Below are 72,089 nucleotides of genomic sequence, written 5' to 3' on the forward strand. Positions count from 1 at the left end.
TACGGTCCATAAAACACAAAATGGTGGTCGCACATCCAGCAGCTCGCTGACTCATGGGCACACACTGGAGCTGTACAAAGTGGCTTTAGGTGTATGTGTATGAGAGTGTGTGTGTGTGTGTGTCTCTCTCTCCTCACTCTGGGAACTGAGAAAGGAGAGAAATTTGCATGTATGTGTGTCAAGTCTTGACTGGTGGGAGTATGCAATGGGATTGGATGGGTATATGCAAGTGCGTGCACGCGTATGTATGAGTCCTTCTACTGGTGTGCGCACTGCACCCCTGGCCCATGGTGACCCCCCTCCTCATCAGAGCTATCATTGTAGGCCTCTCTCCTGGCCCCACCCGACCCCTGACCTCTGTCATAATCCTTCAGGTCAACCTCCTCGGCATCTGCAGAGATTACAGGAACCTCAGCACGAGCAGGCAGCAAATCCTCGAGTTCCTGCACAACAAGAAATGCAAAATCAATAGGGCCACTCGCTCATGTGAACGTGTGCATGCTTTGGGGATATTGACATTTTCTGAAAGCAACATGTTCATGTCAGCTGTTATTGGTATGTGGCGTTGTTACTCACAGTGAGTTTTTCAGGGCTAATCCAGTTGTTGTCAGGGAACTGAACGTCAAACTTGACGAACAGGTCTCCTTTCTCGAAGGGGTTTCTATACTGAGGCATTCCTTCGCCCTTAACCACCCGAATACAGCCTGTAAGAAAGTCACACACGGTTATACACAAAAGGGAATTCTTTGACAGGAGACCTTTGTTAAACTATGCACTGGAAACAAAACATCGTAATCAAAGAATGCTCACTGAATATAGCTAAATTAGTTGTAAAATAAATAAATGTGTTATCCATTTCATATGTACACAATACAGATACAAGTGATGGTGGACAGGACACTATCTTCCACTTTTTCCCATGGCACTGGTCAGCAAAGCCGTGGGCATACAATGCCAAATTGTGCGTGAATGGCCACAACACTGTTCTGGGGGCTTCAAAGTATTTTGTGCAAGTTTACTTTTGTGTGAGTGTAGGAAGTAGGTGGGATTGGGTAGGTGGGGGTTTACAGAGTATACTGTATGTCTGTACCCATGGCTTTTTTTGTCGTTACACAAATACTTGGAAAAAGAAAAGCGAACATATAATTGGAAAAATAAATGCTAAAATGTTTGTTTTTCAAATCAATTACGACATCAATTTCCATTGTAATTTCCCTTCTAATCTCAATTACTTTCTAGCCAAATTCAATAGGCCTACATAAGCCACTTTCAGACATGCACTGTATTATGGAAGTTTTCCAGAGTTCAAACGGAGGGGCTGTATGTATGAACGCAACATTCCAGCTCAGTAGGATCGGACATGCAACAGATTTTATGCTGGCAGGATCTCAATTTGGCTCAACTGGCTCCATGTGTGAATGGACGCGGTGATTATCCAGTGAATTTGCATTCAGCATGTGGACTGTTGATGACGCTTCTATTGTTGACGGGTGGAGCCTCCCCTCCTCCAGACGTGTTTGGAGAGAGAAAGAACTGAAAACCAGTTTAACCATTCTGCTTTTTATTAGCGTTCGAGTTGGAAATATTCACAGATCGAACATAAACATCTTTACTACTGCAGTAGCACACCTTACGCTTCCCTCCGCAGGGCTGTATATAGGCTAGAGACCAATGTTCTCTGAAAAATATTGCATTTGATCCTCGCATCTCCCTCAGGCTGTGCCTGTGTTATATTTCCGTGGGAGTAGCTAATGTGTGCGTCTACTACCCAGACCCTGCCCCTCACCTGATCAGACTGAGTATTTACCTTAATGTGTGTACACATCTGAAACGGACATTCTGCTGTTGCATCATGCTACATGTGTGAACGGCCAACACAGAGCAATGTCCTGTCCTGACCTGATTCCCCGCACATTTTCCAGTGTTCATATGAGAAAGTGGCTAGACTGAATCCAGCACAAGCACCACAATCTAGCTTCTAAGAGAGAACAAAACGGTCAAACATGGAAGAAATTACCTGGCTCTATGACTTTTCCGGGTGGATACTTGACAAGCAGTTGGCGTCCATCGAGGTGTGTGACTGTTATCTGGAAGCCACAAAGAGCCTCGACCAGGCCGATGCGCTGGGTCATGTGAAGGTCATTGCCATCGCGACGGAAGTCCTGAAGTGGAAACCCCAAAAAGTAGAGTTATCTTAGCCAGTGGTGGACAGTAATTAAGTACATTTACTTGAGTAGTGTACTTAAGTACATACATTTTTATATTCATGAGTATTTGTAGGTTTGGATACCAACATTGAGTGAGCATTGTTCCCCGCAGCGTCCCTGCTTCTATACACCTTATGCTTACATAGAATGAATGTGGCAACAGAGAATTTCACACTGCAAGGGAAAATAGTTGTTTTCTCTCTTTTTATTCACTAATGTCTGGCCAAAAGCCATCCCAGACTACATAGCATGTGAATGCTTGTAATACAAGGTGAGAGATTCCTCCCTTTGTCTCAGCTGGGCTCTGCCAGCAGGCTGCGTCATGCAATCCCTCCGCCCTGTATCATCATAATTTAATATTCAAACGCCGATTTCAGCTCTGACTTTTAGGTGAATGATGGCGTATTTGAGGATCCTAAATCTGTGATTTAGGATTCTGTATTAATTAAGTCATGTGACCAGGTCACATATCAGACTTTTACATGATACTCCATTAACAATAATATTATTTTAAGTATACATTATGGTAAATTATTATACAATAATAATTGCAAATAAGAATTTAACAGCAACAATGACACATTTTTAAGATAAAAACACACAGCACAGTGGATTTGTGTGTGTGTGTGTGTGTGTGTGTGTGTGTGCGTGCAATTGAGAGAGAGAGAACGATAAGAGTGCATGTGTGGAGTACAATTTAGGCATTTAGCAGACGCTCTTAATTCAGAGCGACTGACATAAGCAGGAAAACACGAGGTAATACATCAAATGCATAGCAATAGTCATCTAGGATCATAGATAAACCAAGAACCTATCATCAGTCTTAACAGTACAATATCAAAAAATCAATAATCTGTACATTGAAACTATACACACACACTATAGGATGCCAGGTCTACAAATGAACCTGGCATCCGTCTACATAACATGCCATCTAAATTACATACCTCATGTTCTTTCTCCTGGAGTACCAGGACTATGTCTCCTGGTTCAGTGCCTGGTGCCTGATCAGCCTCCCCAGAGAAGGTGATCTTCTGGCCATGTCTCATACCTTTGTCCACATGAACCTCCAGAAGCTTGGTCTCCTTACATACTTTACGACCCTCACACTTCTTACAGCGGTCCTTCTCGTTTATCACCTCGCCTGCAAATTAACACGTACAATGTAATAATGTTTATGCCCATGAATGTGAATCATCTACATTATCAACTCTACGTTAAAGGCAGTGTGTAGGTGTTGAGATGTGTTACTTACCCTCTCCGTTGCAGTCTGTGCAGACTGACTGCATCTGTTGAACCATGCCAGGGGCCAACTGTCTGATCATGATTCTCATACCGCGTCCTCTGCATGCTACACACTTCTGGACTGCTCCGGCCTTACCTCCCTGACTGGAAAACACAACATTAGAAAGTGTTCATTTAACTGTAACATTTAACAATTGAAAAACTCATGTTGCGTACAAATGTAACCAAATGGATCGGTTACATTTGTACACGAGTTACAAATGGATAACACGGAATGTTACCGTGTAATAGAAAATTTAGTTATAAGGTAGTCTGTCTCAGCTGACAAACTTTCCATTTGTGCACAACATAAATATAATCATTACCTAAATCCATCTGGGATTTCTAGAGAACGATTGGTTTGGTGTTTTGATTCAATTAAATTGGACTCACCCATTACAGGAACCACACAGAACATTCTTACTGAGCTGCAGTTTGGTGGTTTTGCCATTGTAGAGGTCCTCAAGAGAAACCCTGCATCAGAGAAAAGGGACACTTCAACATTGTGCCACAGTTTGTCTCCTATTAGCAGAGTGTGAAATATTTTTGTCTTAATGGGGGGAGACAGAGGTCATATTCTACTTGCCCAAAGTTCATGTCCACTTGCCCAAAACATAGAACGGGGTGGGAAGTGCTTGTGTACAAGTGAGGCTCTCATCACATTTGCTAGTTTATACTTTAAAGTGATGCCAACTTTGGTATAACCCTGGACTGCATACAGCTTTCATGGGCAATTGAGCATGATCTGTGCAAATATTACCAATATGACATCACCTGTCATATCAGAGCCAATCAAAATAACTACGAGAAACAATTCCTCATGCTGCATCAAGATGGCGCACAAGCGCACGTACGTACACACGGACAGACAGACAGACAGACAGACGGCTGAGTCGGGACACTAACACTTGCCCAATTTGAGACAGTGAACGTTTGCACCAATGCTTACAAGGTCCGGTGTTTCTTCTGAGCTTAAAAATGACACGTCTCACAGCGGTCTGAGTTTTGAGCATTCACAGTATCTGCGACTCACTGACAGCATTAAGGAAGTGAATGTGGTCTTGAGCATCTCTGTGGTAACGGAGATGACTTTGTCTTCCAAACCAATCAGAGAACGCAGCATTTTATGAAGCGACTGTGACCATCAATTTTTCCAGTTATACGCGATGCTGTCTACAACGGTCCCCCGCAACACATTTTTGTCGTTTTGATGTCACTTTTGTCATGCGTCACGTAGTCTGACCTTGTCGCAGCATAAATTGACCTTTAGTGTGTTGGCTCTATGTATCCTTGGTGTCCAAACCTATCAGCCTATCAACAAATCAATCACTAGGATTGTAGCCAATCATCTGCCCTTTCGAATGCTGTATGGCAGCAACAATGCAGCAAATTATTATTATTTTTGTAACCAGTTTTGTTAACTGAGGCTTCATAATGGACATTTTGGCAAATGAAATGGGCAGGAAAAAAATGGAAAATCCACAGATTTCTGTATAAGGTAATGCTTTACTGCTGCAACACAGATCATGCTTACTGTTGTTTGTAGTAAGGCCCATTCGGAGTCAGGAAAAACCCTGCACAGGCCAAACACCCACCCCCTCACACTGTCTCATACTTACTTCAGAGGGTGCACCATATCTTCTCCTCTCCTCCTGCCTCCGTTGCGTCCACCACCTCTTCCCTGTCCCCCCATAAATCCAAACAGCCCTCCTCCAAAGATGTGAGAGAAGATGTCGTCCATGCCTGGCCCTCCACCTCCTCCCTCCCGTAGCCCCTGTTCTCCATAGCGATCATATAGCTCCTTCTTCTCTGGGTTGGTCAGAACCTCATATGCAAAACTGATCTCCTTAAACTTTAGAAAGGGAAGTACACAATAAAAGAAATTAGAGACACAAGGCGAGTGTTTTGACTGGCACCTATTTAACACCAAGAACATTTGGCTAATTTCTCTAAATCAGTTCTTGCATTGTTAGGCAGGTCGTGAAGTTATTAGTTCTATTAGTTCTATTAGAAAAGCAATGTTATAGTCTGTCTCTATACCTAGCTTAGGGATTTGTCCTGACAAATATCTCTAAAAAGACCAAAATGTCCCCGTTTTCAACATGCAATACCAAATTGTCCCGTTTTGCCACAATAATAACAATAGTTGATTTCAGCGGTTGCATAGACTTTCATCATGTTCTGTTCATGTACATGCTCACACCTAACTAACCCCCCCCCCGCCACCTTTTCTACTCTGTACATAGTGTTTTATATTTGTTGATGATATTGTATTTGTGTTATTTGTTATGCTATGTTGATGAATTGAATACATAGGACCACAATGGAAACAAGTCCCCAGGACTTATTTAGCCCAAATGTCTGACTGTACCTCCTGCTGTTTGCATTTCTGACTAAGTAATCAATCAATCAGAAAACATGAACTCTGCATTGCGTGTCTGAATTCAATGCTGATGTGTGTCAAATTGTCAATCACATCGTTGCCTGTATGCAACACCTATGGTGCATATGTACGCGCGCATGAGCGTGCACGAATGGGACTGCGCGTGCACGAACGTGCGCATTCATTTGAGGTACTCCCGGTTTAGGCCGGGGGTTGCGAATAATACGGCCGCCCCTAACCTAGCTGAATAACAGTCGTTTGATAAGGAAAACTTGCACTTGCCACTACTATTCGCTATTAAAAATGAAGGATGTTTGGGGGGGTTATGTTCCTTAATTTAGTTGTAATGTAACTTGTCAGGTCATGTTGTTTTGGTGCGTCATACCTTATCTCCAGCATCAGGGTTCTTGTCGGGGTGATACTCCTTCGCTAGCTTGCGGTAGGCCTGAAATGGAGCAAATCATTAGCCCAATAAACTACTATAACACTACAAACTAACAAGAACATCATGCATCATACAACATTGTATAAAGTGCGTAGCAGCTACAGCTGCTAGCTAGAGAGCAGAGCTATCGTGAGGGACTGAATGACTGCTGTCAGAACATCATGACACCATGGTTGCCGTTAGTAACACAGCTAGCAGTGGCTGTTGTTGCCATATTTGTACCCATTTTGTTATGCGTACATAGTATAGACTATAGATGAAAAGCAGCACAATGTAGTAGTTATCTTTGCACAGAATAAACTAGATCAAGATACTCGGGCTCCAACATAAGCTAACCTGTACTGGCAACAATCCAATCGCTGTTAATTCTGGACACAATGTAGTGAAGTGTAGATTACAGCCGACAGTTAGCTCTGGCTTGGTGCAGTTTATTTGTTGCAAGGCTGAATCACGAGCAGCACACACACAAATTTCTTACATAATCAATACCAAACCAAATAATATTTGATTGTATTTTATTTATAAGTTTATTTGGACGGGACAGCGCATATTAATGAACACCACACATACAATGCAATGTAAATACACCGGATTTAAGCAAGAATGCTCATTTCCATCCGCAGTCCCCATACAGAGAACAAGCAACATTACAAAAACAGCACACAAACACGACTAAAAGGATACAAACAGAAGAGGAAAACAGTAAAAGAAAAAAAGGCCTGATTTTGACCTAAAATACAAGACACTCAAGAAAACTAGAAAAACCTACTACGTTTTAGCCTATTTGAAAATGTTCACATGTTTGATTGTCCATGATCCATCCTTTTAGTTGGACCTTAAAAGATGTAAAGGATGGATCTTCTCATATTAGTGGGTAGATTGTTCCAAAATAATAATAATAAGACAGCTAACAGTTCACAAGCTAGCCATCAATTGTTGATTTCAAAATGACTAAGGTTATTATACGGCTATTGATGTCATTATGTCTATAAAGAAAAGACTTAGGTCAGGTAGTTGGCTGTTATTTTCTATGCTAAAACAGCACATTACGAAGCAGCCATGAAGCCAGCTAGCTCAAAAGTGCTCTAAACCATCGCTATAAGCATCTTTTCTCTAGCTAGCTAACTCAACACGCTAGCGTGTATGTAGGCCACATTTGTACATCTTTAGTGACTCTTCTCGCTGGTTATTTCCACGTTTCTCCGACCGTACAATGGCGTTCGTTTCGTTTCTGACCCCAACGCACCTTTTTCAGCTCATTCTCAGTGGCAGTGGGTGAAACTCCAAGGATGTCGTACAGTTTGGTGTCCACAACGTTCGACATGGTTATGCTAGGCTAGCCCCGGCTAGTTGTTACCACAAGAAGAGCTTCTTCTGCGGAGCTTCACCACCAGACGAGAGAGGAGCGCTAACGGCGTTGCCATGATTTGAGAGAGAAACAAGCAACCAACCAGGGTCTATGAAAAACAAGCCCAAAAGCAGTGACCACAAGAGACCTTTAATTAAACCTACATGCATTGCATACACATGTCATTGGCTATTTGAAAATATCCGATCTACAAGCTCACAACAATGCGACTCGTTGTGAGCTCGTAGATCTGATATTTTCAAAAACAATATTGAAAATGTGTGAAATAAATAAAAAATAATTAACAACACAAATCTTGTATGGGGTCCCTGGCATGAAATGTTTTCAGATGGGGGTCCGACTCCGAAGACAAATACATATTAATTTTGGGGCCCATGATGACAGGAAAATGTTTGAGAACCACCGGTTTAAACAACATTTAGGAAGAAAGCCCAAAATAAGCAACTACACTTTAGAAACAAGCCCAAAAAACCGCAACCCGCAACTTACCAATATTTGCAAGCGACTTTACCGAAAAACAAGCTCAAAGTCGCTTATAATAAGCGGACCTGGCAACGCTGAGCGCTACGCAACTCAACACACTCAGCCAGGTGGGAACGACGTCCAAGACAAGGTTGGCAGATAAATAACACAGGATACAAGAAATTGTAGCTATAGATGGGTTTCCGCGCGACGTCATCACAGAGCAGAGTGTGCAATCTGCGCATGCGCGGGGGAGAACGAACCGGAAGCGCCATTCACTCTCTCGTTATTTTCGGGATTTAGATAGGCATAATGCTGCTATTATAGGCATAATAGGCATAATGCTGCTATTATATACAAACAGATCCAACTTTCGACAAATCATTTTTATTGAGTAAAGAAGATATTACAAACTGCATCATTTAATCTACTTTCATTAAACCTGGTGAAGACCATTTATTTTCTGAATGTACATTGGCCAGAGTTGCTGCGGGTAATAGCGCCCTCTACAGGCTCATCCCGCCACTGCGCGCGCATCATCCTCTCATGTTTACTAACAGGAAACCCATCTATAGAGCGTCGCAGTTCCCGCCCACTTCCTGTTTTTTTTGGTGCCGGAAGAAAAAACTCAATGCATTTTTCCATTGACATTTCCAAAAATATTTATATCTATTAATTTAAGCCTCGAATCAAGCCATCATGACATGACATGAATCATGACCATAAACGTTTGATTCTGTGATTTTTTTTTTGTTGAAAACGGCAAAACAAAGGGTATTTATTAAATATAGTATATCATATAATTAAATATAAAATAAAATAAAATCACAGAAAAAAACGTTTTATGGTCATGATTCATGTCATCTCGTGATGGCTTGATTCGAGGCTTAAATTAATAGATATAAATATTTTTGGAAATGTCAATGGAAAAATGCATTGAGTTTTTTCTTCCGGCACCAAAAAAAACAGGAAGTGGGCGGGAACTGCGACGCTCTATTGAACAAAATCTTAAAACATGCTATTTTTTTACAAAAAACAGACAATCCAACACATTTTCAGACCGTTATGTGTCCCAACACTAATTCATCTAACAATGTTTAGACACTACGGCCAGTCTTTTCTTGTTTTTTAACTGTCATACTTTGGTCTCAAATTGGGGGTTGCCAGATGTGAGATAACAAGCAAATGCCTATTGATTGACATTATATATATATATATATATGTATAACATATATAACATATATATAACACACACACACACACACACACACACACACACACACACACACACACACACACACACACACACACACACACACGACCATGTGTGGATTATACCAGAACTGCAGAGTCAAATCAGCATTGACTGCACTGCACATCAAGAGGGTGGCAATGTTTTAATCTAAATGTAGCAGGAGGCATTAACATGGAGGCATATTACCATGCTAGACAGTCCACCTCAGGCATATGTACACACAGTACAGTCAGTCATTCCGTCAGCTATGACACCATCCAAATTGACACAGCACAGTACGGAGGCCTGTCGATCCAGGCCCAAAGGAGTGTGGCTATGATGTCCAGGGACGCTGGAAGTCATTTATGCCAAGGGGGGCTGGGCTTGGCGGGGGACTGCGCGATTTTTTTTCACATGTGTCCCGCGATTTTTTCCACATTTTTCACGTTTTTTCACCTTTTTCAACAAATATTTTATTCCCCAAAGTTAAATACATCATTGTTTTAATATATAAGTGTGTATATAGACTTTAAAATGATATATATTTGTTTAATTTACAAAAAAAAAAAATCATTTTTTTTCCAAATTTTTTTCTTTCTCTTCCCCACCACCAGGGGTGCTGCAGCACCCTCAGCACCCCACTTCTCGCGTCCCTGATGATGTCGCTCACTCCGCTTCCCAAGGACGGGACCTACGACTCCTCAGCGATTCATCCCAGGCCAGTCGATCAGGGCCCAAAGGAGTGCGGCCAGAGGTCAGCTGATCGAGGTTGACTGGAGTGCGGCCTCTGATGCCCACACACACACTCCATAGATTGACCCTCAGCTCCAGACCTCCACACATGCTCTTCATACAGTTCCTCTGAGGGGAAAGCAGCAGTAGTGAAGAATGCAGCCATGACGGCAACAGCACTCTAGATCCTTAAGATCCCATGCAGTCCCAGACGAATGACGATGACTCCTCACCATCACTCTAGGACAGAACCACTCCATTAACAGTATAAGCAAATAAATGAAACAGATCCCTTAAGCATCAATATCTCAAGCTTACACTACAAAATGTTTTTTTTTCCTCTTTTTTTTTAAACTTAATTTCCATGCTCAGAGCCTTGGTCCTGCCGACTTACGCCAAATGTAGCAGGGGGGGCTTTTAAAGGGAATAATATAGTAATAAAGTATACAATGCCTACTAGACTACGCCACCTTTTTCTAGAGGGAAGGTCCTCTTTAACAATGAAATGCACAGGTTCGTGTAACCAAGGATGAGCATGTAAATAAGACAGAATGACTATAAAACTAGAAAATGTGCTCCTCGGAGCACAGGTCTCCGCCAGGCGAGGTGGTAAAAGAAAGTACTGTTCCTGATTAATCCTGTCTTACCTATTTATATTACATATTGTGATGTCACGTGAAGCTTGACCAATGTTAGCTGTGAGCGGACGGACACACACACGGACGGACAGAGGGTAAAACATACTCTCCACCATGCCTTCGGCCTGGCGGAGACAAAAAGGCTGTTTATTATTTTTCCTTCATAGACATCCTTCATGAATATCCAACATTCCTTCATGTACATAAAGTATTCAAGCTTTTAAAATACACACTAGACTTAAACCCAACAATCATATAAATAACCAACACATACAATACCATACATTGGGCTGGCGTAACAGAGGAGGAGAAGGAGCACAGCAGCATGGAATAAGGGCATACTTTTTACCATACTTACTAATTCACCAGGCGGCCAATATGCCGATACATTTAGCTAGGGATTTGAACCCTGGTGCCCCACGTAAGTACTGAAATGTTTACCACTGATCATCTATTGAGCATGCCTCCTTGCTCAGGGGAGACACTGGATTTTGAACTTCAGGCAGTACCACTTGTTAACCAGTAGTGGTCCCACCAGACCACAGGATTTCTCAATAGAAGAGCAGGGAGACCAAATACAAACACAGTAGTGGTACTGTATTATCATACTCTAGCTACCATACAGATTTGAGAAAATAACATTTTATTCACTGTAAACGTTACAAAGTGAAGCTTTAAGAGAGAAAAGTGTGCAGACAAGAATGTCCATCCAAGCATACAATGGCAAATTGACGAAGTGCAAAGGCACCTGTGGAAATCCGTGTTGTTAGGCATGCATGTAACGGTTTGTGTTGTGACGTCAGACCAAACCTCTGGTATACGAGAGCGAGACATTGATAGATATTGAAAGAGAGGTGAAAATATACAGGAGGCGAAGAGGGGGAGAGAGACATAAAGTGTAAAGAACTGTCATACAATTGCGCCGTCATGAAGGACATGGACAAAGTCCAGAAGAGAGCAAGATATCGACTACAGCTGCAGGAGCAGAGAGAGAAGAGAACACCAGAGGTAGACAACCCCATTCGTAACTGTGAGATCATGATCAGGGATCTCCGAGCCAGTCTTCTAGACTACAGACCACTTATTAAAGTAGATCACAGAAAAGACCGCAGAATATGTGTTTGTGTGAGGAAGCGTCCACTGAACAAGAAGGAACTGACCATGAAGAACCTGGATGTGATCACCATTCCCAGTAAAGACATGGTGATGGTTCACAAACCCAAACAGAAGGTGGACTTGACCCGCTACCTGGAGAACCAGAGCTTCCGCTTTGACCATGTCTTCAACGACTCCACAACCAATGAGGTGGTGTACAGGTTCACAGCCAGGCCTCTGGTGGAGACCATATTTGAGAGGGGCATGGCTACCTGCTTTGCCTATGGACAGACAGGAAGTGGAAAAACACACACAATGGGTGGAGATTTTTCTGGAAAGAATCAAGATTGTTCCAAAGGAATCTATGCATTAACTGCTCGGGATGTATTCCTCATGTTGGATAAACCCAAGTATAAGAGGTTAGAGCTACAAGCGTGTGCAGCCTTCTTTGAAATCTACAGTGGGAAGGTGTTTGACCTGCTAAATGGTAAAGCTAAGTTGAGGTTGTTGGAGGATGGTAAACAGCAGGTTCAGGTCGTAGGACTACAGGAGAAAGACATCCGATGTACAGAGGATGTTCTCAAACTCATAGAAGTGGGAAACAGCTGGAGAACATCGGGTCAGACGTCGGCCAACGCTTACTCTTCTAGGGGCCACACTGTGTTCCAGATCATTCTACGGAGGAACGAGAAGATGTATGGGAAGTTCTCACTCATTGACCTGGCTGGGAGTGAGAGAGGAGCTGACACGTCCAGCGCGGACCGCCAGACTCTTTTAGAGGGAGCAGAGATTAACAGGAGTCTGCTGGCACTAAAGGAGTGCATCAGGGCAATGGGACACAACAAGACTCACACTCCCTTTAGGGCTAGCAAGCTCACTCAGGTCCTCAGAGACTCCTTCATTGGGAAGAACTCCCGTACGTGCATGATTGCAACCATATCTCCTGGTATGATGTCATGTGAAAATTCCCTCAACACACTACACTATGCTAACAGAGTGAAAGAACTGACAATTGGCCCCCAACCAGGTCATGGAAGTGGTATGACCCAACATGCACGCAGGCAAACAAACAGAAAGAGCTTTCTGATGAGAACTGTCTAGGTAGCTTGCCACAGAGAGATGACCTCAAACTGCTCTGTGAGCATATTGAGGAGGAAGTGTCTCCTCAGCTGTTTACCTTCCATGAGGTGGTGTCTCAGATGAAGATGAAGGAATAGGTTCTATCTCTATAGGCTGAGTGCTGAGAGGGTGAGTGTGGATACATGACCATATTGCGATATCGGAGACACCTGCTGTTGGACAGAGAGCTTGCCGGATTTGATTGGGGCGAGTGGACTTTGGTGGCCAGACATACGTGGGTCCGACCATTCCGACGTCGCCGGATTTGACCCGGGGCGAGCGTGTTTTAGGGGCGACCATTCTTGTATTCGTGGAAGGCACTCAACTCAGGCTGCTAGACATGACAGATGTGGTTGTGTATGGAGCAGAATCACAAGGAGCATATCAGTATACGCCACAGCCGGTATGGCAGCCATCACTGACCTGCAACTACACCTGGAGAAGTGGACTTAAGTTTTCCAATTATTTTGAACGTTACCGCCTTTTTCTCCCAATTTAAGTTGGTCTGCCAATTCCCATTGTACTGTAATCCCTTGTCACAAATTGGTCTGCCAATTCCCATTGCACTGTAATCCCTTGACCCTTGTCACTGCTGATCCCTACTGGTTGGTTCCTTATTGGGGAGGGTGTAGATGAGCACGTGTCTCCTTCAATACATGCAGTGGAGGACAAAGTACTCAACACCAGTAGGCTACTTGAGTCAAATAGATATTCCTGGTCAAATATTATTCAACTACAAGTGAAAGTACTTGCTTAAAAAAAAAAGTATTTAAAAGTACATGCTTTAAAAAAATACTAAGTATTCAAAAGTATAAATTACAAAGTTTCGTATTTCGTTTTAATATCAATGCATTGCTGTGCGGAAATGTATACAGTTTTGAAAGAAAAAAAAAGATTTCAACAGCTCACAATCACAATGCGTTGCATCGTGGCACATTGTGAGCTTGTAGATCGGCTATTTTTACTACTGGAAATAGGGCTCAAGTTCATGATGTACTGTATTGGAGTCAAAAGTACAATATTTGTCTTTGAAATGAAAGTATCCAAAAATATAAATAGGCCTACTCAAGTAAAGTAGGCCTACAGATACTCAAGAAGTGTGTGTATGTCATTGCTGTTAAGCAGAAACCTTGTTTCTCCATGTTTCACCCCCCCCCCTATAAATTAATGCCTCATTTGTATACTTTGTTGTATGACTGTCACACAAAATGAGCTACACATAAAATATAGTACTGCAACAAAAATAATTAATTGATCAAAGATACACACACACACACACACACCCACCCACCCACCCACCCACCCACCCACCCACACACACACACACACACACACACACACACACACACACACACACACACACACACACACACACACACACACACACACACTATTTTTAGAATCACCATTTTTTTCACACCATAACCTGGAAGATGTCTTAGTCGGTGGATCTGTTGGTAGGCAAACTGTAGTGGGTCCAAAGTGCTGGGAAGATAGGAGCAGATGTACTCCTCCTTGACTGTAGCCTCTCAAAGCATACATTACCATCGAGGATCGCGGTCAGTGCTACCGGACAGTAATTGATGATGTAGAGGTGTTATTGGGCACGGCCCTGGATAATCAGTGGTGGACCTCTTGAAGCATATAGGAGGGACCATTGACTGGGCCAGAGATGTTAAATAATGGTGGTAGATCATCATCGCAAGAAGACTGGGCACTAGGGAAGAGTGGGCACCAGGAAAGGTGGGCACCGGGAACACTGGGCACTAAGGGAAATGTGGGCACCTGTAAGAGTTGGCACTTCGGGGTGGAGAAGAGTGGGCTCCAGGGAAATCTGCGCACCAGGAAGACTGGGCACCTGAATTAGGACTTGTGTCCACAAGTGTTTTATTTTATTTTATTTAGCATGATGCTTTGTTGTTGGTAGGCCTAAGTGATATTAAACTGTTATTTTAACCCCCAAACACAACACAACAATGAGGTCAAAAGTACACTCCGCTCTTCCTAGTGCCCAGATTTCCCTAGTGCCCAGGCCAGAATGTTTTGGTGCCCAGTGCTGCCCACCTTTCCTGTAACAGACAGACTAATGCTATGGCTGCTGAATCTGTTTTGAGCGTAGAGTTTGGTCTTGAGAGATTAATTACCAACAGACAGACTAGTCTAGTGTGTCTGTTACCTGACAACCCCACCATTAGCCAATCACAGCGCGACCCACATCACTCCAGCTATGGGACATAGGCTACTCTACCTTTTCGCTGGACACTTAAGTTCTGACATATCGGTTTAAATGTGTGCTGTCGTGTTGGTCAACGATCAGCCAAACTTTTCCTTACCCAGCTGCCATTTTGATTTAATAATTTGGTAGTTTTTTTTTGGTTTGCCTTCAAAAGTACACAATTTAATGGTTGTCCAAGCTTCAGCCTGCAGGGTAAATGACATTGCAGCTGAGAAACGGTAGCTAAAGCTGGTGTTACACCCAAATTGTTGGCCTATAGAAGTATGAGTCCAGGCGTCGCTGTTTCGCAATGTTGGCTAATGCGCTGTGTTTTACAGCCACAGCAACAACCAGACGTCCAACAAATCTAGTGCTACTACTGTGTAGTTACTACTACCAGTGGTGGAGAGTAACTAAGTACATTTACTCAAGTACTGTAGTTAAGTACAATTTTGAGGTATTTTTTTTACTTAACTGGAGTATTTCCAATTTTCTCCATCTCCATGACTACATCTCAGAGGCAAATATTATACTTTTACTCCACTACAATTATTTGAAAACTTTAGTTACTAGTTACTTTGTAGATTTAGATTATCATTACAAAACATACATTACCCACTTCAGCCTATATATAGCCTGCATTTCGGCCATTTGAAAATAGCTGATCTACGACAAGCTCAGTTAGCTCACAATGCTTTGTGATGCGACGCATTGTAAGTTTGTTGATCTGCTATTTTCAAAAGATTTTTATCCATTTGAAAACTTGTGAAATGGGACACTCTGCATAATGAGTACTTTCTACTTTTAGTCCTTTAAGTACATTTTGATGCCAATACTCTTGTGACAGAGTATTTCTACACTGCGGTATTGATACTTTGACATTAAAACATAATATATATAACATAAGTAAAACATTTGAGTACTTTTTCCACCACTGAACAGAACAGTAACTTCTTGGGGGGCACCGAATTCGCCAGGTCGCCGATTTCGTTGTAACAGCGGGCCTCCGGTTGACCTGTCAGTAAGCGCGCCGAAGAATCGCTGTTCCTTGTGGTGGATGACGAGAGAATAAACGACATGATGGTGCAGTCACTCGTCTGGTAGCTAAACAAATCCCGTTAGCATATGTATATACACGTTAGCCAGCTCGCTAGCACGTCCGCCAGCCCTAAGAAAAGGTAGGTCTGAATCAGGACGATCTGTGCAAGTTAATACATGAGGCTAAATAACTGAGACATGACATTACCATTTATGATGATCTGCTGTAACGTTATGTGAAGTAATGCTAACGTTGTTTGAGATGGTGTTGAATTGGCAGATCAGCTAATTTGCGATATTTGTTTAACGACTCAAAGACAGCTGATTTGTTGTTTTTAGCCCATTAGAGAGAGAGGCCTGGTCATAATAATAACTGATCATGATGTAGCAGTGGATGAGAGGTAAATCCCTGAAGTGCGTACCTTTAGCTAAAGCACCTGTTTGTTTAGCCAGCTGTCAATCTAGGTGATAGGTAAAATTTATGTTAGACAAATACAACTAAACGTAACGTTTGCTATTGGGGAGTAAGCTCACGTTACGTTATCCCGTCTTTGAAACATAAATGGTAGTCTACTAGCTCTGGTCCAGAGCGTTAGCGAGTTCTCTCTAACGCTCTGTTAGGAGCGGGGCTATTCCCATGGACTGAAAATTCCACTACTGTGCGAGATCTCCAATTTAGTAAAAAATAAAGGAAACTGTTTCGCTTCTCATCGAAACAAAGGCTGTTTTGTGTTGTTGAAAGACTATTCTCCACGGTGGGAAACGTCTCAGGACCCCACCTTCTCTGTATAATACACTTTTTTGGGCAGAACATAAAATATGTTCTCCAGAGGGGTTTACTCACCTGCGCCCTCTACAGATTTAGTCAGTGGTAATTTATATTGACCAGCTCTGTAGAGGGCGCAGTGGAGCAAATCAAATTATTTCCATCCGGCGGACATATTTTATTTTCTGCCCCAAAACAGTGTATCATGTAGAGAAGGTGGGGTCTTGAGAGGCTACCCACCCTGGAGAATAGACTTTCAGCAACACATAACTGCCTTTGTTTCAGTGAATAGCAAAATAGTTGTGTTTATTTTTTTACTAAAGTTGGAGACCTCGCACGGTAGTGGAAGTCTCGGTCAATGAGCAGAGCAGTGCGCCTGGCAGAGCGGTAGAGAGAACTCGCTAACGCTCTGGACCAGAGCTAGGTAAATCCCTGAAGTGCGTACCTTTAGCTAAAGCACCTGTTTGTTTAGCTAGCTGTCAATCTAGGTGATAGGTAAAATGATGTTAGACAAATAACGTTTACTATTGGGAAGTAAAAGCTCACGTTACGTTACCCCGTCTTTGAAACCTATAAGGGTACTGTAGCCTACATGATACGATGACGATGATGTTTATGAATGTACCCTTTCTTGTGCAGGGTGTTATCTACAATTTAAAGGTCTTTTTACGGTTTAAATGCATCTTCAATTTAAGCCATGCCCATCATGATCATGGGGTTTACTTTACGAGATAATGGAGGCTAGGGTGAGGTCAAGTCCATTGAGACTGACGCTTTACTTTGGCCATGGTCATATACAGTAATAAACCTTTATTGCTTTTAGGGTCTGTCGAGGTCAAGGTCACTGCCTGGCAGCAGTGGTCAGGGACAGGTCCTGACAGCATCAGCATGTTGTGTGATGTGATTGCTCTTTGTTGTTGATGTTGGCCTAGCAGTAAATGACATCATTCTAGTGTACTGTCTGTGTAGTAACCATTATGTCATATGATTCCCTGCCCCGTTCAACTCATCGATCAGGCTCATTTCATCTCCATGAGTGCACACATTGCATATGCAGGGATATCCCTATCTTTTAATGGTGTTTGACTTTTATCAGTTTATTATCATCATTATATGATCTCCTTCTTTACTGCTGTAACTGCCATTAACAACTGAATTTCCCCCACGGGATAAATAATGGTCTGATCTATCTATTATCTGGTAGTTCATTTTGACAGCCCATGCCTTTGTGATGTATTTTCTGTGAGTGCACACATAGTCACAGAGTAAGCTTGATCATTTCACAGGCTACTCACAGTTACTGACTGAATTAGAGACACCGCTTCCTGCTCTTTGAGTAAATTGGAAGTCCTCAGTAACACTGTAGTTAAACTGATTCTCCCGGTGGCTGTATTAACATTGCAAGATGACAGCGCAGTTTAATGGAAAAGATTCTCTTTACATTCATCTCCTTCTCTCCTGTTTTATCTCTTGAAGGCATTCTCTCCATAGTGTGAAAGAGAATGAGTTAGGGCGTTTGGTATGAGTTTGTGTGGAGTGGTTGTGTGTGGTACGATTGTGGTGAGTTTCTGTGCTGATCCTCGTCTTCCAGGCCACATATTGTCACAGAGGCAAATGTCTGACTGTTCAACAACAACTGACTGAGGATTTTACTCCTTATTCAGAAGTAAGAATTCTTGGAACTAGGGATGCACGATATTGACATATCCTATAACCGATTAATTGCATGGTCAAATTAATCAATACAGATACCGATATTGCAATACAAGTTTCCAGTAGGTTTTTCTTATACCTATTATACTGTATGTACAGTAACTATGATTCTGGGTGCAGAAAGATGCAGACTTGAAAAAAAAATGCATTGTTATAACCTGACACTGAACACCTACACTCTATTTCCAAGTGTCTGCAGCATTCACTATTGAAGGAGATGAGCACAAATTAGTTCAATCAACTTAGCAGAGTCAATGCTTTGGAATATTACCAATGCATTCAATGAGCACACATAATTCATGCGTAACAATATCAGTACATGATTTTGATATTGGTTCGATCCCAATATCAATATCCCAATATCGGTCGTTGACCGATACCGATATGATGAACAATATATCGTGCAAATCCTACCTCATGTCATCTTTTTTATTTTATTTTAATATGCTCATTGCATCTCAACATGCTCTTTGCCTCTAGTCTGTGTACACCTTGGCATGAGTATGCAGTCAGCAGGTAAAATGTATTTGATTAGGCACAGATTAGGACATGTTTATTCAACTCTGAATGAACATTCTTAAATTTTATCCTGTTATTACCATATTATGGTGCTCAGCATAACTCAAGCTAAGCCTAGCACCCATGGACAGCACTTTCTCAGCTCTTAAAAACATTTATGTGCATATTAAACAAGATCACTTGTACTTTCAGTGAGCCTACCTTTGCTGTTAATAATGTTTTACTTCCCATTGTAACAGTGATCATATCATACCACTAACACCACCATCACCATCTTTCCGCTTCCAGCTTGAGTGACATAAGCCATGTTTTGGAAGTTTGATCTGCACACGTCGTCCCACCTGGAGGCTCTGCTGGAGAAAGAGGATGTCACGCTCGCTGAGCTCATGGATGAAGAGGATGTCCTGCAGGAGTGCAAGGCCCAGAACCGCAGGTCAGTTTGGCATTAGCTTAAGCTTATTGGCTTTGGCGTTACTAATGGAAAACTACTGTACATAGCAGTTGTGCCACAGAGCATTTGTTCGGTCACAGGGGTCTCTCCACCTCTTTAGTAAACAGAATATAAATACATTTTCAGGTAGTTGACAACATTTAAGCCAATCAGGAGAGAGCACTGAAAATGCATTTTCTGTTTAATAAAGAGCTGGAGAGACATGGGAGACTGATTTTACTGAACAAACACTCTATAGCATTGAGTACTATCAGAATATAGAGCTATTTAACACTTATTTTAACCAAAGGAAATCACTTACCCTACCTTTAACTTGTCTTCATGGTTTGTAGGCTCCTCCTGTTCTTGTCTCAGGATTCCTCCATGCAGGAGTTGCTCCGTCTCATCACTACAGAGCCCCCTGCTGGCGATGAGGAGACAAAACGCTTCAAGTAAGTACCACTGTTTTCAAAACATCATCTAGAAACATTATGTGTCTGACCCACTGACCTGCATCTTCTTTTTGCTTATTTGTATAATGATTGACAGAGGATGTGTAGAAATCACCTCATAACCGAGGGACCAAGCCAATCAAATCTTTCAATGATGCATTGATTGTACAGTGTCAAAATATAGATCTGTTTGCTGAAATCAGTCTTTTTCACCTAGCTTAGCGTTGATGGACTTGTATGTTCATTTATCACAGGTATGCAAACATAGCCTGTGAGCTGTTGACGTGTGATGTGGCGATGATCAATGATAAGTTAGGTAATGAGGAGCCCTTACTGGAAACTCTGTATGCCTTCCTGGAGCAGCCATCCCCACTCAACCCCTTGCTTGCATCTTTCTTCAGCAAGACAATTGGGAACCTTATCTCACGCAAGACTGAGCAGGTAACACACACACAACGTCACACAAAGGCATACTTCAATGCAGAGTAAAGCTACGTGCATACACTTGAGCTAAGGCAGCTGTATTTTGAGCACTGTGGTGCATTTTGACTAATTTCTGGCAATGAGAGGTTCACCTACATTCACATAATGCAAAATTCTTCTCTTGGGAATTTGTCTCAGCTATGGTGCCTGCCAAGTTCTCTTTCTCCTGACAGGCCAGCGCTTAGAATGTTCAGCTAGTGTCTCACAGCTTTGTACAAGGAATGCAAATGCAAATTAGCTCTTCATCAGTGATCTTGATTCAACACGAGGCAGTGTTTGAGTAGTCGAGTTGAGATTCACACTGTCTTAGATGTGAGTGTGTTTGAAATCTAGCTTCTGTTTTAGTTTAGTTTTTTCTTTCTGAATGATGTTTACTTCAGGAATTATGTATTGTGTATGAGTGGGTCTTTGAGCTTTGTACTTTAAGTGATGGAGTTTTCCCTGCTCTCTGGTGTGGTTCTTAGGTGATTAGTTTCCTACGAGGGAAGGAGGGGTTTCTTTCCCAGGTCCTGAAGCACATTGACACATCAGCCATGATGGATCTGCTGCTGCGTCTCATCAGCTGTGTGGAACCAGTTCCTCTCAGACTGGAGACTCTCAATGTAAGACTCTCAATGCATGTGTACGTCTTTATTTAATGTCATAAATATACATCACCCAAGAACTCATTATCCAACCTCAGGCACAACATCATGATTTGCCGGCCTTCAGCAACAGTGAGTGGAGGGAGTTGGTTGAAAACACAGCATGACTGTTTGAAATCTTGCTTGAAATGACCAAACCTTATAATGAGTATTAGTGTGTGGACCAATTAAACGATAGTTGAAAATGGGTGAAATGGTCATTTAAGACAGGGCAAATAAAGGCTAGGTATGTGACAATATGGAATCTCTTTCCACAGTGGTTGAATGAAGAGAAGCTGGCCCAGAGACTCATAGAGCTCATTCACCCTGAGAGAGATGAAGAGGTAGAAAATATGTATCTGCACATACAGAATCTTAAATTGACCAATTTTCTAGACTGGACCTGTCTTGTGCGTGTTTGCTTAAGTGTGTGTGTGTGTGTGTGTGTGTGTGTGTGTGTGTGTGTGTGTGTGTGTGTGTGTGTGTGTGTGTGTGTGTGTGTGTGTGTGTGTGTGTGTGTGTGTGTGTGTGTGTGTGTGTGTGTGTGTGCTTCAGAGGCAGTCCAACGCAGCCCAGACTTTATGTGACATCATCCGTCTGAGCAGAGACCAGGCCAATCAGCTCCAAGAGAACTCAGAACCCGACCCGTTGCTCTCTGTACTGGAATCGTAAGTAACACAGACACACATGTACACATGTATACTTGCACAAACTCTCACTTAACTGGACGTTGTATCCACTACATATTGTATTTGTTTCTACAGACAGGCGTGTGTGGGGCAGTTGTTGCAGAACATGTTTTCGGGCAAGAGGACCGATAGCTGTATCATCAATGGCATTCAAGTTCTTCTTACCTTACTGGAGATCAGGAGGCCTGTGTGAGTGATGGTGTCAAAACAGACATACTCAGCTGGTGGCTACAGTACATGTGGATACATTGTATCTGACATTGACATTGTGCCAAATAGTTGTGGTGAGTAATCCATCCAACTTGATACTGGGTTTTATGATCTTGTGTGTTTCTGTATGACAGAGTTGAAGGCCTGATGGATGCTCAGGGATTCGAGAGAAGTTACACTGTCAATAGCAGCATTCTACTGGCCATCCAACCCCAGCTCAAACATTTCCACCAACTGCTGCTGGAGCCACCCAAGGTAAACAGTAAACAAGGATTGAGCATTATAATAGTTTTCTCAAGAGCAGCATCAACATTTTTCCTGATGAGGAAGTCCTTCATAACATGTCCCACAGTCATACCATACATTCACAAATTGATTATAATGAACACATTGGGCCTCATTCGCTAAGCTGTTCGTAAATAGTGTGTAAATAAAGTGACTAAAGGGGTGTTTATTTTCTCTAAGCACAAATTGACGCGCGATTCACGAGAGGGGGTGTAGAGCCCTGATATGTGTGTATCGCAAGTGTATGGCATGATGAATCTCAGCTGTCCGTATTTGAGAAGCGTGTTCACGAGTAGATCATTTGCATTGCTCCACGCCCCATTTAATTCCATAAATAAAGTATCCAACTTCAAGCTGACTTCATCCAACGTGAAACCAACTTCACCGTGCTGAAGAAATTCAACTTCGTCTCTTGTCAAAAAGAACACGCCGTCACACCACCTTTACAACTTGTAGCCTACATCTTTTCTGTCTGGAAGCGAGTCCCTCGATTGCACGATGGATCAGCTGAACGTTAATAAAGTAATGCTCTCATTTGTAATGAGAATAAGAAGTTTACAAAGTTTAACCCCACAACCAAATAATAGGCTGATAAAGGATAGGATATTATTTAAGCCTTTTCTACTGAACATTGCTCACCTTTACTGAGGTAAAAAGAAAGATGATGCTGGAGTTCAGGGCATACTGGAACGCTGCAATCCGATAGACTATGGACCAGAGCTTCATTGATTACTGAGGGGAAATTCATCTTTTGGATAAACTTACGTCGGAATGGGGAATGATCTGTTCTGGACACAGCTAGATTTCGGCTATTAGGCTATTATTGTGTGATCAATATATTATAAATTAATACCGCGACATTGGAGGCGCGTCTGTTGCCTCCTGCGACATTAAGGCATTAAGGCAATGATTTTTATTATTTAGTGAAACTGTGTCCGAGTCGGCCGACACTGCCAAACACGCAGAGGGACCTAACAATTCAGCTCTAAATGCAACTGATGAATACATAAAAATTGGTTTCAATTTGTATCATATATATAATATAGTCTACATCCAAGCAATAGATTGTTTCAAAAAGTTTCTTGTCTTTTACAGTAAATGTGTTGACAAATGTTGGGCACATGAATATTTTATTTGATGTTTCGCACTATTGTTATTGATTTTGCATGAAGAATGTCATTCTAATGACATATACGCAAGATTTGGTCCCATGTAAGTCTGCCTCCAAGCAGACATGAGAAAGAGTGGTTGTCCGTCACAATTCACGGTCAAATTTGTTTGGATGAATCAGACTCTTAGCGTGGAAAAGTGCCTAAATGCCGATAAGTACAAAATATGTGTGTAAACAAGCTTAGTGAATGAGGCCCATTGTTCTAGCCATGTTTTTTATAGATTTGTCATGGCGTATTTCTAGTTCTGAATCAGTAATTTTTTCCCCCACAAAAGTTCTAGAGCAGCATTTGGTGCTCTTTACCTGGGTCGGGAACTGCTGTTGGTTTTCTATCCTACCAGAAAACAAACAGCACTAGCTTGGTGTCCTTGTCATTGTACTATATGTAGCTGTCCAATCAGGGACTGGTCAGGCTTGGTTTGCCTTAGGAAATGCAGCTAATTTCCAGGTAGGATAAAAACCCAGCAGTACTGGGGGACACGCAGGACCAGGTTGGAAATCACTACCTTTGACAATTGGCACTCAATAACACGCATTTTGTAAAAGCTATTGTGTCGTGTATGTTTCTTGTGTGTAGCAAAGGCCCATGCTGACGTCGCTGGGCGTGCTAGAGGAACCACTGGGTAACACGCGTCTCCACGTCGCCCGACTGGTGGCCTCTCTGTTGTACACCAGCTCTTCCAGCCATGCCGCCGTAGCACACGAGCTCTGCCAACTCAATACTATGGACCTGTTGCTGGTGAGACCGGCAACATACAGTCACAACTGATAATAACACATTTATAATGACAACTTAAGTGTTAAGTTTACACAATAACATGAAAGAGTTAATAGAAAGTACAATAAAACAATATTAAGTCCTATAGAAATGTTTCAAAGAAGATCAGACTCGACCAGTAGTATAACACATGTGACATGCTGGGTTCGAGTACCGCTTTGGGGCTCTGTGGCACTTGTCCTTCTTGTTTCTTATCACTGTACAACTGAAATTCTATAAAGAAAAAAACTACAGAATGTTGAGCTTGTGAAATGTACACATTCTCCCCCAGGACTTGTTCTTTAAGTACACTTGGAATAACTTCCTGCACCTCCAAGTGGAGTTGTGCGTCGCTGCCATCCTTAGGCCTGCTGCCCACGAAATGAGAGCTCAGCCTGTGCTGGGATCCCAGGACCAGTCCAGTGCTCCTCAGGATGTTGTCCAGCAAGAGCCTCCGACTGCAGACACCCCAGCTCTCCCTGAAAACTCTGCACACAACGCCATGGTTTCTCACGTAAGTACTGTAGGTGTTACCGTTCAGCCAGTTGTATAAGATGAGTTGAAATTGTGAAGTGAGTAAAATTCCACACAAAGCAACAACACTGCAGTCTACACTACAGTGTGTCTAATGTGCATGTTGTGTGTCTCTCTCTCTCTCGCTCTCTCTCTCTCTCTCTCGCTCTCTCTCTCACAGCTGTTTGAACGCTGCCAACTTGTCCAGAGGATTCTGACTGCCTGGGAGGAGAATGATGTGATGCAGTGAGTGAGCTTGTGTGGTTGTGTTTTCTAACATTCTCTAGGCAATGTGTGTACTTTGCATGTGAACGTGCTGGTGTGGCTGTGTTCAGGACAGGGGGCGGGATGAGGAGAGGATACATGGGACACCTGACCAGGATCGCCAACACGGTGGTACACAACCTGGATAAAGGCCCCGTTCACACCCAGATTAGTAGCCTCATCACAGGTGTGTGTGTGTGTGTGTGTGTGTGTGTGTGTGTGTGTGTGTGTGTGTGTGTGTGTGTGTGTGTGAGTGTGTGTGTGTGTGTGTGTGTGTGTGTGTGTGTGTGTGTGTGTGTGTGTGTGTGTGTGTGTGTGTGTGTGTGTGTGTGTGTGTGTGTGTGTGTGGGGGTGTGTGTGTGTGTGTGTTTGTGTGTGTGTGTGTGTGTGTGTGTGTGTGTGTGTGTGTGTGTGTGTGTGTGTGTGTGTGTTCTGATACCATTTTGTGTGTTGTGTGGTTGCAGCGCTGCCAGGCGACTGTAGAGGGCGCTGGGAGAGCTTTGTGGACCAGACCCTTTCAGAAACCAACAGGAAAAACACTATAGACCTGGTATACATTTTCACACAAACACACATTTATATCTTTTGATCTATCAATATAAATATACGGTATATCTGAAATACTATTAGCATAGGATTCCCTATTTTGTCTTTTAAGACAAAGAAAACTCACTTTTTATAAACTACGCTTAAAGTGTTGATCCTTATGATCATCATATTAAAAATAACTTTTTCTCACTGTAATTTTTGTAGCACTTGTTTAGGTGAAGCAGTCAAAACTGCATGCTTTGTTTGGAATAGAACTGTAATCTATACACACTTGATGTAACCACCATTCACAAGAGGTTTCCAAATAGGCGATCTTCAGGAGAAACAGTTTATTTATCTATTTACAGCTTTAGCCATATCATAAATAAATAAGTTATACAAATTTTACTCAATGTACCTGAAAAATGGTGTCAATATTGTCCGAACATTGTATTTGTCGTAAATCAATCTTTTCTCCAGGGAGTATAGTGTAGAAGAATAATGCAAATAGCCGCAATTATATTTAGCATGCTGGATTACCTATTAAAGTAATACTAGGTAACGTTTTCAACAAAACTAAAGTAAAACTAAATTAAATTGTATATCTTTTGTGAGTGGCAAAAGTTTCACAACACCCACTCCATGAATTTCACCCCCGGAAGCCTTTTATTTATATATTTTCTATTGAACGCTGTCGGGGGGGACTTTCCCGGGAAAATGACGTCATCTGGCCGGAAAACGGAGGCGGAAATGCACTGGTTTCCTGTTTGGCCAGGAACTACCGCAACGGTTTCCTGTTTGGCCAGGAACTACCGCGCTAATAACAAAAAGGAACCTCACGCTGATTTTAAGAGAATGTAGGATTGGAAGATCGAAAAAGAACAGAAAAAGAAAGCACAGCTCATGGTAACTAATGCTCCACTGGCTAAGAGAAACGATCCGCAGATAGTATAAAACAATTAAAAGATCGCTTTTTGAAACGCTTCCGGCTTCCGGTGAAAACAAATGGAATTCTGGGTAATCGAGGACTACGGAAATTGTATGCAGTGACGGTAGTGACCAGCAGAGGTTGCTAAAAATCGTTATTTGTGAATCTGCATTGTACAACTTTAAAGGGATATTTCACTTTCAAAAAAACTTTTGGTCATTTTATCGTCTACTCAGGCTTTTGTGAGCCCCCCAGACCGTTTTCAAGTTGCTTGATTCAGTATTTAGATATTTGATATTCATTTTATCAGACACGCCCCCTTCCTATACAAACCCATTATAACTTCAAACTCCATTTTTAACCCGTTAGATTCGTCAAAAACACCCGTCCTTGGTTCTGGTGACTCACCCTGCCCTCCTAATACGCGAGGGGCCGTGTTTTTTCGATTACTTTTTTCATTTATTTTTAATATTTTTTTGGGAAAATGAAAAAAATTAAATACATTAAAAAAATAAAATAAAATAAATGAAAAAAGTAATCGAAAAAACAATGAAATTACCAAAAGTTTTTTTGAAAGTGAAATATCCCTTTATTTTCTGCAAGTTGATTTTCATACTGTACTGAAATGAACTGCTGTTGACCAAAGTATTCCGTGGTTTGGTCAGCAGCAGTTCCGTAGCAGTAATAGTAAGGCTAAACATGGCAAAATACTTGTATGTCCCTTTAACGGAATACAGTTTATTATCTTCTGTATTCATATTTAAATTGGTATCTATTTTCTGTTAATAGATATTTGAGTGTTTAAGTAAAATCTTTGTTTCCCTGTTCCAGCTCGGCACCCGTGGCCTGCGCCACTCATCTGATGATGACATGGAGAGTCCATTCCCCAAAGAACTGACACTGCAGCAGGTACACAAACACACAAACTGTTGACAGCTCCCATCTTAAATACTGACAACTTGGGATGCTCTGGTGGTTCAACTACCGTAATTTTCGCACTATAAGCCGCACCTGAATATAAGCCGCAGCAGCTAAATTGAATGATTTGTACATATATAAGCCGCACTGGACTATAAGCCGCGGGTGTAAAATCCATAGATTTAGGAGGTCCCCTAGTGGCCGTTAGCTGTAAAATCCATAGATAAGCCGCACCGTTATACAAGCCGCAGGGTCGAAAAATGGGAAAAAAGTCGCGGCTTATAGTCCGAAATTTACGGTAGTTAATGTGTCGATCACATGGATCACATACGCTTGGATCAGTTCCTGACTCTTTCTTAACGCGGTCAAAAAGAAACATGTCCCGGCAGTTCAGCGGTTAACTGCACACATTGTCCCAAACACAGCCCTGTGTCACCTCTCTGCCTTTGCCTTCCTGTCATTATTATTATTTTTTTGATATTTTTTGGGGCTTTTATGCCTTTATTTGACAGGACAGTTGGCTGACAGGAAATGGGGAGAGAGATGGGGGGTGACACACAGCAAAGGTCGTCGGGCCCGGACCACTAGGCCAGCGGGCGCCCCTTCCTGTCATTCTTTAACATGTTATCCCGACAAATCATTAATGGCATAAAAAATTATCCGTATTTTTTTTATTATAACCTAATTTGAGTGTGCGGATTGCTCTAGGTCTTCTCTGACTACCAGATCCAGCAGATGACGGCAAACTTTGTGGACCAGTTTGGTTTCAATGACGAGGAGTTTACAGAACACGATGACAGCATCGGGTAAAGTGATAACAAAGTACAATGTCAGTGTGGTGCTATTGTGCAATGTGCATGTGTACTAACAGAGCAAATTTTAACTCTTGTTGCAGTGCAACATTTGACCGGATTGCAGAGATCAATATCAGCATTGACGCTGGCCAGGACAGCGTGAGTACGGCCAATAACCTTCATTGCTTTCCTTCCAATGTGAATTGTATCACTTGTTGGTCTTGGGGTGGGTGTATACAACCACGTCTCTCCTCCAATACACACTTGTCACCTGCGATTTTCACCGGGAGGGCATAGCGTGTGCGGAGGAACATGCTATCCCTCCAGCCAACCTTGCTGAATCATACTGCTGCCATGTCACCCCTTCCCTTCCAATGGGGTGTATTTGCTTGACTGTCTCCATTCAAGTGTTGCTAACATGTGACTGATATTTAAAATATTATGCCTGTTATGCTGTGTTGTGGACAGGCTAACACGGCTGTGTTTGAGGCCTGCTCTAAAGAGAAGATACAGCCCTTTGATGATGATGAGGAGGACATCTGGGAGGAGAAGGAAATCGACTATGCAACACAAACCAAGTCCCGAAACAGGTCAAATACACCAACATGCAATCTTGTTTCAACTATTTGTGCTTTGTTATGTGTTGTGTATGTATATTTCCATGGTATGCATTTGTCCTGTCCTGACATAATCAAAAAAATTTTTTACTGTGCATGAAGGTTTGGTGGATCAAGGCTATCGCAGAGTGACACAGCGAACAAGGCCCAGGATGGAACACCGGCCTCAAACCCAGAAGCCTCTGTTAAGGCGATGGGCTCAGACACAGAGGAAGAAGAGGTGCCCAAAGAGTTCCTGGATCCTTTCTCCAGCCAGAGTCTGACCGATGCCTCAGACAGTGAGACACACTTATATCCTGTGTACATTTATAATGCTTTGATTGTGCCTCCCTTTGTGTTTGGACTTAAGCTGGAGTATATATCTTCAATTATATGGTGGGTGTGGTTTAGAGCTGGCTGTGCCATGCAGAAAAAAGTATTAACGTACAAAACGCCCAACCATGAATATTGCCAGACGATAAACACTGAATATCAATATATTGATTGATCGCGCGCGCGCGCGTGTGTGTGTGTGTGTGTGTGTGTGTGTGTGTGTGTGTGTGTGTGTGTGTGTGTGTGTGTGCGTGTGCGTGCGTGTGCGTGTGTGCAAGCATGCGAGCATGTGCATACTAACATGTATGCATGTTAACTCTCTCAGTGCCACGCCCCGAGATATCCAGAGTTTTTCCCGAGTACCCTCCCTGCCAGCACGAGAAATCCCGAGTTTTTACTTTTGACTGTGGTCGCGCTATTCTGTTTATTTTTCATGATCACTTTCGCTTCCTGACTCCTTCAGACTCATTGGGTTCCGGTTTCATGACGCAGATTCCGTTTCCGGTTCTCATTGTTTTCCCGCGGTCATTTTCGGCCAGAATAGGGAAAGTCACGGTTTTTCACACGGTATAAAAAACGAACGGAGAGGTCCACGTCTACTCTCTTTGGTCTGGGTGACGATCAGTCATCGTAGTCGTGTATCACATCGTAATTTAGCCCGATCAACGATTGTCAAAAATGTCAACATCCGGTTATGACCGGATGTGACGTGAGCCTGTTTGGGAGGGGGCGAGTGAGCCAGCGAGGTCATCAATGTGTCGATTTGTTGCTCTCTACTGGTAGAACTGTATTATGGGTTTAAAAACCCAATCAGATAATTTATTTGAATGAAAAATTACAAAATTACAAAAAACGCAAATTTCTGGCACTGGGGGAGTACTTTATGAAAATACTCTTGGCAGTGAAAGAGTTAATAGGCTGCAGCATACTCCAACCAAACATATATGCATGTATGTGTGCGTGTACAGCCATATCATGTTGTGTCATTTGATTTTGGTTGCAGTGTTCTCCGCAATGTGTCTCATATAGTTTGTGTGGTGCTCTGCATGTATGTACCCAGGTTCTGCCTGGGTAGCTGACTTTGGGGAGGTGAACTCCAAGGCCCCTGCAGCAGGAGGGGGCTTTGCAGCCTGGGACAGTGTAGCCCCCCAGCCTGCAGCCACAGAGACGGAGGAGAAAGGGTGGGCCAAGTTCACAGACTTCCAGCCTTTCTGCTGGTAAATCTGAGTGTATTATCACTGTGTGTAGAAGAGAAAGAAATTGAGAAAATGTTATATAACATTTTGAATTTGATAGAAGGTCTGGTATTACGCCAAAATCTGTAATGGATCACAGAACTAGTAACAGGGCTTGTTTTTGTGCATGTGTGCTGAATGTGTAATATTGAGGCGATGCACAGTCCTGTTTCACCATACACAGTCAATGTTATTTGTCAAACAATTTGTCATCACTTTCTTTTTTACCTCAGAGAGCAACAGCTGCTTCCCAGGCTACATGGGGGGGAAAAGTAACTTGGGCAACTTTCATCTGTCAGTGGAAATATGTATTGTCAGTTTCAGTGTCATCTTTTTTAACTTAGTAGTCACAGTATTTATATTCTAACACGCATGTAATCACAATTTGCGTAAACAAAATGATCACTGCTTCAACACCTTGCCTTCTTCATCCCACAAATTGCACCACCATGCCCCTGGACTCACCCTAACCATTAGCACAGTTACCAAAACTAAAACATTTACCAATAAACAACCCCAAAACTATACTTCAGTATAGTTTTACTATACTTCAGTATAGTTTTGCGGTTGTTTATTGGTAAATGTTTTCGTTTTTAGGTGGGGCCTGTACCTAGTGAATTATTTCTTAGCTCTAAATGAGGCCAGTGTAAGAACTGCAATGTTCTGCTATCCCTGGTCTATGTACAGTTATAGTTACAGTTATAGGACCACAATGGAAACAAGTCCCCAGGACTTTTTTGTGTTATCCTTTTAGCCAAATGTCTGACCTTGTGCTGTTTACATTTCTGACTTATAAAGTATTCAATCAATCAAACAAGTAGGTCCACATAAGCATGTCATTCCCAACTCTGGACTCCTGCTAGATTTGCTTCTTAACACATATTTTATGAAGGTCATCTGACTTCTCAGGTGTAATTGAGTCCCCTGAATGAGACCGTTAGTATGAAAACCAGTGGTACTCAGCGCCAGATAGAGTAACTGTCACAACATGTGTTCCCCAGCTCTGAGACGGGGCCCAGGTGCAGCTCTCCTGTGGACTCAGATCTCAGTGGCCCAGACAGAACCAAACCAAACCCCAACCCCAACCGTAAGTCGAGTCTACAAATGGGACACTCAGACAAAGGTCATTCCCTAGATAACTGTCATCTCCTTTTGCTCACAAGAAAAGATGCGGACTCCCTCTGTCTCTCTCTCTCTCTACAGCGTGTGTATGGAGCGTGTGCGTGGCAAGGAAAGCTCCCCTAGTGGCTTCGGACAGCTCTTCCTCAGGCGGCTCGGACAGCGATGAGGAGGAGGACAAGACCGAGTCTGTCTCTCTGGAGATGGTCACCACAGAGACCATCACCACGGGCGCCGGCAAGGAGACCATCCGGCTCACAATGGACGCCAAAAACGAGAGAGCGCTGTTCACCAGGTATACCCACATAGGAATTACACCCAATTTGTTTTCTCTTTGTCTTTGGGGATAAACTGTGTGTGATTGTTTGTTTGTTTGTTTGTTTGTTTTTTGCAACAATTCCCCTCTTTACCTTGTTTTGTCCCATGTTTCACGTGGCACCCAAACCAGAACCAATTCCTGTATGTCCTACATACTGGCAATAAAGTGTTTCTGAGTTCTTGAGTATCTTAAGGCTTCCTCTCCTTTTCTCCCCAAACTGCCCAATTCTGCTATCCCGCCTTTCCTATTTTCCCTCCTCTTCCTTTCCTGTTTTCCTCCATACCGTTCTGCTCCCCCCTTGACTCCAGAGTATTCACACCTGCAGTCAGAGGGTATGTAGAGCTCCAGCTCTGGAGTGTGGAATGCTTTCAGGAAGTCTTGGGGTCTAACACTTGATACATGCAGTGATCAGCCATTAATATTTCTGCGTGCGTGTGTGTGTTAGTACGCTCGCTCCGGCGTGGAGCTATGACAGCTGTGAGTGGGAGTGTGTGCGCATATGTGAGTGGGAGTGTGTGCATGGCATGCTAACCATGTGTATGGTTAAGGTGTGGTCTTAGTTGAGATCCAGCTGTCATCAACTTAACACATGCAGTTTGCTCACCATGGCCTGCTCACCATGGCCTGTGTTCGGATTGGCAACATTCTGAAGGGTTTTCCGCATTCTAGTTTTTATAATACTGTCTCCTTGCAGTGACGCAGACAAGGTGCTACCAGCTGGACTCTCTGCCAAAGACAAAGGCAAAAGTAGCGAGACAGAGAGTGAGAAGGGAAAGACGACTGGAGGACTCCCCAGCAAAACCACCACCACACCGACTGGTCAGTCGGCTGCAGTCACACAGTAAGTGTGTGTGTGTGTGTGTGTGTGTGTGTGTGTGTGTGTGTGTGTGTGTGTGTGTGTGTGTGTGTGTGTGTGTGTGTGTGTGTGTGTGTGTGTGTGTGTGTGTGTTCATGGGCGTGTGTATGACTGTGCATGTGTGTACATTCATGAATTGATTCATGAATTGAAAATCTAATAATTTTCCATTCCATTTCCTTGCAGAGAGACACCACCACCCTCTGCTAACGGACCGGTCTAATGCTGGGGTACAGAGACATGCACTTAACTTACCCTTGTCTTCATTCAACACACACCGCATTACCGCCTTCTCTTCCTGTTAGCAGTCCTCCCACACCTTTTGTCTGCATTCACAGAGATACAGGGGAATGGGAAGTTACAGACAAACTGGAGAGGAAAAAGCCCTCAACAACATACATTTTGAATACACAATGTGATGTGTTGCTGCTTTTTTGCACCCATGTCACCCATGCCTCAGTGACATAATCACTATAGGTCAGTGTAGAAGAGAGCAGTGGGCACCTTTTTTAAAACAAAAAGCAGTATTGCCCAAAAGACCCTCAAAGCCAAATTATGGTACATATTACTATTAACATTGTTCACCTTTTTTCATGGAACTTAACAAAATTCACTTTCATATTTGTAGTGATGAGGGGAGATGACACAGCGGGGGACATTGGTAAACTTCAGTTCCCAGAGCACCACTCCGGTCCACAACTGGAAACATTTGTGAATTCCGGACACTAGTATGTCAGCCTGTCGGTGCGTCCAGAATGCACCCCTGAGGTACTTTTCCAACAGAGAATTTGACTGTTTACAGCAGCAGATGGCAAGCTGTACGACGTGGCTAAGTTTACGAGCTTCCATGTCAGGCATGGAATTTCTCTCTCCCTAGTACGCTGGCCTGCGGGTTTCGTAGAGTAAACATTTGAATTGATAGTAATTTGAGACATTTTTCATAGCTCCCTTTGGCATATACATGTGCTACAGTATGAGAACCATTTGTAAATCCTCCTCAAATGTTTAGCCTTTGATCCAGCAGTGGAAGCAGAAGCGGTCTATTTTATCGGACTTTCGGAGCACACGTAGGTTTTAGATTTGAATTATGAACTCACCCTGGGCTTATCATGCTGTCTCTCGACTCATACCCTGCACCATCAGTCACTTCCCCCTCCAGCCTCGATGAACTTCAGGTAGTTTAGAAGTGTGTGCGCTGTTGTCATGTAGTATGTGTAGACACGTGTGCCTGTGTGCATGTGTGTCTGAGCTCTGTCTGAGGTGCAGAGTGTTTTCTCAGGTCAAAAGAGAGGATATATGTGGATATAAAGAAAGCAAAGCACACCTGTGTAACACACACACACACTCACACACATGCACACGCTCAATACACACGTGTGTACACACAACCATGTCCATACACGCACACGTACGTGCATGCACAGTGCACACATGTACACATAACCACACACACACACACACACACACACACACACACACACACACACGCACATGAACACATTAAGAACAACATAGAACTCCTATACAATGACGTGCGCATACCAGATCATATCACCCACAGAGCTGTTTAAATGTAATATTGTGACATTTGAATCTGTATTAGGTTGTGGCTTTTTCTTCTTGGTACTATGTTAACGTAATATAAATGTAAACAGTATATATATAAACATTCTATCTATTTTTGGAACAAATCTAGACGTATGGCAAAGCGGTTGTTCTGCGGGTGGCAACGTGTGTTAATGTACAGTATGTGTGTGTGTGTTGTTTACTGTTGAAATGAGGCAATAATGATGTCTGTGTTTTGGTTTGAATACCCCAGCATCAGTTCCTGTTTCCTCTGCTCCATGCTTCCTGCGTGCGGGTTTGTGTTTGGGGGCGTGTGTGCGCCTGTGTGTGCATTTAGAGTAAGTGGTTCTCAACCTGTGGGCCGGGGCCCAACTGGTGGGCCATGAGGGTATTGCTTAGTGGGCCCCCAAATAATTGTCCATTTTGTTTTTGTATTGATATAACATTACGTTAAAAAACAATGATGTAAAAGCAAAATGTCATGATATCCAAATTAGTTTTCATTGCGATAGTGCTAAATAAGAACTTAAAGTGTACTACGTTAGTTCCATTGGTCAAAGCCGGAACACAATCGACTGATTGATCTTAACATGCTTTGAAAAGGCACGCGGCCCACCCATCTGACTACAGAACACGGCCCACCCATCTGACCACAGAGCACGGCCCACCCATCTGACCACAGAGCACGGCCCACCCATCTGACCACAGAACACGGCCCACCCATCTGACCACAGAACACGGCCCACCCATCTGACCACAGAACACGGCCCACCCATCTGACCACAGAACACGGCAACCGATTTTCAAGTGGGCCCTGATCCAGAAAAGGTTGAGAACCACTGATTTAGAGTGTTGTCTGAGTTATACTTGGTCGCTCACTTTTGTCACGCATTGAAAATGGCAGATCTATAAGCTCAATACGTGTCGCAGCGCGGCGCACTGTGAGCTTGTAGATCTGCTATTTTCAGTGCACAACTCCGGCACGCAGCAAAGTATAACTCACCCTTAAAGCGGGCACTATGTAACTTTTTATTTCATGAATAAAATATAATTGTGTCCAATCTGTATGGTAGAGTATGTTAATACGATATGATATAACTTATACAATTGGGGGGGGGTTGTATTTTGTCTCCCTGCTCTTCTATTGAGACGTTTAGATCGTGTCAAAGGTCATGTCTCACCTAGACACAGGATCTGACACAAAGTTTGACCTGAAGGTCAAGATTCAATGTATCCCCTGAGCAAGCAGGCAGGCTCTATTAGCTCAATGGTAGAAATTTCAGCACTTGCGCAGGAAATCGGGTTCAAATCCGGGGTAGAAGAGGAAAGTGACATAGTGCGTAGCTTTAAGGCGTTCATATAATTTATTTTATTTACTGTGTGCCATGCTTTATTGGATCTTTCTTCTCGTCTCTCTCTTTCTCAGGGCAGGAGTTGAGTTTCAGCGCATATGCCTATATGAAAAATGATTGACTTAGCTCGTTTTGTTTTTAATTCTCAATAGCACTTTCGAGAAAGCACTTTTTGGTTTGTGTTCAGGGACGGTTATGTATTGCAGAGAGGCAGAAATGTTTGACTTGAATGCGTGACTTTTTATGATTTTTTTTTCTCCCCAAAAAATGGTCTCTTTTGCCAAAGTGTCTTCCCACCAGTCTATAGCTGGATCTTGCAGTACTGTATGTCTGTGAGGTAGCCTCCTTCCCTTCACCCATGTCCACAAGGCTGGGTGAGAATTATAACTGATCTGGTTGTAAAGGAATACACCACTGTTTTTCAAGCTCATCTCCATGTCTTTATCAGTCGGATTAATGATCAAAACGGAATCCTAGGTCTGTTAACGCTCTGTGTATCATAGATACAAATCACAGATTGTGTGATTAAGTGTGATTGTATCAAAAACTCCAGCCCGCTGCAATAAGGACAGTGGCCTCAAGAACTGTTTGAGAACCAGGCCTTTGAATTGGGGTATTTTAAGACAAGTCAAAATGTGTGACAAATTCTGACTTGAATTCTGCTCCTCCCCATAATTGAATATCTTCATTCAACTTCAACTTCAGCTTTATTCAGAATCATGTAGAAGAGTGTAGAGAGACAGGAAGCTGAGAGCAGACAGAATGGGGAGACACGCAAGACATGATGTCGGGAGTCCGATTCGGAAGTAAGCTTGCAGTTACATTAAATTAAGAATAATAGTAAAAAAAAAATATATATACTGTACAAGGCGCAAGGATGGTACCGTGATATATACACATGATCAAAATACAGGGTTCTGCTGTCTATTTTGCTAAAGAAAAACGGGAAAAATAAAAACAAATACATAACATGTGTGAGGATATACTGTATCTATTATCTACAGTCAGATATACAGTACATAAAGTGTGGCAGCAGTCAATCGTGCAACGTATCAAATATCAACAAATATCATTATGCATGCAGTCAGTTACATAAAATGTTGGACAGGACAGTGTTCCGCAGTCTATAGTGCAACATATCAAATATCAATATAAAAATATAAAATATACATAAGATATGTGAGCATATAACTACAGTCAGATAGACACATTACTGTATCAGTGCTACACAGTCTATTGTGCAACATAACAAATAAAATGGATGAAGATATATACTTAAAGTTTGCGCAACAGGCAGCAGTGCACAAGTGGATGCAAAATATTACATGATAAAGATGGAGAGAACAGGTTACTGTCAGAAGTGCAGCAGGTATGTACAGAATCTCAGATATATTATACACAAAGTAGAAATACAGAATCCTGAACATTCACAAATATGACAGTGGTGTATTCCTTTAACTTATGCAACTTAAGTGGGTTTTCCCTCACATCTAATGCCGTTTTCCACTACCCAGTGGAGGTGGAGTTAGGGGAGGAGAGGACGGGAGGTTTCGGAGAAAGACGTTCTATTTGACAATAGAACCCACCAGAGCATTTTACAGACTGTAGCTCTTATAGTTAAGATTGAAAAGTCCATATTACTTTCTTTTTCTCCTTATTTACGTTTTTTTTTTTACGGAACTGGGACGTATGTCAGGGTTTGTTTGAATCAGGGCAGGGAAACCAGGGTTGTGTACAAGGTCAGAATGTGTCATCCAACTCTTCCCAAACCCCTTGCACTCTGCACCTGACCCATACTGTACTGTGTGTGTGTGTGTGTGTGTGTGTGTGTGTGTGTGTGTGTGTGTGTGTGTGTGTGTGTGTGTGTGTGTGTGTGTGTGTGTGTGTGTGTGTGTGTGTGTGTGCGTCAATTGAGTGTGTGTTACTGTGTACAGTACATCTACACTCTACAGGTATGGTAAGGTGGTATGCATAATAATGGCTTCTTGAAATTCATCTTGTAAATTCAGCCACAGTCCACCTCACCGTCCTATGTGACCTGTGCAATATATATGCATACAGTACATACGTCCTCTAATGGATTGGTGGACGAGCAATTGGTGGACGAGCAATTATTGTTTCCATCCCCTGAAACTTTTACACTCAAGTGTAGGCAAAGTTGGATTTTGCCATGGATGCTGGCTTACCACAACTGACCTATGTGTGCACTCTGTGTGTGAGTGTGTGTGTGTGTGTGTGTGTGTGTGTGTGTGTGTGTGTGTGTGTGTGTGTGTGTGTGTGTGTGTGTGTGTGTGTGTGTGTGTGTGTGTGTGTGTGTGTGTGTGCGTGTGTGTGTGCGTGTCACAGCGTTGTTGTGATATGCCTTTCTTCTTTTTTTGTAAAGTGGACTGATGCTGGCGGTTCCTTGCATATAGAGAGTAACGTGTCCGTTACCTGTCGTCAAATTTAGCTTGTACATTCAGATATGAACCCTAATAAACACGTCAAACCATGAAGGGCGTGGAGTCTTTGTTTTTCCATGGATATCAACAGGACACAAACACACACTCACGCTTGAGCAGATGCTCAAATATGTTTACCTTAAGGGCAGGTGAGCTGGAGGATTAGGTTGCTCACAATTACTGTTATACGCTCATACACTATCCCATCCCCCTCTCCCTTCTCCCTACAATGCAAACACAGACCTGCTTAGCACACTTGGTATCTGCTGTGCCCTCTGGGCTGCTGAGGGGGAACAAGTTCGTGTAACTTGAGGAGGGAGACAGACCCCTCTAAAACACAGGAGGGCAGAAAAAAAAACACCTAAAAAAAATCGTATTACTCTGTTATCAATTCAGGAAGTTGTTCATTGCGGCTCCCTCACTGTCTGCAACTGTGTCTCTGTGTGTGTGTGTGTGTGTGTGTGTGTGTGTGTGTGTGTGTGTGTGTGTGTGTGTTCTTTCCTTGGCACTGACACACCGCTGTTCTCATCACATTCCTCCAGAGTTTTACGAGGGGGACCGCAAGATGATGAATACACCGACCGGTCCACAAATAACCTCCTGTCTCACACAAGTATAACCTCCTTTTGTTCACTCTCTATCTCTCTCTCTCTCCCTTCCTCCCTCACTCTGCTCTCCCACCTTGCCTCCCTCTCTCTCTCTCTCCTTCCATTCCTCCCTCCCTCACACAATGGAAGTGTGCCTGCACCTGCCCGCCCGAGCTCCAGGGGAGTGTGCACAGAGCAGCGGGCGTGCACACGGGAAGGGGAGGGGTTGGAGGACAGGAGAGGTGGGGTCGAGGTTGTGGAGGAACCTGCCTGTCCGCTTGGAGTCCTGGAGAGGAGGAGCATTAAGGGGGTGTGGGTTCTCAAACAAAGGAGACATGTACAACACACCCACCACACACTGACACTACTAGAACGCTGTAGAGAGAGAGACACACACACACACACAGGAGAGAGAAGGGGGAGGGCTTCAGTGTTGTCTACACAGCTGGCGATCCGATCCACAATTCCTCTGGGAGACTTTTGTTAGTTTTAAGTTTTGGGGAGGACATTTTTCAGAGCAACCGCCTCTGTATTCATCCACTATATGGAATATAAGTCACAGCGAGCAGAGAGTGTGAGAGCACACAGTGTACCATGTGTTATCTCTAGTGTGCAAGTAGTGTGTATGTGTATGTGTGTTTGGGTTTGGGATGGAAAAGGGGGGGCGGCAGGACCAACAGCTCTGCTCTTAGCTCAACGCCATGGGGGGTTGCCATAGTTACCCCTCGGCTTCGGAGACGGACGCTGTGAGTCTTCAGCCCTCAGACATCAGCAATGAAAAACTGTAAGTCTTTCTCTGTCATTCTCTCGCATGTCTCTGTGTCCTTCTCTGACCACTTGACTTACATTTCCCGGGGTTATCTGCCATCCAGTCACTGCTGTCATTTATTTGGCTCTTTTTTTTGTCCTGTGTCTGTGCTCTGCCTGCTGTCTACCAAACATCTTGCTTTGGAATGTTTGCTCTCCACCTTGAGTTTCTTTGGCGGCAACACTGTGATGTCTGGGGGGGATTTGCAGTGCCAATTCTGTATCCCATTATCAGTCTTCCTGCTTTCTATTGGAGAGACAAACAGTGCAGGGTAAAGAAATAGAGGAGCAAAAGCAGAGAGATGGGGACGAAGAACGAGACTAAAGGAGGATTGAGCTGCACATGGTTAGCTGAGGAATGTTTTCCAGATAAGAGAGGGTGTGTGTGTGTGTGTGTGTGTGTGTGTGTGTGTGTGTGTGTGTGTGTGTGTGTGTGTGTGTGTGTGTGTGTGTGTGTGTGTGTGTGTGTGTGTGTGTGTGTGTGTGTGTGTGTGTGTGTGTGTGTGTGTGTGTGTGTGTGTGTGTGTGTGTGTGTGTGTGTCTCACATATTTGTCTGATACAATCATTGGAGGTGGATTCCTTTAGCAGTGGGAACATGTGTAAAAACAATTTGGAGTTGACTGAGAATAGATAGATCATGCATATGTTCGTATTATTCCTGCATATTAAAACCCCCAATGTTGATTGAAGAATGTAAACGTTTACTCAAATGAACCCGTGGGTCCTTTTTTTACAGTTCCATGTGGGTACATTTTGACACTCTCAGAGATTAATGTGCACAGAGGATTTTACCGTCTGTCTGTGTGTGTTTTAGGGGTGAGCTTCTGGAGTTCGTTCCGGCTGCGCTGCTGGGAACAGTGTTTATTTGATCCACACAGCAGAGGCAAAAGTAAACACGAAAAGTGAGAGAGCAGGTTCACAAGGACGCCATGTTTACATGCAAACACAATCGTTAGGAGTGTGTGCGTGCGTGCGTGCGTGCGTGCGTGCGTGCGTGCGTGCGTGCGTGCGTGCGTGCGTGCGTGTGTGCGTGTGTGTGTGCGTGCGTGCGTGCGTGCGTGTGTGTTATGTTATGTTGCATGAACAGTATGTGTGTGTGTGTGTGTGTGTGTGTGTGTGCGCACAGGTAACTGGTAGCCAAGGGCTGGCAGGACTAATTGAGCTACAGAAGCTGGCACAGAATAGCCTGTAGGAAGTCAACAAAGCAAGTTCCTCTGTACACTGGGGGAGCCTGTCATGGCATGGTTCAGCATCTGTCATTACTCCCTAATCTTATTACAGTAGATTCCATGCACACACGCTGTACTGTGCCTTCGTACATAAACCACAGTGTGCTGTCTCTTTCTTTCTTTCCCTGTCTCTCTTCTCTACCTGTCTGTCTCTCTCTACCCCTCCTTTGGACAAAACAAAGGTGAAGCTGTTTTGTTCATAAAGCTACATCGTCCAGTACACACTCTCTTCTCTCTTCTCTCTCTCACACACACACACACACACACACACACACACACACACACACACACACACACACACACACACACACACACACACACACACACACACACACACACACACACACACACACACACACACACACACTGGGGGGTGGTACTGAAACTCATGGAGGGCACAGTGTTTCTGTTGTCACAGGAGGCAAGGTCACGCTGAGTAAACGCTCCATGCTACTGTGTTTTGAAATTTGAGCGCAGCAGCAGTTGCCTATTTTCAGAAGAATTTGTAAAGATTTTTGAAGGCAATCAATTTAAAACATAGATTTTGAACGCTTAGCGTGTTTGAGAGAGTACAAAAGTAAGTTAGACACTCACACTGACTTGTAAAAATACACTTTCCTTCTCATCACAAAGCCACCACCGTTGTCGAGAGTGGCTGCCCTGGTTTGCATACATTCAAATCCCTTTGTCCGAGTTGGTCACTTGCGTTTGACTCTCCAGTACATGTCATTGTCAACATACACAAGCACAGCACTATGCCACCAAACATTGTGACTACTCCTCACACGTCACATTTCCAAATTGCCAGAGGTCAGGTGGGCTAGCAATAATTTATGGGCTTTATTATCAGAAGGAATATGTCGTGCCCATGGCAAAAGAGGTTCAGCATGAACAACAAAGGAACCATCCGCACTCATGAACAAAGTTGAAAAGTATTTAATAAGCCGCAGAAGCAATCAACAACGAACACGTTTCGACCTATTGGCTTTTGTCAGCGTTTGAACTGCACCAAGCCAAGTGGACGTGACCTACAGTACATGTATATAGCTGATAGCATAAGACAATACAGCTGTGTCTCATGATCATACCAATCATATACAAAATACACAATACCAAAATTACAAAGAGTTAGGGAAACAAGTTGAAACATTACAAATCCCACAACAAACCACAACCCAAAGAGACTCAGCAGACATACTGTAACTGGGCCTCTGCTTCGTGTGTTACATTGCACCAAGTCAGATCCCTTAGTTATCTGCTCTTATAAAGCTGACCATTGCAGGATTCTACCCCATTAACGCTAATTACAGCGGCTCAGTAATGATTGGTTTCATTACATTACCTACAGAACCACTGGTTCAGCGGTCCATTCGGTTGCTGCAAAAGAAGTGTGTGTGTGCATGTGTGCGAGTGTGTGTGTGTGTGTGTGTAAGAAAAATAACCAGATAGGCAGAGGCCATAAAAGTGTGTTATCTACTGACTGCAGCAGGAGTAGTTTATCCAGTGACCCATCGATTGCTCTACACTGCAATATCTTCTCTCTCTCTCTATCTGCAACAACTTCTCTCCCTGCTCCTGCTGACTGTCTCATTTTCTCTCCTCTGCTTGCTTTCAATCTATCTCTCTTTCCCCTTCTCCCCGTTGCTTCTCTCTCCCAACTGCCATCCCCCCAACCCCCCTTGTCTCTCTACGGCTCATTAAATCTGTGCTGAACTCTCTAGGGGAATTAACAACAATAATCTGGAGGAGCGTCCGTACCTCCAGCAGCAGCATGTGTGCCGGCAAATCACGCACACAGACATGGCTGCCCTTGTTGCCCTGCCGCCTGGCATTGACCAGGCAGAGTGGCTAGCCAGTAACAGTAAGTAGACCCTATAATGTCACTACACTGGATTCTGCTTTATTTGACAGATATCTGCTCTCTTCTTGCAACATCTGTTAGAGAGAGCCACTCCTCTAGTAGTGTACTGTGATGATCCTTGTCTCTGGTCTCTGGAACTAACATGTAGCCGTGTGGGTCTCTTGACTCAAATCCTGCCTGAACTTTCTGTGTAGTTCCTACCTACTGTCTTTCTCTCAATGTGTCTGTACCTCAATAAAGAAAAAGAATTAATGGAAGTGAATTGCCCATTCACTTTATAAGCAGAGAAAAACATTCAATGCGGTGCGACAGCTTAGCTAACAACACTGTAGAGCTCAAGACCCTGATGCTAGATGAGAGAGTGTGGAAGGCAGCGATTCAGGAGTCCTATAGTTGCTGTTGGCTAGACCACACTCTTGCATCGCATCGTATATGAGAGGGCAAACTAGCAGAACTTAAATACACAAGTATTGCTGTCACTCTGTCAACTGTTTTTACCACTTGAACCACAGCATCTGGTTGCAACGTGTTGTGAGCTTATAGATTGGCTATTTTTTGTCTTAAGTCCAAGTCCGGTCCAGGACCAGAGCCAACTCAGGTCCAGTTTACTATGTCTAGAGGGTAGTAAGTGGTTAAATGGTTTTATGAACCCATTGCATTACGGTATGTAATCGTGTGCATGTAATTTTCTTTATTTCTGTAGCAATAGCGTTCTTCAAGAACATCAACCTGTTCTCCAGTGCATTGTCGGAGTTCTGCACCTCCAGCACCTGCCCGGCTGCCTGTGGCCCCGGCAACACGTACGTTACAGGAGACACAGCCGCACCCACATGCATAGACACACAATTATTGCAATCTTTGTATTACGAATGGTAATCAACTTTGGTGTACGCACAGCACACAATGTTTTCAGTAATGCAATGAAATGACTGTAATGTGTGTGTGTGTGTGTGTGTGTGTGTGTGTGTGTGTGTGTGTGTGTGTGTGTGTGTGTGTGTGTGTGTGTGTGTGTGCGTGTGTGCGCGCGCGTGTATACAAAGGGTTTATGTTTGGATTGATGAGCAGGGCAAGAAGCTGAAGTGCTCTGCTCCTCTGTACTTTGACTACGCCATGTCATACATCCAGGAGCTGCTGGCAGACGAGGATGTCTTCCCTACCAAAGCAGGTAAACCACACCACTATTTATGGTTCACAGTAAAGTCCTTATTCTTTTGGACACGTTTCCCTTTGGGTCCATTTTTAGAGTTACACGTTGTACTTCGTCATACTATGAAAATAGCCAATCTGTGCCGATCCTTGCTCGAGCCGATCCGTGTCGTGCAGCAAGAGTGGCTGATCTTCAGGCTCACATCGCATCACATCGCGAAGCGGCGTGTACTTGTAGATCTGCTATTTTTTCTTATTTTTAAAATGTTAGAAAACAATGACATGCCCTAAATTAAGGACGCCATGTTGAAACGTGGTTAAAACGCATGTTGTGTCATACACTACATGACATTTTGTGTTCCGATATGTGGATGTATTATTGACACTTTTAACCTGTGTCATTGTTGTTATTATTGTTATGATTATTATTATTATTATTAACCCCTCCCCCCTCATACTCTCCCAGGTGCAGTGTTCCCCACAGGCTTTGTGTTTCTGGTGCAGAAAGTGTTTCTGCTGCTGTTCAGAAGCCTGGCTCACATCTACTGGTCTCACTACAGACACACGCTGGCACTGGGGCTGCACCCGCACCTCAACTCACTCTTCATGCACCTCACTCTCTTCTGCCGCCAGCATGCACTGCTGGATCCAGAGGACACAGAGCCTCTGCAGGACCTGATCATGGCTCTGGGACAGCACAACTACAGCTAAAGAGCACACACACACACACACACACACACACACACACACACACACACACACACACACACACACACGCACACTGAGGATTTTACTGTGCACAGACACACACATATGCATGACTTCTTCTATGGATTTTTTTCTTCAGAGGACTACATTAATGGCTCATTCCCTGAGCCCCCATTCGCCCCGCTACATGCATTGTGAAGGAGGAAAGAGCCAGCTCAACAACGTACAGTATGTGCTGTGCTGTGAAATGATTCAACTAGAACACATGAGTCTGCGTGTCACTCTTCAACCACTTCAGCCCCTGTTTCAGAAATAAGCGAAAGTAGCCAATCTACAAGCTCACAACCTCGCAATGCGTTGTGAGCTTGTAGATCTGCTATTTTCACTAGTTTGAGAATTCTCTGAAAATGTTTACCTATTAATAACATGCCCAAAATAGGAACGCCAGGGTTAACGTGGTTAATCCAGGGTATTCTCAAACTAGTGAAAATAGCAGATCTACAAGCTGTACGTTGTTGAGCTGGCTCTTTCCTCCTTCACAATGCCCTGGACTCTTTCAGTTGTTTACCTTCATGCTTGGACTTCAAAGAAAAGGGACTGACAGATTTAATGTGAACATAAAAAGGTCAATGGATTCAGCCCTTCCCCTTTTTAATGTATATAATTTAAATAGGTCTTGTGAGATATGCCATATTGTAAGTGTACATCTTACAGTGTATTTTAAAATGATGTGTTATAATGTTATAAGCAGGTCAAGGACCTTAAGGTCCTCATTTTAAACTTAGAAAAATAAAAACACTTTAAAGATTTGTTTTACCAGTATGTTTAATTGATGTTAATTATTTCTGACAATTCACTTTTGCGGTCGTTGTGAAATTGAAGCATTCTAAACAACCATCAAAATAATCTCTATTGTTCATTTAACTGTTGACTAACTGCTGTTTCTCTTTGAATATAATACACAGTCCAATGTGGGCTATACTATCTGTAGCATGTGATTCTAAACCTTACTGAAATCAGACAAATTTAAGCCACAATACGTAGTACCACAGCCATTTGAAGTATTACAAAATCATAGAATATTTAGTAAGATGGACAGTTTTCCTAGTTTCTATGTTTTCTACTTGCTGCCAGTACCGTAATTGCTATTTGCAGGTAGATTATTATTACTATTATTATGCCTAGTTGTTTTATTAATTGTTTTCACTGACAGACAAAACTTTGAAGTTTCAAGGTTGTTCTTTATTGTTACATCTTGTGTACAGGTACATAAGAGTAAAATGTATTTTTGTTTGGCTTCCTTCAGTCAATGTGGCAACATATGTTCAAACAAGAATACATAAACATATTTTATCCCTACAAATGCGCATGGAGCTGCACACCCGCATGCACAGGACATCTTGGTATGTTAATTTTGTGAGTGTCTTGCAAGCCTGTACGGGCTGGGCATTTTGTGGTGCAGCCAGGACACTATAATAAAAAATAACTATCTATCTATCTATCTATCTATCTGTAGGATGTCGGCGGTCACTGAGATTAATGTATATGCAAAACAAAGTCGGACTCCATCATTTTCTCTGGTCCCGTGCCAAATATGATTAATGATGACATATACTGATGTCATCATTGACATACGGTTTATTGTCAAAACATGCTCATCTGATTCTGGACCATGATGACCATCTACAGTTCGGACCAGGAGGCAGACTTGCAGACATAGGCTACACGCGTCTCTGTGAATCCACCACAACAGCCATGATGAGCCACCCACCAAAACCCCACAGACATTGTTAGATTACACTCGAAGGTGATGGAGACAGCTGGGACGAGGCAGTGTCAGGGTGTACAGGGCCGGTCCTCTGATAATGTTTAAGCCTTAAGTTTGGCCATTTAAGCCTTAAATGGCCACTCAACCATGTGACTTCTGGAGTAGCAGGTGAATGCTAATATCAACTCTTAAGAGCTCAAAGCTAGCAACTTCAGGACCAGAGTTGCAAACAACATGCGTCAAAAGTCACTTATGTGGCCTGAATGGTTAGGATAGCTCCACCTGGGCGCCCGCTGGCCTAGCGGTCCAGGCGCATACCACATAGGCTGTTAATCCAGTTTTACAGCGTGTTGTAGGTTTGACTCCCGGTCCCGAGGGTCTCCCCATTTCCTGTCAGCCTACTTTCCTCTCAAATAAAGGCAGAAAAAGACCCAAAAATATTAAAGAAACGTATGGAGGGCCAGAGCATTTAGGCCAGAGTAAATGCGTGCATGGTGCTTTTTTTCTAATCTGGGCCCCCATCTGAAAACATTGTGTGCCAGGGACCCCATAAGAGATTTGTGTAAAAACATTACAAATCATTCCAAGTTTTCCAACATTTTTCTAGACTTCAGTGATGCTTGCGGACCTCGGCTCAGCCTCCTCCCTGACTGCTTCACTGTAGTGCCAATAATCACGGTAAAGCACACCCTCTCGTGTAATATTTCTCAATTTGGAAACGGGTGCTACGGAGGATGTGGAGTGATTTAAAACGAGCGCTTCCAAACTCTAATACGTAGAAGGAATCATGAATGCATGGAGTTTATTGACACAAAGATGCTCATAACATGAAATTGATGGATATTTTTGAAACAAAATGAAAAAGAGGAGAACCCAAGCGTACAGGTGCAATATAGTTTGTGGTTTATTATTATTATCATTATTGCCAGACCCAGAGGGTCGGCCTACATGAGGCTCTGCCCCCTTTCGTCCATACATGGGCGAAAAAGACCGGCTGTATAAAAGGGACCCTTTCTTCTCCATACATGGGCATAAAAGGGACACAGGCTGACACGTAATACGAAGTCCGTCATACGAAGTCCTTATAAAGTACTAGGAATTTATTCTGGGTCTGGCAGAACCAGGTCTCCTGGTCTTGTTTTTTTGGGCGGTGAAACCGCCCCTATAAGTGAGGTTTGGATATTTTTACAACAAATCCTGCGCTGTGATTGGCCAAAAATGTACCCCGCCTAACCCTGCACCGTGATTGGCCAATCACAGTCTATTCAGGACTGTGATTGGCCAGTGTCACATGACACATGTGCATAGCCCTATATAAGAAACCATAACTTTAAAAAAAACATAAATTTGTTTTTTTTTAAGTTATGGTTTCTTCCATCATAAAGAGTGTTTCAATAAATGTATTTATTCTTTGTACATGATTGGTTGACTCCATTCAGTATTGTGATTAGCTAGCAAGACACCGCCCACTTCACACTGGGTGTGATTTTTACATATCACTTGAGATCAGCAGCAACTACATCACCTGGTGGTTTATGATCCATTTAGTATGGAAATTAGAAACTGTCAGTGTCCATCTAATGTAAAACAGCGATAGGCTCCTGACATATGGACCAGGCAGTCAGTGGGCCACATGGCTCAGGAACAGTTGGTTACCAAGGCTTACTTATGGGTTGCAAATCTGCTATAGATGCTATCTTTCAGTGGATATTCTTGGAATGTTCTATTGTGTACTCAAATGATATTTGAAATCTGCAATTTCTAATTTCCTCCAAAACATAGAACATTCTCTGGAATTTTAGGACAAGGTCAACATACTAGCACACTGAGCAAGCAGAATACTGTATGTTTTATGTGTTGCCTTATGATTGTTTTAGTTATTAAACTTTCCAAGTAATGCTTCTTTTGCCTCTTACGTTTTGTTTACATTTTCAAGGCTTCAAGTTGTTTATCCCTTTATAAAGAGGGGTCTTCGTAATTGTACACATAACTGACCAAAGTTATAAATGTATTGAGGACATTGCCGGCTCAATTGAACTGTGTGATTAGACCTACAGTACCAGTAGAAATAGGAATTTAATTCCCGTTCAAACATTCAGAGCTCTGCTGGATATTGACCAGGCAAGTATGTGGTAATCAATCACCTTGGACCTGATGGCCCAAGTGGTATAGCCTACTTGAGCAATGACCATAGACCAATTGCCATGACATGACTAGCCTATGTACTCACATTTTGTACTTAAGTAAAAGTACCAATAACATGTAGAAATACTCTGTTACAAATAAAGTCTGGTATTCAAAATTTACTTGAGTAAAAGTACAAAGGTATTCGCATTAAAATATACTTAAGTACTGAAAGTAAAAGTACTCATTTTGTAGAATGTCCCATTTCACAAGTTTCCAAATGTGTAAAAATACTTTGAAAATAACAGATCTACGAATCGTTTTGAGCTTGTAAATCGGCTATTTTCAAATAGCCTAAGTATGCATAGGGCTGAAGTGGTTAACATATTATGTTTTGTAATAATAATCTAAATCTAACCATATTAGTAACTAAAGTTGTCAAATACATGTAGTGGAGTAAAAGTACAATATGTGCCTCTGAGATGTAGTGGAGTAAAAGTAAAAGCATAGAAAAATTGAAATACTCCAGTAAAGTAAAAATTCTAAAAAAAAGATAAGGAATTTAAATACAGCACTTGAGTACATATGTACTTAGATTGATTGAATCAATTCAACTGCCTTTAAGAGAACACCACATCTACAACGCATTCTGGAAGTAAAGTGCTGTAGCTACGACCCAGCCTTGCCTTCCCTTGTTGATCCATTCCAGCCTGCATTGGTTTGGTTCGGTTTGGTTTGGTTCGGTTGTTCCAACCCAAGAAGCTGTTCCAGAGACTTTGAGCAGCAGTTTGCCATCATGGGTCACCATGGAAGCAAAACCCATCTGGCTCCTGACAGCCACAAGACCACAGTCTCTGAAGTCTCACCACCATTGGTACCATTTGTTCAGGTAAGATTGACCTTTAGTTTTTAACAAGTAAATTAACATGAATTGAAGTGCATTGTGTTGTTGTATATCGTTGCTGTCGGGCAAAAACCTCTTATCTCCATATACTTCAATTTGTTGTGTTTTTTTTTTGTTAACGCCCTACTTGATCACACTACAGCGTCTGTGTTTCGGTAGATCTTGTAGATCTGCTACTTTAGCTATTTTTGAATTTGAATCCTGAAAAGTAACCGTTTTGGTTTTTGGACATATGAGGTAGACCCGGAAGACACGATATTCACTTTAACGTGTGGGTTACATGTTCATTGGCACGTTAAAGATGAATTATTACACTTTGGTAGAGGTGTGGGTTGTCGTGTACCTCTTGCCACGATGTAACTCCAAAATATTGAGTAGATATATAAAGTACGTTACACGTTCGTTAGCACTTGACTCCAAATATCGATACGGTAGGCCTACTTTTCAAACGGACATGCCATTTGGCACGTTTAACTCAAAATGTTGATATCATAACGTCTGTTAGAACGCCGTTTCTCAGCGTCTGGTCTGGTCCGCAATGCATGGTGAAACTATAGGCCTCAAAATCACTCTTTAACACAATTTAGTAGATGCTGGAATATGAACCTCTTTGTTTTTCAGTTGAGATTAATCAAGTTTAAATCTACATCATCATGCCTAGCTTGCTGTCATGACAGATACCTCAAATCAAATTAAAATAATTTGCAGAGACATTATTCAAATAACATTATGATGTTGCCACTTAACATGAGTAATTTGGTACATATTATGCAGATGTGATGCTGCCCTCAGAAGATATTCCAATGAATATAATTCTTTTTTTATTAAAGCACATATTCAACAACTCAATTATAAGCAAGTAAATATGAAAAAAGTATCACATGATATTAATCAGTATAGGCTATGTATTTACGTGTATTCTTTTGTGACCATATCATTTTAACTACCTATTCCAAAAGGAAATATGGTCTTAAATCAGGTTAATCTGAAATGAATATGAAATAATATTTAATAATATTCTGTTTATTTTCCAGCTTGATTTCCACCAGGACAATGTTCTACCTCCAGCCCAGCAGAACCCACAGTGGCATGCAATGGCCAGTGGTTGTTCAGTGGAGACCACTTGGCACTGGGGTACTTTTAAGAGAGTCTCAGTGCCTGTCAGAGACTCACCGCAACATGGTGCAGAGGTAAGTGTTGACCTATTTAGTTTGACAAATAAATGACCATGAATGCATTGTGTTGTATTCACTATATCGTTAAATGGACATGTTCATTGGCATGTTAAAGCAAAATTACACTTTGGTAAAGGTTTGTGTAGTACCTCTTGCAAGGATTGTGTAACTCCAAATACTGATGACATCTTTCAGTAGTTGCTCTGTTGATTAAATCATGATAATTCACAGTATTGCATGGTGAAACAGGTCAAGTGGATTCTGACAATGTGTAACTTTACGAAACTCGACATATGGCACGAGTGTGGGGGGAAAAAGCTGTGGGAGGAGTAGCGCAGCAAAATAAGGTTTATCTATAATAATAATAATAATAATAATAATAAAGTCAGAAGATTACTACAGCCCTGTTAGGGCAACCACACTAATTAGATTGTTATAAAGAGTGACATATAACAAATGCAACAGTAGATGTACAGTATCACATAGTATAATCAGTAAATATGAATTCATGTGTATTTTTGTTACCATATCTTTTTAACTACCTGCTCTGCACACTATATTAAAAGAAATATTCTGTTTAATTTCCAGGTTGATTTCCAGGTGAAATCCTACACCCCCGACATAGACTACCAAGACCTCTTTAAAGATGAGCCTGATGAGGGTAGGATCCCCACACCCGAAGTCTGTGCCTATATGCTGTCATTGAACTGCAAAGACAGTCTAAACATGCTGTACATTACATTACATTACAATCATTAACAGACGCTTTTATCCAAAGCGACTTACAATAAGTGCATTCAACATAGGTAGGGAACGAAACTACTAATCACCAGAAGCATTAAGTGCATTCTCTTCTAAAACAAGCAACCAAGAGTATACTTAGCGCTAAAGTAAAAGTGCAATATATCAGCTACCTACTTTCATAAACAGATGAGACAAAATAGGAAAATCAAATGAGCAAGAGCTAAAATAAATAAGTGTATCGAATAAACAAGATTCAATAAAAACAATAAAACAAGAGTTCGTACAACTAGTTAACAACAAGTAGGCAAGGCGAGGAGGAAGGGCAGTGTTTCCTGAAGAGGTGGGTTTTCAGCCTGCGGCGAAAGATGGGCAGTGACTCTGCTGTCCTGACATCAGTGGGGAGTTCATTCCACCACTGTGGGGCCAGAACAGAAAAAAGTCGTGACCGTGTAGATCGGCCAGAAGGACCCTTGAGCGACCAGGCAATCTGCTGTATATAGCAAAAGAACTGCACACACACACGCACACGCGCACGCACACACACACACACACACACACACACACACACACACACACACACACACACACACACACACACACACACACACACACACACACACACACACAGGTACGGTTTATTGTCAAAACATGCTCATCTGATTCTGGACCATGATGACCATCTACAGTTCGGACCAGGAGGCAGACTTGCAGACGTAGGCTACACGCGTCTCTGTGAATCCACCACAACAGCCATGATGAGCCACACCCCATAGACATTGTTAGATTACACTCAAAGGTGATGGAGACAGCTGGGACGAGGCAGTGTCAGGGTGTACAGGGCCGGTCCTCTGATAATGTTTAAGCCTTAAGTTTAGCCATTTAAGCCTTAAATGGCCACTCAACCATGTGACTTCTGGAGTAGCAGGTGAATGCTAATATCAACTCTTAAGAGCTCAAAGCTAGCAACTTCAGTGCTTTTTTTCTAATCTGGGCCCCCATCTGAAAACATTGTGTGCCAGGGACCCCATAAGAGATTTGTGTAAAAACATTACAAATCATTCCAAGTTTTCCAACATTTTTCTAGACTTCAGTGATACTTGCGGACCTCGGCTCAGCCTCCTCCCTGACTGCTTCACTGTTGTGCCAATAATCACGGTAAAGCACACCCTCTCGTGTAATATTGCTCAATTTGGAAACGGGTGCTACGGAGGATGTGGAGTGATTTAAAACGAGCGCTTCCAAACTCTAATACGTAGAAGGAATCATGAATGCATGGAGTTTATTGACACAAAGTTGCTTATAACATGACATTGATGGATGTTTTTGAAACAAAGTGAAAAAGAGGAGAACCCCAAGCGTACAGGTGCAATATAGTTTGTGGTTTATTATTATTATCATTATTTTTTTACATATCACTTGAGATCAGCAGCAACTACATCACCTGGTGGTTTATGATCCATTTAGTATGGAAATTAGAAACTGTCAGTGTCGACCTAATGTAAAACAACGATAGGCTCCTGACATATGGACCAGGCAGTCAGTGGGCCACATGGCTCAGGAACAGTTGGTTACCAAGGCTTACTTATGGGTTAATCTGCTATAGATGCTATCTTTCAGTGGATATTCTTGGAATGTTCTATTGTGTACTCAAATTATATTTGAAATCTGCAATTTCTAATTTCCTCCAAAACATAGAACATTCTCTGGAATTTTAGGACAAGGTCAACATACAAGCACACTGAGCAAGCAGAATACTGTATGTTTTATGTGTTGCCTTATGATTGTTTTAATTATTAAACTTTCCAAGTAATGCTTCTTTTGCCTCTTACGTTTTGTTTACATTTTCAAGGCTTCAAGTTGTTTATCCCTTTATAAAGAGGGGTCTTCGTAATTGTACACATAACTGACCAAAGTTATAAATGTATTGAGGACATTGCCGGCTCAACTGAACTGTGTGATTAGACCTGCAGTACCAGTAGAAATAGGAATTTAATTCCCGTTCAAACATTCAGAGCTCTGCTGGATATTGACCAGGCAAGTATGTGGTAATCAATCACCTTGGACCTGATGGCCCAAGTGGTATAGCCAAGCAATGACCATAGACCAATTGCCATGACATGACTAGCCTATGTACTCACATTTTGTACTTAAGTAAAAGTACCAATAACATGTAGAAATACTCTGTTACAAATAAAGTCTGGTATTCAAAATTTACTTGAGTAAAAGTACAAAGGTATTCGCATTAAAATATACTCAAGTACTGAAAGTAAAAGTACTCATTTTGTAGAATGTCCCATTTCACAAGTTTCCAAATGTATAAAAAATACTTTGAAAATAACAGATCTACAAATCGTTTTGAGCTTGTAAATCGGCTATTTTCAAATAGCCTAAGTATGAATAGGGCTGAAGTGGTTAACATTATGTTTTGTAATAATAATCAAAATCTAACTATATTAGTAACTCAAGTTTTCAAATACTTGTAGTGGAGTAAAAGTACAACATGTGCCTCTGAGATGTAGTGGAGTAAAAGTAAAAGCATAGAAAATTTGAAATACTCCAGTAAATTAAAAATTATAAAAAAAATAAGGAATTTAAATACAGTACTTGAGTACATATGTACTTAGATTGATTGAATCAATTCAACTGCCTTTAAGAGAACAACGTAACTGAACTGAATTCTAGGATAGAGAAAGTTAAACAGTAAACAATAAAATGATAGGAAAAAAAACAGAGACATAACAGTAACACCCTTCATCACCATCTTCTCTTCGCATGAGTGAGGCTGGGAACGAGGAGCTTGCCCCGCCGAGCACCAGAGGTAGTCCCAACATAATCAGTAACATGATCCAACACGTGATCAGTGGTGGGAAAAGTACTCGCATTTGTTACTTAAAGGGGAAATCCACCCATTTTCAATATTTAACTATGTCATTAATATAGCATAAAGGAGTTGTGTGGAAATAAGAAAAAATTTAAAAAAAAATTAACATTGCAAAAAAATGTAACATTGCAAAAAAATTAACATTGCAAATTACACTGTGATGACTCATCATGGTGTAATTTGCAATGTTAATTTTTTTGCAATGTTACATTTTTTTGCAATGTTAATTTTTTTTTAAATTTTTTCTTATTTCCACACAACTCCTTTATGCTATATTAATGACATAGTTAAATATTGAAAATGGGTGGATTTCCCCTTTAAGTAAAAGTATCAATACTGCAATGTAGAAATGCTCTGTTACTTACAACTACAAGTAGAAGTCCGGAATTAAAAATGCACTTGAGTGAAAGTACAAAAAAAAATATTGATATCAAAATGTACTTAAAGTACCAAAAGTAGAAAGTACTCATTATGCAGAATGTCCCGTTTCACAAGTTTTCAAATGTATAAAATGTATAAAAATCTTTAGAAAATATCAGATCTACAAGCTCACAATGTGTTGCATCGCGAGGTATTGTGAGCTTGTAGATCAAATGTAGGGCTGGTGAAGTGGTTAATGTATGTTTTGTATTAATAATACAAATCGACAAAGTAATTAACTAAAGTTTTCAAATAATTGTAGTGAAGTAAAAGTATAATATTTGCCTCTGAGATGTAGTGGAGTAGAAGTATTGAAATTTGGAAATACTCCAGTAAAGTAAAAAAAAAAAAAAAACTCCAATTGTACTTGCTGTAGCCTACAGTGCTTGAGTATATGTACTTAGTTACTTTACACCTCTGCCACATTGACCAAATGCCATGACATGATTAGCCTATGCTACTACTATGGCTACTACCGAGGTGTTCAAAGGTGTTATACTTCAGTACCCTGACCCAAAGCTCAATTGTATTCTAGTCATATCAGCCATTCTTTCAGGTTATTTTTGAGTTTGTGTAGGGAGCATAGCGCAAATGCTTCACACTGCGCAAATATTACTGAGAGTACGGTAGATGAGAAGTGACGTCAGATGAACACTGAATTCCGAACAAAAACAAAAAAAAGACACACCAGCACCACCCTGTGGCACCATCTGGCATTGCATTTACCAACTGACCGTTACCGTAATAGATGATATATAATCAAAACATTTGAAGGTGCCCAGAAATACCAGGTGCACTCTGTTCTGGACTTCTGGTTACCGTAAAATATTATCTTTTTTTTTTTAAAGTCGCATTGAAGTTAACCGTAACACAAAACATTAGTCGTCGTCTTCCCCACACACACACAAGCTCTGACGTTTGTAACGTACTTATTTCCATAAAAACAACCACGTCAACAGAAAATAAATATCGGGCGACTTTTACAAAGGTTACGGTAGGGCATCTCGTGATCTCGATAACGTACACATGCCATATTAGGGCAATGCACCTTGGCGGCTTCTCTGATTGTGATTGGCCAAGCCAACCTGTGGGCCTCGCGGATTGGCCGAGCCTTGTGCCGCTGTATGAGTATAGACCGGAGCGCGCGGTTTAAACCTTCAGTGTTCTTGCAATACTCGACTCGACCGGTACTGTTGACGTCTCTTCTTCATCGAAGCCTCTTCAACTGCCTTTGAGTTCATCACACGTCATCGACGCATTCTCGGATTATTATCGATCCAGCCTTGCTAACCGACATTGTTTCGGTTCTACATTGTATCGGGTGTATTATTATAAGAGTTCCAGAGACTTTGTTTGAGCTAGCAGCATCTTCATCCTGCTATCATGGGTCACCGAGCCAGCAAGCCTCGTCTGGCTCCTGCCAGCCGCAGGACCACATCACCACCGTTGGTACCATTTGTTCAGGTAAGCGTCGACCTTTAGTCTTTTTAAACAAGTAAATTAGCATGAATTGAAATGCATTGTGTTGTATTGCTGTCGGACAAAAAACGTTTTTTTCGTAAATGAACGCCCTACTTGATCACTCTACAAGCTTCACAATCGCCGCGTTTTGAGCTGGCAAATCTGTTACTTTTGCTATTTTTGAACTTGAATCCTGAAAAGTAATAGTTTTGGTTTTTGGACATGAAGTTTCCCCCCGACAGAGACGATTTTCACTATAACGTGTGGGTTACATGTTCATTGGCCGTTAAAGATGAGTTATTACACTTTGTTAGAGGTGTGTGGGTTGTGTAGGCCTACCTCTTGCCAAGATGTAACTCCAAAATATTGAGGAGATATGTAACATACGTTACATGTTCATTAGCACTCGACTCTAAATATTAACGTTGTCGTTGGCCTACTTTTCAAACGGACATGCATTTGGCACGTTTAACTCAGTCAAAATGTTGATATCACGTACGTTAGAAAGCCGTTTCTCAACGTCTGGTCCGGGGCCCACCAACCAACGGGTCAAAATGGACCCTCGCGGGTTTGTAACTGAGAGAGCATGAATGGAACCTTTTTTCTCTCTTCATCTTTGGGATCCCAATCTACCCTGTACAATCCTCAGTGTTTATTTAACTCTGAGAGTGTACCAATGGAACCAAATGGACCGTTACGGGTCCATTTGGTTCCGGTTGGCGAGGGTCCATGTGGACCTCCTGGTGGTCCCTGGACCTGACGTTGAGAATCAGTACGTTAGAAGATGTGGGTGTAGTTACATGTCATGATGTAACTAACTCCAAAACATTGATTTATCTCCAATAGTTGCTCTGTTAACTGTTAAAAACTAGCCATGGTTCACATGACGCTTGTATACAAGCGTCATGGTGCCGAGTCCCCCTGGTCTAAAGTTGTGTTCGATTTTTTCACATTGCCATCTCTCACATAAACATAAACGTTCAGATTTCAAATATAAAGTGCTTACCACCGAGCCACGGATGTTACAAGGCGATGCGGACCGCGATGAGTACCCGTATCTCCCGTATTGTTCAATAAAAAGCATTTTAATCCCATCGCCGGCCATTTTCTCCAAATTGTCTCCTATACTTTCAACCATGCGACACTAATGGTTGGGAGGTGTATTGCACTCTGATACATTACAAAAGAAAAAAAAAGAAAAAAAGAAAATGGCCGGCGATGGGATTAAAATGCTTTTTATTGAACAATACGGGAGATACGGGTACTCATCGCGGTCCGCATCGCCTTGTAACATCCGTGGCTCGGTGGTAAGCACTTTATATTTGAAATCTGAACGTTTATGTTTATGTGAGAGATGGCAATGTGAAAAAATCGAACACAACTTTAGACCAGGGGGACTCGGCACCATGACTGTCATGGTATGACAGTCATGTTTCAGGGCTAGTTAAAAACATGATTCAAATCTAAATATTCTCTCCAAAGGTGAGAATATTTACAATGCAATACTAATGTATGGTGATTGGTGAAAGTAGGCATTAAAATCACTCTTAACACCATGCAGATGATGGAATATGCACCTCTTTGTTTTTCAATTGAGATTACTAATGAGATTGAGTTTAAATCTACATCATCATGCCTATAGCTTGCTGTCATGACAGATACCTCAAATTAAAATGAAAATAATTTGCAGAGACATTATTCAAATAAATTATGATGTTGCCACTTAACATGAGCAGTTTGGTAATATCATACAAGATTTTTGTATTTTATTAAAGCACATAACTCAATTATAGTGTCAAGTAGATATGAAAAAGTACAGTATCACATGATATTAATCAGTAAGTATTTATGTGTATTCTTTTGTAACCATATCTTTTTAACTACCTATTCCAAAAGGAAATATGGTCTTAAATCAGGTTAATCTGAAATGAATATGAAATAATATTTCATAATATTCTGTTTATTTTCCAGCTGGATTTCCACCAGTACAATGTTCTACCTCCATTCCAGCAGACCCCGCAGTGGCATGCAATGGCCAGTGGTTGTTCAGTGGAGACCACTAGGACCTGGGGTACTTTTAAGCGAGTAGAGGTAAGTGATGTTGACCTATTTAGTTTCACAAAGACATTACCATGAATGCATTGTGTTGTATTCACTATAACCAGTGGTGTAAAGTAACTAAGTATATTTACTCTTACTCAATTTACTAGTACTGTACTTAAGTACAATTTTGGAGTTCTGGAGTATATCCAGTTTTCAGTACTTTTACTTCTACTCCATTACATCTCAGAGGCAAATATTGTGCTTTTACTCCCCTACAATTATTTGAAAACTTTAGTAACTACTTACTTTGTAGAATTTGATTATTATTACAAAACATACATTGACCACTTCCACCCTATATACTTTTCGGCCATTTGAAAATAGCCGATCTACAAGCTCACAATGTGTAGCATAGCGACGCATTGTGAGATTGAGTTTGTAGATCTACTATTTTCAAAAGATTTGTATACATTTGAAAACTTGTGAAATGGGACATTCTACTTTTGGTACTTTAAGTACATTTTAATGTCAATACTTTTGTACTTCTCAAGTACATTTTGAATTCCAGACTTTCACTTGTAACAGAATATTTCTATATTGCAGTATTGATACTTTTACTTAAGTAAAAAAGTGCGAATACTTTTTCCACCACTGACTAAAACATTACATGGACATGTTCATTGGCATGTTAAAACAAAATGCCACTTTGGTAAAGGTTTGTGTAGGTACCTCTTGCAAGGATTGAGTAACTCCAAATACTGATGATCTTCAGTAGTTGCTCTGTTGATTAAAACATCATAATTCCAAATATTGCATGGTAAAACATGTCTCAAAGTCACTCTTTTAGAACACAAATAAATGCTAAGTGGATTCTGACAATATGTAACTTTACGAAACTCAACACTGCATTTGTTACATCTTGGCAAGGTAACTTACTACACAACCCAAACCTGCCAAAGTGTAATCTTGCTTTAACACTATACTAGTGTTTAAAAAAAAAAATCTAGTATTAATTAACATGTCAACATAACACTGTAGACATTTAGCTGATGTAAATGAGTTAATTAGATTGTTATCAAGACATAACAAGTGCAACAGTAGATGTGCAGTATCACATAGTATAATCAGTAAATATGAATTCACGTGTATTTTTACTTTTTAACCACCTGCTCTACACTATATTAAAGGAAATATGGTCTTAAATTAAGTTAATCTGGGATAAAATAATAACAATATTCTGTTTAATTTCCAGGTCGATTTCCAGGTGAAGTCCTCCACCTCCACCCCCCACACACACCTAGACCAGGTGAAATCTTCCACCCAACAAATCGACTACGTGGATGACTCTGAATTTGAGGTAATTTTTGTAACCATATATATTTAAATACCTGCTCTATATTAAAATAAATATGGTTTTATATTAAGTTGATCTGAGATAAATATTAAATAATAGTTAACAATATTCTGTAAATTCCAGGTTGATTTCCCGGTGAAGTCCTCTACCCCCCACACAGACCTAGACCAGCTCTTTCAGGATGATGAGGGTTATGGCTCCCTGGGAAGACACCAGCCAAAGAGGATCATCCCCCCAGAAGTCTGTGCCTATATACAGTCATTCAACTGCAAAGACACTCTGAACATGCTGTACATAGCAAAAGAACTGCACAACATTTGTACATAATTGTAAATAGTTAGAAATAGGTCTTTTTCAATCAATCAAACTTTATTGTATATGCAAATTATTATTGTATTGTATTATGTAAATGAATGTACCCTGTATATACTTATATTTCAGTTGTGTCTTTTATTTTCATAAAACTATTTAATCTACCTTTGTGGAGGCTGACAAATTGTTTAATTCTCATTTCCTTGATAAGTTCACAGTCCTCATTGTTTCACAGAATCATGTAAAACTTCTAATTGCAGCTCAGGTGTTTTCTTAGTTTTTAACTAAGAAATGTCCTTCAGGTCCCAGTGGAGATTGAAGTTGTTTGCAGAACAACATGGGAAAAGATTCCATGTCCTGCAGTCTGCATTTTGTAATCACATACATTATGTAGCAAACTTACCAAGGTTATTAAGAGTTTATTGATTTATCAGTGACAATTATTTTGAGTCGACAAGTGTTGCTTAGTTTTTTAGATATGACTTAGTTTTTGCTGATATGACTCTGAACCTTGCTTTCCTTAACCAAAGTGAGTTTGTCACTCTGATGGTGTGAACTTTTACAAACAATAACTTAACATGTCACTTTACGAATATAATTATTATTGAGGCCATTGACATACTCTGTATTTGCAGTGAAAGTTGTACCAGGGTGCCCTTGCAGCAGAAACATTAGTCGCCCCTTAGTGATGGAATTTACCATTGATACAATTTACCACACCGCAGCTAGTTGCTTAGTACTCTTTGTGAGTTCAAACTTTGGCAAAGCAAGTGTCAAAATTGATGATTTCTGTCCAGTGGAAGAACGTTATTTAGGAGATATGCAAAAATATAGAGACATGATCTACTCATGATAATGTCACCTAACAAATATGTGTTTTAAAAAAAAAAAAAACTGTCATCAAGTGACATTTGAAGAACAGCAATTATATACCAATATTAAGATTTTAACTAACATCAACATGTACAGTGACACTGATTTCTGTACTATTACATTACAATAGTGCTGCTGTTGCAATAGCTATTGTAGTAAATTATTTTGGACACCAGGTGGCTGTGTACTACCACTACATAAGGGGTTGAGGATATGAGTTTTTAAAATGCTTACATTTAGGAATGGGTTTGGTGGTGTGGCTAAGGCAAAGATAAAGGAACTATATTGATTCCAAGACACTGAATGCGGAACTCGCCAAGTCTGCAATTAAGTGGTTGTGTTCAGAATTGCAACACGCTTTTTCCACCAAAAGAACCAAAGTTATCTTGATAACTTTGGTTCTAGCACCGGTTCCATTCTGTATTCACGCTTTTTCCACCAAGATAACTTTGGTTCTAGCACCGGTTCCATTCTGTATTCTTGGAACCTTGGTGCTTTCTAGTGAACCAGCCCGCATTTCCACAGGTTTGAAGCGGAACCACAGTAATGAAGGATATGTCATTAACGGCAGGCATTAATGATGCAAGCACCATTGCCAGTCCAGTGTTATAGCACTTTCCATGTACGTACTTGTGCATAGTAACTCGTACAGAAGCAAGACAGTATGATGGCAGTTAATGGCTCCTTTTATTACACACGTACAGGATAAATATTCAGGCATAGCAACATGTAGAACGTGGAATAGCTAGAAGTATTGACACTTGGAAATGAAGTGTAAACGCCATACAGATATGGGGACCTACAAATAAAGCTTCAATAGCTAACATTATTCAAATATGACAACTTTCAATATTGTCCCATTCCAAAGATGTGGACAACAATTCTCAAGTAACTCAAAGAATCCTTTTCAACCATTCAGGTTTGAAAATTGTTTTTGTTGTTTTGACAACACTCACAGTAATTTATATTGAAGGTGTCCTGTTCCCTTGCTTTTCCCTCATTATGTTCTGCAATTTGGTGTCGTGCTGATCACATCCCTGAGAAAGTGGATTTATGAACATAATCAGCCTAATAGAAAAGTCAGCCTGTCACCCATTCTAAATCAAAAAGTGCTAATGCAGAAACACTGCGGAGGCCACTATCCTTGAGGCCATTTAAGTTCACAATTTGTACCAACATGTGGACACACAGCCTACAGTACAGTATATTGAAAATCATTTTAAGATGTGTAAATCATTGGTATATATATACTGTACCTAAAATCCTTAGATTGTGAACAATTAAGAGTATGCCAATATTTCATAAACCCTTATCACTCAAAAATGAATTTTAGGGCATAGACCAACTCTAAAGCCTGTGTTATACTTGGTTGAGTGCCAATAAAAAAATAGCCAATCTAAAAGCTTGCAAAGCATTGTGAGCTTGTAGATCTGCTATTTTCAACCCAATATAAATCACTCTTAATACATCACTAACGGTCAAAAAGAGCTACGGTAGCCAGAGCTTTGCCATTATTTGTCTCTCACATAGTAAAATCCTGAGTGTTAATTGAACGAGTGTAAAAATGAACCAAAAAGGGTCGGAGTTAAATGAACACAACAAATTCTACTATGCAGCTTTCTAAACAATGTCATGTTTTTCCATCTTGTTGCTGACGTAAAAATTACCACCAGGTATTTAGTTTGGAAAGTAAAAGTGCTTTAATTTGTGCTTTAACAATTTGAACCTATCAAATTGACAAGCCATCTTTGCTCCTGCTGTTTGGAAATAGGCTGTTATTGTCTTACCGATCAGTACAGAGTAGAGAACAGTGGGTAAAAGTCCATTCTTTTCATGCGGAACAATCCGGTAACTGGGAATGGGGTTGAGACTGCCTGATGGTTTTGTTCGGTGCAACGTGTCTGTGCTGGTGTTTGGAGTGTTCTCTGGGAAGGTTTACATGGCAGCCATCTTGCTAGCCTCTCGGACCCCACTCAGATAGGCCCCGTCAAAGTCTGAGGAAAGTCTGTTGGTCGCCTAATAATATAAAGCCATAGAAATAATTGCATGAAAAAAGGCACTTTAAAAGATTGCACCCACCCCACCCCTTTTCCCCCAATTCAGTCCTTCTGTCAATTCCTCTTCAAGTCCCCTTGTACCAACAGTCCCTTGTTGCTGCTGACCCCTACTAAGTGGTCTTAAGGAGGGTATGTTGGCAGTCTGCTTCTTTTCATCTGACAGTGAGGAGTTTCACCGGGAGGACATAAAGCGTGCAGAGGTACACGTTATCCTTCCCAGTTCAGCTCCCCACTGAACATGTGCCCTCTCCACCTGCCTTCCTACCCTCGCACAGGCCAATTGTCTTCGTTGGGACACCCGGCCAACCCGGGGACACCCAATTCAAACCCCTAGTCATACAATAGGACGAAGTTAATTGAAAAGCTCACCTCGCCAGCAAAGAAAACTTTTCCCTGTCCTCAGCAAGGATGTCATAGGCCTCTCCGCTGCCTCCGGTCTTCACAAAGCTGTAGGTCGGACATCTGAGCCCATATGTCTTTGCTCCAGTGGGTGGCAAAGAAATTCAAAGGATCTGGGACCTCCTAATTAAAAGGAAAGAAATAAGGTTAAATCGATTGTAAGCAAATAGAAACTGTCTGCATGTGTGTGAATGCAGGTAATTGCTAAGGAAAGAATCGATAGCTGCAGCCCTACATCCAGCCCCAGTCAACTTGCATTATTTCAATTTATTTATTTATTTGTATTTATTTATTTTGTGCATGTATTGTCTGTATTGTGGCCGATCTTCAGTATAAACACTATCGATCCAGTCATTCTCAGTCACTCAAATGTTAAACATACTGTAAATGAGGATTAGTCATTTGCACAATGTGATGGTGTTAAATATTATTTCCTAAAAAGCTAATTAATAGATACCTCACTCTCCTGCCAGTTATATTTCCTGGTCAAGGACTCTCCAGCATGTTTTGTTACGGCTTAGGGGTGGAACAGTTGATCTAAAAAATATATTTATGAAATAATTGATTTGGGGCGAAAATAGATGCTGGGAGATGCATAGATGCTCTCCCAGCATCTATGCATCTCTTACTGGTCTTTATCTCATGCGGAGTGTCTCACACAAAACATAAACACAGGTCTGATCCCTCAACCCTGAGACTATGCAGTCATGGTCTACCACCTTTCAGATATAGCTGTGTACATCTCATCCTACTTGCCATTACTTTTCAGTTTTTCAGACATTACGGCACTTACATCCATTCGCAAAGGACTCTCAAAGCGACTGTGTGCCAGCGAAAAAACAAGACACTTAAAATTGCAACCTTTGACTGTCTGGTGAAACAAACATAATTGACACATTGCATTTACAATCAGACTTTGTGCATTACAGACACATTTGAATTATTGCATTCTGACAGACAGATGGGGAGAGGTAGACAGACAGAGAGAGTGGAAGACAGTAAGGATGATCTACAACTGGTAATGTGGCTGTGACTGGTTTTGTGGCCCTAAATAGTCATTTCACTGCATACATCTCTATGATTATTAGGGCATGCATCCTGGTGGAGATTTGCGCTCAACTGAGTACACTTTTCTAGTATATAATTAATTGACCTCAGCACTTACTGTAGATGGGTAAAGTCAAACTTTATTCAAAGGATTTTGCAAATAAGTTTAAAAAGTACTCTCACCTGCTCACACATCAGAGCGATGGGGTTGTTTACACAGCCATTGACAATCTGAGCTCCTCTGCCCACAGTGAGGCCAAGAGATTTTTCATCCCACACACAGCCTCCAATTCTGGCCCTTGCTTCGAGCACCACCACCTGGAACATCATTCATATTGCATAGGATTAGGGAACAATGCTGCCATCTGCCAATGTACTGGAAGATAATTTACTAAGATGCTTTAGTTTGATGGTCCAGCCTAACCTGCGTGCCAAAGTTCTGCACTTGCCGTGCAGCAACCAGTCCTGATGTCCCAGCTCCGATCACAATCACATTTTTCTGCAAAATATTCAGGCAAAATATTCAAAACTGCTATAGGGACACATTTACAGAGATACTTCGCTGTATTTGTGTCAAAGCAAGACACTCTACCATCGCTGAGATGCTTCAAAGGGAGATATTTAAACCTCAACACCTGTCAGATTAATTCACGAATAAGTCAAGGTGGGCGGCTGGCGTAGTCGTCTGGGCACCGGTAATCCAATTCAAGTCTCGATCCCGACGACCTTTGCTGCGTGTCACCCCCCATCACTCTCCCCGTTTCCTGTCAGCTAGTCTACTGTTCATGTATCAATTAAGGCAGAAAAGGCCAAAAATATATCTTAGGAGAAAAAATAGAAAAAGGTGAAAAGCGCTCGGGTGGTGCAGCAGTAAAGTACCTTCCCACCACCACTAGGGGTTCGAATCCACCACGGTGCATCCGGCTTGGCCGAGTGTCTATCTATACGAACACAAATGGCCCGTGTTTGGAGGAGGGAAGCCGGGTGGGGAGGGTGATATTTGTCACTGCACGTAATCCTATAGGCTGGGGGCGGTTCCTGTCAGCGGGTAATGTTGAGTGGGAGGAGTAGGACGAAGGCTATACGTCCTCCCGGTGTGGGCTCCTCAGGTGAGCCAGTAGGGTAAAACAGAAGTGTCAAGCAGTGGGAGGAATTAATTGGCATAATGACTAAATTGGGTAGAAAAGACTGGGTAAAATTGGCTACTCTAAAAAAGGAAAAAGAAGAAGGTGAAAAATTACAGCAGTCAACACTCACAGTCAGAGCAGTATTTCTCAGGCAGAAGAGGCTGTTTGACTGCCAGCACTCCAGTGTTAATGAGGCCATTCCTGGTCATGAAGTGAAGCACCTGGTCCAGCTTCTGCACACACGCACGCGCACCAAGCCACGGACCATGACATGTGGAGCGCACTTCTGGGGAGTCAGCACCTCCTGAATGAGTCGATTGAATGAAACAAAGAGGTTCAAGGGTTATTCACTGTTTTAAGTTTCTCCTGAAACATTTTATTTCATTTGTCACAAACTGTGATTTCAGACATATTGGGTGCCAGTGGTGACTTCAAGGCTACAGAGAGCAGGTTACATGCAAAGGAAGCAAACATCTGCACAAGGTTTTAAATGCATCAAACAGGGAAAATATAAAATGATTGGATGGATGTCATAATTTGTTAGTAATCTACACTGTACCGTACAATTCCCTGTGCCAGGAGGCCAGAATGAGGTTTCGCAGGGTACATTCTGGATGGATTCATTTAATGGCACGATTTGGAGCCAATGCTCCCTCAGAGTAAGCTGCTCTCTTGTAATGGTTAGACTTACTCTTAAATACATTAAATACATTCTTGGTGACTTTCACGGTATAGATCACTTTAGTGTCGTTACCACTGTCTTTATGCCAGATGCCTTGGCACAGCCAAGTTATATATTGAGTTGAACTTTTTCACAGTTTGCTTAAAGTTACAGCCAAACATGTAGAAGTTTCAGTGTTAAAGCTGCAATCAAGAACTTTTAGTTCATAAGTTAATACAATATATCACATAATACAGCAGTGATTGCCGGTGGTCTCCTTCCCTACTCTTTCATTGAGACATTTATATCTTTAAGTCGATCTGGACCACTACTGGTTGAGGTATTGCGTGATATTCAAATGGAAATTATTCGCCTTCACAAAAGCTATTTCTAGCTCCAGAGTAAAAATGTTGTAACAAATGCCAGGAAGGAAAACGGCTAAGAGTCGAAAAGTTGACAAAAGACACATATCCTGCTGGGCTGGGTGCTGGATCAAAACATACCTTAAGGTCTGCGGAAGAGCCTTCCGGCTCGAAACGTTACCGGATACAATTCTACAATGGGGGCACAATACTGGTGTGCAATTTTTCTAATTCCAGGTGGGACATGAAAGATTGCAGATTGCATCTTTAACACAGGCTACAAAAGTGCACAATAGATGACTGGATGTCATTTTGTACATTTTCATGTCACTGTACAAGAAAGAAGCATGCACATCCAAACAATAAATGGCCAGATCAACACATCAAAACATGACAAATAGAGACTGCACACTCAATCAAGCTCCCAGATTGTCACAATACGCAAAACAATAGTCAAAACAGGGGGCGACCCAACAGCCGAATGGTGCGTAATGTATCACAAACTACATAGACTCTAATGCCTGACATTACAGTGAGTCCCCAGTGTGACTCCCGGGCTGGGCAGACCATTTGCTGCATGTCACTCTAAATGAGTAAAATGAGGCCATTCCTTTCTATGTCCCAGACTTACTTTGAGGCTGGACGGTTCTGCAGTGCTCTGCTCTCAGGTCTGACAGAGATGTGTTACTGGGGGATCCTGATGGACTCATGCCCACACAGTCAGGGTCGTAGGCAGCAAGGAATAGACTGGCTGGACTGTCTTGTGTGGCAGTGGCGGCAAGATCAGCATCAAATGCCACCAGCTGTCTATCACTTCAGCACTCTCTATACAGTGTAGACAAAACAAAACAAGTTATATACTAGTATACATTGGACACGTTCGTCCTAAAACAAATACGTTGTACAACAAACAGCTTAAATAGCTGATCTACAAGCTCACTTCATGATACGACGCGTTGTGTACTTCTAAATGGTCTATTTCTGGGGGGAAAAAACATGAAAACATTACTAGGTAAAATGTACACAAAAGTGCCATGGATTGGAACCAAAAGATGAAAAATAATATAGCAGGGCTTTGCCTAGAAAGTTGTGAAGATATTTTCATTGCTTGGGATTAAAAACAGCAGTATAATTCAATTATAGTGGTATATATTTCAATAGCACACATTCAGCTGCATTATTCTTTGTTTAGTAGGCCTACTCATCAAGTCCTTTGGTTGGGAGCACTGGTCTGACCCTTCACCCTGTAAGCATCAACATAACACACATTGTGACAAACATGAAATATGCAGCCAGCCCAGTACACTTTTTCCTATGTATTTGCAGTACTATAGCAGTACTAGCAGTACTGAGTCAGTACTGAGTCAGTACTGCTAGTACCGTCGGCTGTCGGGAGGACGGGGATTGACTGGGCACAGGCTGACTAAAACAAGCGATTTAAACGTTTGTTTCAACCCGTCGCTATTGTTTTGCCAATTATTTGGGGGCCCAATATCTTCACGGCCCATCTCAGCCTGATTCCATGTGTTCTTGTAAATATTAGTAACCTGAATAAGCAGGGTCAGGTTAGGTGCTGTTCTTCTCTGGCTGACTATCAGTCTGAACAGACTAGAGCTCACTTAAGACAAGCGCCCTCCTGTGGCGAAAGCAGGAATAGCCTTTAACTTACCGCTCGTTGTCAAGTAAAAACATGTCTCTAACGTTGCACGTTGGGACCACTTTTGGGCTGTTTTGTGTTTTATCCTTGTTAAAAAATATGTACAACATGTCAATCAAATGCAATGAACTTCCGGGTCAATCATGTTTTAGCATGTCAGTAGACTGATTCTGTGGTGATTTTGGTAACATGATCGAGGCAATAAAATTGTATTTCCCAAATATTGTAATAATATGTTACACTGAGCTTGCCTGTATGCTACATTTGTATAAAAAATATCCAGTACATTTTCTGACATAGAGATATAGTGAATTCTTAATTGTTTTGGCTTTTCTTTGTATTAAGGTTACAGTACTGACCAGTATGTTGTTGTTATCCAATGCAGTGCAGATCATGCAGTCCCAACAATCACCACACGGGTAGCTAGACCCTTCCTCCCAAACCATCTAAAACAAGTATGAAAACTAGTGGAGTAACAGAAATCTGATTACAACCAATTAGCAACAACACTCATGTATTATGGCAAAACTACAGCAAGAGAGTTAATGCATTTTATTTGGGTGAAAATATGTTAATTACTTTATAGATTACTCAGATTGAAGTGGTAACATTTTTAAACAGTGAAAAGACACAAATATCATTTCACAAAATCTGAAATAAATGATTGAATTGCCTTTCAATCTGAAAAATAATAACTGTCCACTTAATCTATATTACTCAAAGTTTTGTAAAAATAAAAAAAAGAGAAAAAGATACAGCATCAGATTATAATTAAACTACTAATAATCAACAGTCTGTAATTAAAGCCAGCAATAAGGGATCTGCAAAATAAGGAATGTAACCTCGTGAGCCCTGGGCTAGATGGAACTTAAGCAATGGAGTAATAAAATTATGTGAAAGATGACCAGTCACAAGGTGAGTTTGGACCTACTTCAACTGAAAACAAAGCTCTTTTTCACTCATAGGACTTCTTTATTACTGTGCTACTTGACATGATGATACTCTGAATGGGGCACATTGCACATATTGTGCATTCAATTTGGCAAATCTTAACAACATGAACCCTAGCGTCCCTATTCTTGGGGTGAACATTCGGCAAAAAGAGCAGATCTACAAGCACACAATGCATTGCATTGGGACTTGTGAGCTTGTAGAATGGCTATTTTTGGAAAAGAGATTTGATGTAGAGGCAGGGCCGGACTGGGACCAAAATTCAGCCCTGGCATTTTGGTCCGGACCGGCCCACCCCCGCCCCCCCCCGTTTTGTCAACGGGGGGGGGGCGTTTCACTGTTTCAGCAGCCCAGCCCTGCACATGAACTCTGCAGCCGCACTGAGGCCCCTGCTGGAAAGCATCCCAGCCCAAACAGTAACTAATAATTTGGCCGCGCGACCCGGAAATGACCGTAATAATCCTAAAACGGGAGCGAAAATATTTTTCAACAAAAAAAAAAAAAAAAAAACTTTTTTTTTTAATTTTTTTTTGTGGCCCAGCGGCCCACTGGCCAGCGGCGGTACGCCAAATGGCCAGTCCACCCCTGTGTAGAGGGAGAAACGGAGTGGAAAGTATAGAGCCTTGGGGGACTGGTCAATAGGGTTTAAGTGGTTAAATACTTGTGTAAAATGCATTTTAATACAAGACTATGGAGAAAAGGAAAAAGAATAAACCCGCACACTCATCTGCTCCAATGTAATTTAATGACAATGTTTCGAGCCATCGAGGTCATCGGGTCAAACCGTTTGACCCATGAAGAGTCTTGGCTCGAAACGTTGTCATTAAATTACATTGGAGCAGATAAGTGTGCAGGTTTATTCTATTTCTTGATGATACGTTCCAACCCAGCACCTGTGATGTGCGTATTCGATTCGTTTATTGAATACAAAACTATGGCACTCTATTCTGACAATCTTTAACCACTCCAAATCCAAGCCCCACTTTTTTTCATTTCTTTTTTGCTTTTCAAAAGGAGGCCAGATATCAGTAGTCACTACTAAAGAAAGTGATGGAGTGGGGCAAGGTGTGCAGTGTACATTTATACACCCAGAGTTAAAGTATGCGTGTGTGTGTGTGTGTGTGTGTGTGTGTGTGTGTGTGTGTGTGTGTGTGTGTGTGTGTGTGTGTGTGTGTGTGTGTGTGTGTGTGTGTGTGTGTGTGTGTGTGTGTGTGTGTGTGTGTGCGTGCGCGCGCGCGCACGTGCGTATTACTGATTATGTCAGTATCATGTCAGTATCACAGTCAGTATTGTGTCAGACTCAGTATCATCTAAGTATCATGGTCAGTATTATGTCAGCCCTGTCAGTATGGTCACAGGGATATCTGGCCCTGCCACAGCCCTGTCACAGGAATGTCAGGCCCTGTCACAGCCTTGTCACAGGGATGTCAGGCTGATGACATGTTTCCATGGTAACATGGAACCATGGTACCATGGTAACATGACAGGGCCTGTGACTGGGCCATGACACTGCTGTGAGAGGGGCCTGATGAGATAGGGCCTGACATCCATATACAATTCTACTTATATTATAATCGTAACAGACATTTTGAAGTAGGCTAATAATTAGTCCAGTTTAATGTAAAATCTGATATTTGGAAATCGATTAGATGTTTTTTAAATTATATAAGCAACACAATCCACAATAAAAATAAAGCTTACATTTAATTTTTTTATTTGGGTGTGGGGGGCGGTAAGGGACCTAGATATTGGATATTGGACAGTGCCCCCATTGGCCCAAAAAAAGTTGAGAAACACTGGTCTGACTGCTGTGTGCGGGTTGTCCTGATTGACCTATGGAGTGTGAATGACCCTCTCTGCTTTCAGCCTGTCTGGCAGATCCTGGCAGTGAAGACTGAAACTCAGCTCGTCCAATGAGAGCCAAAGCTTCCTTACCTGCAAGAAGATCACAGGGATGGATAAGACTCATGCACGCACATACGCACACACTCAAATTCACACACTCATGCAGACACCCACACAAACACAGACCGTGGCCTGCTCTTCAGACAGACCAGAGATGTGTTAATGCACATGTTGGACTGAGTTGAGGCTCCCAGCATTAAAAGCTGAGCTTAGAAGGTAATACTGCAAATTGCTGAGTCACATATACACTCACTCACTCACTCACGCAAGCATGCACACACACACACGCACACCCACACACACGCACACCCACCCCACCACACACACACACACACACACACACACACACACGCGCGCACGCGCACGCGCACGCGCACACGCACGCACACACGCACACACACACACACACACACACACACACACACACACACACACATGATCAGTTCTTTATAAGGCCAGAGTCACCTCCATACAGAGCATTATTTTAATCAAACCCAGACTCTCATCCTCTGATATTCTGTCATTCTTCACATGGAGGAACGTTTACTGCAACGTTTACAGGCATGATAATGTAATGGCACCAGTGATTCGATTAGCTTAGCCCCAGAAGTTAGAGTCACACCCAGATCCACATAGTACATTCATAGCATTTGTAATACATACTGTACTGTGTGTATGAATGTACTGCACATCCTATGTATGTGTGAATAAAGGAAGTTGCTCTGTTGTTTTGCAAAAAGCGGCCTTAGAACCTGAAGAGAAAGTCCAAGTAGGCTCATTAATAGCTCGCTAGCAGTCGCTACATTATTTGCAGTTGGAAAATATGTCTCTCTAATCAACAATTCATTGACAGTAACAATAAACAAAAACACATACACACATGTTACATACACATAGGCGACTACTACACTCTTACTGTAGGAGCCAATTGTCATTGTTTTATTTTTGAGTAAAATTCATGTTTAAGATTAAGAATACTTTTTGCTAAAAAGGTAAAAAAGTTATTGCTGGTGATTTGATTACATTTGATTATGCTTCATAAATATCAGGTGTGTCTAAAAAGGTCAAGCTGACCTGACCTGTTAATCTGTTTGATGTTTAAGTAGGGCATAATTGTTTGATGCACCTGTGTATAGATGTGAGGTTGTCACAGTCTTTTAGTTCAGTTTAAGTCAGACACTGAAGGAAGCAACACAGTTTTTTGACCGTCCGTACACTTGACTCTGTAACCTTTTATGTTTTTCCAAGTAAAATCTTTTTAAGAAAAGTGACTTTGTCTTGTCGTTCGCGTACAACTACTGTTTCGTGTTTTTGTGAGGTCTACTCCACCAAGTGGTACATTTTTTTAAGAATTAGACGGAGTGCCACTACACTTACTTTAACGTAAATAGCATTGTTAATGTGTGTATCAGATCTAGCTGAAATGATATCAAGCGCATCAGAT

At 41.8% G+C, this 72,089-nt stretch overlaps 3 protein-coding genes and 1 pseudogene across 8 annotated transcripts in view; 3 read left to right on the top strand and 1 right to left on the bottom strand.

The window, feature by feature from the left end:
• The window catches only part of dnaja2b (DnaJ heat shock protein family (Hsp40) member A2b), a 9,058-nt gene extending 1,322 nt beyond the window's left edge, over nucleotides 1-7,736 (bottom strand). Inside the window, exons 1-9 of the mRNA XM_080438456.1 lie at nucleotides 7,566-7,736; nucleotides 6,260-6,319; nucleotides 5,111-5,343; nucleotides 3,885-3,965; nucleotides 3,463-3,596; nucleotides 3,155-3,351; nucleotides 2,018-2,162; nucleotides 577-704; nucleotides 1-443 (exon numbers count right to left, since the gene is read on the bottom strand). The exon at nucleotides 1-443 is cut by the window's left edge and continues 1,322 nt beyond it. Of these exons, the coding sequence (XP_080294582.1) occupies nucleotides 258-443; nucleotides 577-704; nucleotides 2,018-2,162; nucleotides 3,155-3,351; nucleotides 3,463-3,596; nucleotides 3,885-3,965; nucleotides 5,111-5,343; nucleotides 6,260-6,319; nucleotides 7,566-7,643 (1,242 nt within the window). The 5' untranslated portion in view covers nucleotides 7,644-7,736 and the 3' untranslated portion in view covers nucleotides 1-257. The remainder of the gene's footprint in view (nucleotides 444-576; nucleotides 705-2,017; nucleotides 2,163-3,154; nucleotides 3,352-3,462; nucleotides 3,597-3,884; nucleotides 3,966-5,110; nucleotides 5,344-6,259; nucleotides 6,320-7,565) is intronic.
• A 3,945-nt stretch (nucleotides 7,737-11,681) lies between these two features.
• LOC308092187 (kinesin-like protein KIF2A) lies at nucleotides 11,682-13,066 on the top strand (annotated as a pseudogene). Its single transcript has one exon. The product of its transcript is annotated as a kinesin-like protein KIF2A (transcript).
• Nucleotides 13,067-16,187: 3,121 nt separating this feature from the next.
• On the top strand, nucleotides 16,188-35,353 carry ppp6r2b (protein phosphatase 6, regulatory subunit 2b). 5 transcript variants are annotated; one of them, XM_080438445.1, is made up of 27 exons: nucleotides 16,188-16,361; nucleotides 18,464-18,653; nucleotides 19,508-19,652; nucleotides 20,003-20,101; nucleotides 20,356-20,542; nucleotides 21,049-21,186; nucleotides 21,486-21,551; nucleotides 21,763-21,875; nucleotides 21,972-22,085; nucleotides 22,241-22,361; nucleotides 24,140-24,301; nucleotides 24,612-24,833; nucleotides 25,014-25,078; nucleotides 25,168-25,283; nucleotides 25,561-25,646; nucleotides 27,384-27,461; nucleotides 28,179-28,276; nucleotides 28,366-28,423; nucleotides 28,733-28,854; nucleotides 28,984-29,159; nucleotides 30,254-30,410; nucleotides 31,430-31,515; nucleotides 31,632-31,842; nucleotides 32,175-32,198; nucleotides 32,561-32,707; nucleotides 32,909-32,952; nucleotides 33,351-35,353. In XM_080438445.1, exons 3-26 carry the CDS (start codon nucleotides 19,525-19,527, stop codon nucleotides 32,943-32,945), a joined length of 2,811 nt encoding a protein of 936 aa, XP_080294571.1. In that variant the 5' UTR covers nucleotides 16,188-16,361; nucleotides 18,464-18,653; nucleotides 19,508-19,524; the 3' UTR covers nucleotides 32,946-32,952; nucleotides 33,351-35,353. The 5 variants fall into 5 exon arrangements, with proteins under 5 accessions (XP_080294571.1, XP_080294572.1, XP_080294574.1 ...); XM_080438446.1 differs by having other exon boundaries at nucleotides 31,430-31,509; nucleotides 32,909-35,353; XM_080438448.1 differs by having other exon boundaries at nucleotides 30,254-30,374; nucleotides 31,430-31,509; nucleotides 32,909-35,353.
• A 3,699-nt stretch (nucleotides 35,354-39,052) lies between these two features.
• LOC308092522 (MOB kinase activator 2) lies at nucleotides 39,053-45,328 on the top strand. Its single transcript, XM_080438460.1, has 5 exons — nucleotides 39,053-39,452; nucleotides 42,427-42,566; nucleotides 43,270-43,366; nucleotides 43,607-43,731; nucleotides 44,179-45,328. The coding sequence occupies exons 1-5, from the start codon at nucleotides 39,370-39,372 to the stop codon at nucleotides 44,421-44,423; spliced, it is 690 nt and encodes a 229-aa protein (XP_080294586.1). The 5' UTR covers nucleotides 39,053-39,369; the 3' UTR covers nucleotides 44,424-45,328.
• The last annotated feature ends 26,761 nt before the right edge of the window (nucleotides 45,329-72,089 follow it).

This window comes from Gymnoscopelus braueri (assembly GCF_963280865.1).
Source record: "Gymnoscopelus braueri genome assembly, chromosome: 9".
Classification (NCBI taxonomy): Eukaryota; Metazoa; Chordata; class Actinopteri; order Myctophiformes; family Myctophidae; genus Gymnoscopelus; species Gymnoscopelus braueri.

Excerpts from the sequence above, each read along its gene's own strand:
- ppp6r2b (XM_080438445.1), top strand. The coding sequence starts at position 19,525 with ATGTTTTGGAAGTTTGATCTGCACACGTCGTCCCACCTGGAGGCTCTG. Across the intron at positions 25,647-27,383 it reads GGAAAAACACTATAGACCTG|CTCGGCACCCGTGGCCTGCG; the intron begins GTATACATTTTC and ends TCCCTGTTCCAG. Across the intron at positions 28,424-28,732 it reads TTGACGCTGGCCAGGACAGC|GCTAACACGGCTGTGTTTGA; the intron begins GTGAGTACGGCC and ends TGTTGTGGACAG.
- LOC308092522 (XM_080438460.1), top strand. The coding sequence starts at position 39,370 with ATGGGGGGTTGCCATAGTTACCCCTCGGCTTCGGAGACGGACGCTGTG. Across the intron at positions 43,367-43,606 it reads GCCTGTGGCCCCGGCAACAC|GGTTTATGTTTGGATTGATG; the intron begins GTACGTTACAGG and ends GTGTATACAAAG. Across the intron at positions 43,732-44,178 it reads TGTCTTCCCTACCAAAGCAG|GTGCAGTGTTCCCCACAGGC; the intron begins GTAAACCACACC and ends ATACTCTCCCAG.